Source organism: Topomyia yanbarensis, chromosome 1 (assembly GCF_030247195.1).
Source record: "Topomyia yanbarensis strain Yona2022 chromosome 1, ASM3024719v1, whole genome shotgun sequence".
In the NCBI taxonomy this organism is placed as follows: Eukaryota; Metazoa; Arthropoda; class Insecta; order Diptera; family Culicidae; genus Topomyia; species Topomyia yanbarensis.
Window position 1 is genome coordinate 48,800,181 of NC_080670.1, and position 72,089 is coordinate 48,872,269.

At 39.9% G+C, this 72,089-nt stretch overlaps 4 protein-coding genes across 4 annotated transcripts; 3 read left to right on the top strand and 1 right to left on the bottom strand.

The window, feature by feature from the left end:
* The first annotated feature begins 25,668 nt into the window (after positions 1 to 25,668).
* LOC131695343 (odorant receptor 49b-like) lies at positions 25,669 to 27,807 on the top strand. Its single transcript, XM_058983808.1, has 6 exons — positions 25,669 to 26,186; positions 26,248 to 26,499; positions 26,563 to 26,662; positions 26,719 to 26,820; positions 27,467 to 27,622; positions 27,678 to 27,807. The coding sequence occupies exons 1-6, from the start codon at positions 25,669 to 25,671 to the stop codon at positions 27,735 to 27,737; spliced, it is 1,188 nt and encodes a 395-aa protein (XP_058839791.1). The 3' UTR covers positions 27,738 to 27,807.
* A 10,466-nt stretch (positions 27,808 to 38,273) lies between these two features.
* On the top strand, positions 38,274 to 39,670 carry LOC131695350 (odorant receptor 22c-like). The gene is made up of 6 exons (XM_058983814.1): positions 38,274 to 38,590; positions 38,692 to 38,943; positions 38,988 to 39,099; positions 39,157 to 39,261; positions 39,321 to 39,476; positions 39,538 to 39,670. Exons 1-6 carry the CDS (start codon positions 38,274 to 38,276, stop codon positions 39,604 to 39,606), a joined length of 1,011 nt encoding a protein of 336 aa, XP_058839797.1. The 3' UTR covers positions 39,607 to 39,670.
* Positions 39,671 to 46,188: 6,518 nt separating this feature from the next.
* On the top strand, positions 46,189 to 47,973 carry LOC131695360 (odorant receptor 22c-like). Its single transcript, XM_058983819.1, has 6 exons — positions 46,189 to 46,505; positions 46,571 to 46,822; positions 46,886 to 46,985; positions 47,049 to 47,153; positions 47,214 to 47,369; positions 47,899 to 47,973. The coding sequence occupies exons 1-6, from the start codon at positions 46,189 to 46,191 to the stop codon at positions 47,950 to 47,952; spliced, it is 984 nt and encodes a 327-aa protein (XP_058839802.1). The 3' UTR covers positions 47,953 to 47,973.
* Positions 47,974 to 64,958: 16,985 nt separating this feature from the next.
* LOC131677558 (putative odorant receptor 71a) lies at positions 64,959 to 66,750 on the bottom strand. Its single transcript, XM_058957436.1, has 6 exons — positions 66,143 to 66,750; positions 65,835 to 66,086; positions 65,678 to 65,777; positions 65,381 to 65,482; positions 65,166 to 65,321; positions 64,959 to 65,088 (listed from the first exon to the last, which is right to left on the bottom strand). The coding sequence occupies exons 1-6, from the start codon at positions 66,700 to 66,702 to the stop codon at positions 65,035 to 65,037; spliced, it is 1,224 nt and encodes a 407-aa protein (XP_058813419.1). The 5' UTR covers positions 66,703 to 66,750; the 3' UTR covers positions 64,959 to 65,034.
* Positions 66,751 to 72,089: the final 5,339 nt, after the last annotated feature.

The following is a 72,089-nucleotide window of genomic DNA, read 5'->3' on the forward strand; positions in this document are numbered from 1 at the left end:
AGCAAGTTGCGTACACAACAAGCCCCTTTCGTGACAAGTATAGTGTTGATAGTTTTGTTTTAAATTTTATATGTGATGGAGAATGAAGAGAAGATCTCTCAGTTCACAATCCTGCTGCTGCCAATGATTTTAAGAAGCAACTAAATTGCCAAATTGTGTTTGATTGATTTCGAAGAGAAAATTTAACTCTGCTTCCAAACTAAACCAACTAGTTAGCAAGATTAGTTAATTAATGTAGCAAGTTAAATCCGCATACCAAATCTTGCCAAATTTCCAAACCAAATTTCGTTTTGGAGGAGTGAGCGTGAGATTTTGAACGTCGCTTCCTGAACGTAACGATTTTAGTTTTATTTTTGAACTATTTTCTAGAAATCAGTTACAACATTCTTGTAAAATATTTTAAGGTGTGCTAACACACCAACACAAAAAAAAAGAATAATTCATGTTTTTATAGGATTATGAATGTTTTCGAAACCAGCATAGCGTAAAATCCAACCAAAACCCTTATTTGAAATTTGATCCATGTTTCTCATATTTTTTCCATTTTTTTATTCCTACGTGGATTTTTTTTTATTTTGTTAAAATTTCATTGATCTATTTTTTCAAGTTGTGGATTGTATGTATATTTCTACAATTGTAAGATTCTACCTTTTTTATCTGTTTGCATTCTTTTATTTTATCCATCTTTTTACGTTCCTTACTTTTGCTTTTTTCTATTGCTATCACTATCACTTACTTTAATTTATAGTTTTTTCTCTGTTATTTAATTTAATGTTATAATTTAAAAATTTAATTCGCAATTTTTCGAGAAAATTCTGCTTTCTTTATTTTTTTTCTTATTGTTTCATATTTTAATACCCTGCTTTTTTATTTGTTCCTTTTGTCATTTCATCTAATTTTTAGAATTTGTTTATTTACTACATTTATACTTGTCATAGCCTTTTTCTATTTCCTTTTTTTCATATTTTTTGCATTTCTAAAAGCAATTTTACTTATTCAAATTTATTCCAATTTGTCTTATTGTTAAATTTTTTACCTTTCTCCTATTTTTTTCCTCATTTTCTAGTTTTTAGTTTTCCGTTTATCGTAGTTTTATTTTTTCCAATTGTTCATTTAATATAATTTTTTATACTTTTTTCTTAAGATTTAATTCGTTATTGTTATTTCTTCATGTTTTCCATTTAACCTGTTTTGAAAATACTTTTTCAGTTGACCATTTTCCTATACGTTAACATTATTTTTTTTATTTTCCTAAAAACATTTGATTTATCTTTTCTTGACACTATGCGCATTTTTCTTAATTTTACATTTAGTTCGTTGTTTGAATTTAATTCAAATTTCATTTCTAGTGCTTTTTCTATTCTTTAAATAATATCCATTTTATTATTTTTTTCGTGTTAATATCTTCATTTTTGTGTTTCTATAGTATGGCTTTTTCTACTACTTTTTTCTATTTTGTCTGTTTGCCCCGTTTTTGTACAATTCCCATTTTCTTTACTTTTACGTCTTTGCATCATTTAAACTTTTCCAGTTTTTCAAAATTTTCTGGATCGTCCATTTTTTTAAATTTCTCTATGGTTATTTTATTCTTGTCTTTTATATATACTCCTCTAGTTTTATGCATTTATTTTATTTATTTTATTTATTTTTTCTGTTGCTTTAAATATTTCTTGTTTTTAGAGCTAAATAAATTTCATTATTCTTGATTTATCGAGTTTTCTGTTTTATGTATTTTTATATTAATGTTTGTATTCTTTTTAGTAGTTTTTTTCAGTTTCATTGATTCTAATTTTTTCCTAATTTCCTATCGATTTTTCATTATTTTCACCATCTATTCAATAATGTTCGACTTTTTTAATCTTCGCAATATGTTTTTCTAGTTTCCTGTTTTCCTTTTCCAATTTTTTATGGGTTTTGTTTTGGTTTTTCTCGATTAAACATTTTTTGACAATTGACATTTGTTTATAAAGTTGATTTTGTTGTTTTTAGCTTTTGACATTGAAAATGTCTTACTGCACTATCTGGGGCAGGGTGTCATTCTAAAATCTAAAATCAAACGATGTCACGTTTTTGCGTCACTATTTTGAACGCTAATAACTTTCTTATTTATGAACGGATTTCCGTCTGGTTATCACCAAACAATTCGGAATTAACTGAAATTATGTTTTATTGCTATAGTGTTTTTGTATTTCAATAGCACGCTATTGAAAAACAAGCAAAAATGAACAGATCTCGAAAATGTGAAAATTCCCATACATCAGTCAAACTATCCACGGCAGCGCAGTCGATAGGGAGCAGCTTAGTGATTCAAACGAGCACGAAAAGTTATAAATAAATGTGCCGCGTGACTGTTTGAATCAGTTGTTGCTGTTTTGCCAGACAAGTAACATCGTGCCTATAGCGACTCGTACGACAGATTGGAGCACCCAGCGCACTACGCTTCTATGAATGACGTCATCCACGACTATTTAAAGAATGTCATTCCTTGAGCGACTTCATTCTCCCTTCGAACGTCGGACCGTAAAGAACAGCAGTAGCAGTCATGCATGTTGACAATGCGCTGCGATGAGTGCTGCATTTGATCACTGCTACCGCTGGAGGTGATCCGATGTAAATAGCGCGCGGCTGGAAGAGTTGGCAAACCTCAGTTAAAGCTGAATAATTGTTCCATTCTGCATGTTATTATTGTTAAATTAAAAGTCCTTTTAAAGGCTATAACAATAAAGAACAAATTGGAATATTTCCAATCATTGACAGCGATAATCCAATTGCGCACTTTATGTTCGTTATTTGTAGCTTGCGCGTATATCGACAATCTGAAATTTGCAACAATCTGCCATTTGTTTAAATTAAATTTAAGCTACTTAAAGTACATTTTCAGGCTGAAATTGGTGAAAACCTGTGATTTATTAAATATAATCTTTCGGAAACAATCCAAAATTCTGCAATGTTTCAGAAAATTGGAGGATGTGGCAACACTGCTAACTAGCGAAAGCCGTACTAAAAAGAATCCGCAAATATTTTTTTCGTTATTCTGCATGAAGGCAGTCCTTCTATCAACAATGCGAAAGTGATAAAAGCCGATGTCACGTTTCAAACTATTAGTATTTCAAATTATTTGCTGAAGGGGAAGGTTGTTTGTTTCTTTCCAATTTTAATTATTTATCCGATGTAAGTAGCGCGCGGCTGGAACAGACGGCAAACCGTAGTTGCGGCTGACTGATTGTTCCATTTTGCATGTTATTTTTGCAAATTAAAAGCCCTTTTCAGGGCTATAACCAACAAAGATGAACAAATTTGAAAAATTCCTGACAATTACTGCGATAACCTAATTTCGCCGTTTATATTCGTTACGTTTTGTTTGCGCGTACATTGACAACCTGAAATTTACAACAATCAGTGATTTGTTTAATATTATCCTTCCGAAACAATACAATAATGTACAGTTATTTAAAAGTATATTGCCATGCTGAAATTGGCGAAAACCAAACCAAATCCAAAGGTCTGCAATATTATAGAAATTGGAGGATGTGAAAAATCCGCAAATATTTTTTCGTTATTCTGCATGAAGGAAGTCCTTCCATCATCAGTGCGAAAATGATGAAAGCCGATGTCACGTTTCAAGCTATCAGTATTTCATATTAGATGCTGAAGGAAAAGGTTGTTTCTTTTCATTTCGAAACATTTATCTGATGTACGTAGCGTGCGGCTAGAAAAGATGGCAAACCTTTTTTGCAGCTGACTAATTGTTCCATTCTGCATGTTATTTTTGTTAAACCAAAAACCCTTAGTTAGTTTAGTACTTTTCATTCCATAGCACGCGTGTTTGTGGATCCCACAAATAGTTCTTTTCAGGATTCCATCAATGGACCCCACATATAGAACATTTCAGAGTTAATGTTAATTAAACCACCGAATATATAAAGATGCATATGTTAAACTTTCTTCGTTTACGAATAATTTGATTTATGACCAGTTATTTTTCTATCGTGCTTGCAAACATTTAATTTGATAGCAGGTATTTAAAGATAGATGTAAGGTTTTGTTTGTGAGCATCATTAATTTATGTTCACATTTCGGGGATTTGAATAAAACTTTTTCAAACTTGAATTTGTCAAACTACAGATTATCAATTTTAATTTAAAAATTCAACAATTATCTCTAGTGAAGAAAAGCATGCCTGTGTGTAGTTCTGAAACAGTCGATGGCATTAAGATTTTAATTTGGCCACGGATAATATTGCTTGCTCATAAAACTGGCTGCATTTTTAATGTCATCGTGGTCGTGTCTTGTACACAACCCTTAAATTTTTTTGTACATTTTTTTAATATTTAGTTTTCCTATTGTTTTTTATCTTTTTTAATCTTGTCATTTCCCTACTTTTATAAAAACTATTACAAAAATGGCGCTTTTCAAAGTCACCAAAACTGTCGAAGAAGTAATAAAAACTCCCAAAGTATAAAAAAACTACGTTTTTTTTCCTTCATTGGCACTACAAACAACTAGTGCAACAAAATGGTACATAAATATAAAATTTCAGTATACTATACATAATATCAGTGAACTCCAATGGATTTCAAACATTGACTTTTTTGTACTCAGGCAATACACAGTGGTGGGCAGTGATGTCCCTATCCTCTGTGCAGTAAAGAGAAATTGAAATTGCTCCTCACACTCTGGCAAGCAAAACGAGAGCGCTTCTCTTTCGTTCATATACACCACCGTATTTGATATGTGTAAGCGCACGTTGATGGCAGAGGTAAATTTTCATACACACAACACTGGAACGATCTAGAGTGTGCAGAAGAGCTCTTGAAATTCTCTGTGGCGCGCTCAGATAAATTCGCCACCGCGCGCGCCCCAGAGTCGCTGTGGTGTATTCACTGGCGTGGTTTCACTGGCGTGTATTCACTGGCGTGTGATCTTTGGTTTGTTTTCGTCTTACAAGCGGCATTGCGGGTGAGTGATTTAATTTGCACAGGTTATTGCGTTGTGTTGTGTGGATGGCGGTGGCTTATTTCAAGCTTATATATTTTCTACTGAAGATTTCATAGTTGCTTGGTAAAGCTTGCGAGTTTATAGAGTGTTGTTACACTACCGTGGGAAACCTTAAGTATTCGAGCCTAGGGGCAAACAAGGAAAACGTTTTACGTATCAATGTATCGGCTGGTATAAACAAAGTTTTATAATGATCTGTAGTATCAGATTAATCGTATAACAGATGTAAGACGGAATTTGTACATCCACATTAGGAACGGCCTATTTTTTGTTCGACTGAATAACTCAATGGTAATTTAACTTATTTTGATTGCGAATTTGGCGACGCCAAAAAGTAAAGTGATCCATTACAAGTAATGTCCTGGTATTACACACGTTTTCGATTATTATCATACGCAGGCATTGTAATTCTCTCTCACTCACGCGAGAAGAGGCTTATCCGATGTCCAACTTTTCCGAGATAAAGTCCACATAAAACAAAATAATGTTCACGAGAATTCACATTGTTACTTGTTTTTTTTTCTGTAGCGCGTTATTAAAAATAATGACGTGCCAATTTAGAAGCGCTTCTATTTGACCGGTACAGTGCTTTCAAGGGGTTACAACACTGTAGATTTTTTAAAACATTTAATTTTTATTTATTGGTTGAATTTTGTTTACTGGTGCTTTAGGATGCTGAAAATGATATTCCAAAAAATTGATCGCGAAAACAATAAATAAATATTCAATTTTTTTCGCAACGCCTCTTATGTATACCTCGAGTATACTGAAAACGTTAACCGTATTTTTCTCGAAATAATTTTTTTTTGATCTGGCCGGAAATGTAACTCGAACAAATGATTTTTGATGAGCCTAAAATTTTTACAGCATGTTCAAGATTACTTTCTCCAGCGATGTACGTGGGATTTAATTTTTTCATTGCATAATTTTTTAATAAGCAAATTTTGTGTCGATTTTTAACACATTTTCAGCGTTTTTCGACTAAAAAATGTGCCATTTCGCGAAAAATCAAGACATAGAAAAAATCTTACGTATGCTGCTTGCTGTCGTTCTAAGAAGTTTAAAAAGCTTTGGTTTTTGGCTCTGGATCAAAAATTACGGGACATAGAGTTCCGGCCGTGGACCGCTTCCAAAAAAAACTCCCCGACGGGAAAGTGCTGCACAGCTGCCAACTTGTGACGAAATTACTCGAATAAATCATTTTTTTTTTGCAATAAAGTAATGTTATATATCTCATTAACCCTCTGGAAGTCGCACTTATGGCCCACTGAACGAGCAGCCGCTGATGCTTTAAGACGGGTTCGCTAGATTTTCAGAGCAGCGTGCACTGCCGGAAAGTTAAACAAGATCTCGATTCATCTCATTATTGCGTCAAGATAAATTCCCGAAATATGCCTATTTTTCGTGCTCTATAGTGGTGTAACCCCTTAATAATTAGTTCTGGAATCTTTTGACGGCATTTTTCTTCTGTGCCATCATTTACATAAATTAGCTGGTTTTCTCTCGAATTTCCATGCGATGGAATAATAAGAGAGAGCAGTGCGGTAAAATATCAATTTCAAACGAAAATATTCGTTTCAAGTGAAACTGCGAGTCTTTCACTGTAAGCATACCACCACTATATCAATTGAGTTCTGCTGCCGTCTTCGTTTGAGTCACTCAGAGTTCACTGTCAATTGAATAACAGGTTCTGGTCATTTGACGTTTTTGCCTGTTTAGTTTCTACCACCAGAAAACCAGAGGAGGATCAAACGAAGGAGGTTGAATATGAATTGCAACTCATTTGAAAGCATCGATGAGTGAAGTGCCACGAACTGAGCTTCAGATCAACAGCAACTGATGCGTTAAATGAATATGAATGCTACCGTAGACGACTGATTGACTGCGTTCATTCAGTTTCGATTGAATGAAATGAAATTTTACTGCACTGAGAGAGAGAATTAAAATTAAAACCTAACATGTTCGAGTATAGCAAAGAAGTTCAAAATGGCAAATCCACCGTCTTTGCAGTGCATACTAAATTGTTCCAAAGAACGTTTATCTGTTTACCGTGATTTTATAATTTGTAAAACTTATAATATTAAGTTTATGTATCAGAGGATGTTTATGACCTCACCGAATAAAAATCTTCTTGTGTAAACCTCGAACCTATAGTTGATTTCTTGATGTGAGAATGTGCTTTTGTTTTCATTTCGATCCGAAAAGGGAATACGATCTACGTTTATCCCAAAAATTAACGTAAACTTCGTATTCTATACATATATTAATCAATTCACCTGTAAGTATTCATGCATACACGTTATCGAGTACACTTCAGTGATTTTTATTCTTAGTCCAATTAGGTGATTCAAATTTTCTGATAAACAGAAATATAGGATTTGATTCCTGATGAAATAAGTTTTTATGGATATTTAGTAAAATTATATCAGACAATACTAATTATCCTCAACATATTCCATTTTCTTCTCAAAATTTATCAATTTCGAATGCTCTAGTAATGCTAACAAAGTAAATACATAATAGTTTAATAGTTCCGCACTTAAGGTGTGAGTCGCATTTTAGTCATGCTTGGGTCAGTAAAAGCCAAATATTTTACGCTTTTTTGGCTATTCTCGAGCGACGTAGCGATACAAAAAAATATTTCGTTCTAATTCTAATATAATTTTTTTGAAAATCTACACTTGTACTGCATTACAACGATAGCATTAGTTAGACTAATAATATAGTGCAATAAAAGCAGAATGTTGAAAGTTGTTCTACGTGTCTTATGAACTGCCGTAGAATTTTAATTGCAAATATGGGAAATCATTCAACGTATCTTTGGTATGTGTGTAAAGAACTAGAATATTTGAGTAAAAATTCTGCTAAAAAATCGATGAAGTTCTATGGGCGATTTCAATATATTAAACGAAAGCATTTAACCCCAAAAATGATAAAAAATGTTAAGATTGTTTATTAACCAATTTATGTATGTGAAACTTCTTGTACCATTACCACTACCATGTATCATTAATATAGCCATTGCTAATTACGGCTCCTATGGGACATGCAAACTATAGATACATTAGCTCAACTATATATAACTTTCATACTCGGTCATACAAACACCGTTTTGTTAAGAACCGGCCACCATACCAGAATTTGTTTTTATATATATATATATATATATATATATATATATATATATATATATATATATATATATATATATATATATATATATATATATATATATATATATATATATATATATATATATATATATATATATATATATATATATATATATATATGTATATATATATATATATATATATATATATATATATATATATATATATATATATATATATATATATATATATATATATATATATATATATATATATATATATATATATATATATATATATATATATATATTGACAACATACCATTCAAGCACCATTTTAATTCTGTCGATTGATGAATTTTTTTTACACGATGGCTTCTGAAGAAAGCTTCGTTGACACTGAAGTAGCCTGACGCTTTCTCCTATTGAGCTGTCGCCGTAATATTATAGAACGTAGTTTTTTATATCATGTTAATCTACAGGTTTTTGGAATCTTTGAAAATCCCTCGGAAATCCCCTGTTCGAAGATCGTGCAAGATGTTTTCATAAGGCGAACTTTTTTCTATATTTTCGTTGATATAAAAGTTCGCAAGCGATCTTTTCTTCTTCCGATATTTGCTTGAACCGAATAATGTTCCCAAACATCGGCACTCTTGAAGCTCACTGACGATTTTTTTCCGTAGCGATATTTTATATCAGTGAACTTTTTATTAGAAAATCGGCGATGAAAAGATTCTGTTGTGAACATTGATATTTTGATATTTTCCCAACACTACCTTTTTGATAAAACACCTCATTCAAGAAAGTTATAATGAGGAATAATTTATCACACAAAAATCGCTTGTTTAAACTTGAGGAAACACCTTACTTGTTACTTGAAAATACGAAAATTTCATAGAGATTGACAGAGATTCCGACAGATACTACCAGATACCTAATACTTTGTTTTGCTGTTGATATTACGTGCAATGAATCCGTGAATTATAATTACGGTCTAAAATACTAACTGACGCAAAAATCTAGAATACGTATAATAAACATTGTTATAACTCTTCAAACATTCGCTTTCGCCTGCTGTTTAAACTATTTCCACGCAAAATAATAGACAAATTAAAAAATGAATAACGGGTGTACGCTCAATTGTGATGTTGTATGTAAATTAATTATCGTCACAAGCGTATACCTAATTTTAAACTTATAGGATTAAGTTATAATAAAACTATTAATACTTATAACACGAGTTTGCATATCAGGTGCCTCTGGTCATTATAAAACTCTCTATACGATGATACGTAAAAAGTTTTCCCAAATTGCTCCGAGGACTGAGTACTTTTAGTTTTGCAGGTAGTGTAACAATACTTTATAAACTCGTTCGCTTTACCAAGCAACTTGTATGAAATCTTCAGTAGAAAATAATATAAGCTTGAAATAAGCTACCACCATCCACACAACACCTGTGCAAATCAAATCAATCGCAACAACCTGTGCAAATCAAATTAATCTCACTCGCAATGCTGCTTGTAAGACGAAAACAAACCAAAGATCACACGCCAGTGAATACACGCCAGTGAAACCACGCCAGTGAATACACCACAGCGACTCTGGGGCGCGCGCGGTGGTGACTTTATCTGAGCGCACCACAGAGAATTTAAAGAGCAAGAGAGCACGGTTATCTCGCACCCAACTACCTCAACACCAGCGCACACTTAAAATCGGTCTATACAGCTCCGAAAGAAAGAGCGTTCTGCTTTTTTCTGTGGTGTGTGATCATTGTATCCTCGGTGTAGGCATCACACTTACGCGCCAGTGCATCACTAGGGTGAAATGCCATCACTGGTGGTGGGGGCCCGTACGTTGGACCCTCCGGGCCCGTATTTTCTCTCTGCGGCCCTGAATACACTGCCACTTGAAAAACCGTTGCAAAAACGCATCTTGTGCATATATAAAATTATTTTCGATTCTTATATATAACTATAGTTTCGATATATGATTAAGACCAGTGCATACGCTATATTTGTATGCGTACTTTAGGAAAGTTATAATAATGGCAAAATATAACTAGAATGCTTGGTATATACATGAAATGTAATAATATTGTCTAAAATTTGATTTTTCTTCACCGGTTCGGGGTTTTTACTGCACACAATCGAAAAGGTTTTACAAGCCAATCTTATTCTATAAAGATTTAGTTCCAGATATTAGTTCGGTCACAGTTTTCTGTCTTCTTTCTTCAGATCTTCTTAAATAAGTTTAATCGGATTCGATCACCTACTACAAATGAAATGACCTGAAGGTTTGGTTCAATATGTAATATTCGATGTTGATTGGTTGTGATTAAACCATACGTAAGAAATATGTTTGATTTATTATTACTATAAATGTACTAAGAAAATAAATATTTTACATTAAGTAGTATAGTCCTACGTCTACAGCTCGTGCAACCCCATAGGGCTGCCCCTTGTAGTTTTTTATTTAGATTTGCCATATTTACCTATTTTTGCATTTTCCCTGCGAATTCCTTTCCATTTTTATACCTCTGTTATTTCCTTTATTTTTTATGTTTCATATTTTGTTTAATTTTTGTTACTTTATATTATTTTCTCTAATTTTATACTGTCACCAGCTCATTTCATTAAATTAGTCATTTAAATTTCACAGTGTAATCCATTTTTTTATTTTAAGCACTTTTTATTTCGATTCGAGTTGTTTGAACCATATGGTGGTAATTTGCCTCTTTTTTGGTTACAAGGATCTCTTTAGTAAAATCTCTGACCCTATGTGCAAAGTTGGAATATAACCTAGGTAATTTATTTTTTAATTTTTCTGTTAATTATTCCAATCCTTGTTGTTTTGTTAATTGTTAATTGTTAATTCATAATTATTCTGTTTCTTAAATGTTCTCAAATAGTTTTTCTAGTTTCATGTTTTTTTTTCGATTTTTGCGATCTTGTTATGTTTATCTCTATTTTTCTCTTCCTATTAATCGTGTTTTCATCTCTTGCTATTTTTAATTAATTCATTTTTAAAACTTTCAATTAATGTATTGTTTTATTCAGTCCAACTTTTCATTGTTCTAGTTCTAGATTAGGCTTACTATTTTTGACTGATTTATTTACATTTTTCACTCTACCCAACATTGTGAAGTAAAAAATGGAATTTACTCTCTCTCTTCATTTTTTAACTCTGACTTTATTTTTCTTAAAAAAGCCTTTGTAGATTGCTTTTGTTATGAGAATATCGAAAAGCATATGGCCACTTCGCAAAAGTTATGGATTTTTCATATCATTCTCAAAAATCCCCAACACCACAATTTGACGGGTTGAGAGTAATTTCCAGTGATTTCACAGCAACAGTGAATTGCTATCAGTTAGCAACTTCCCATTTTTTTTTCGAATTTCCAAACAATTCAAATAGTGTGACAATTTTTTATCTAAATTAAGGGGAGCATCTGGTGTAAATTGCTCAATACGAAAGTTATTTTATTTTACGATTTTGAAGGCAAGGCAAAAATGCATCTTTTGTGTAATGTTAGGATCGCTTTATACATTCATTGTGCACGACAAATTTTTTGGCTTCATGAAAATCGAAAAATCTCATATTTTACTGTAAATTTCGCTCAATTTTCTTCAAAATAATTGGGCGGAAATTTTTTGTATTCAGTTTTCTGTGGTTCATCGGCAGGCTACACATATTGGGCATCCTCATAAAAAATCAAGTCAATTCGTTGATTAGTTTAGAGTTATCGTGTTCGCTAATTTGAACGCCAATTTGAACGCGGTTTCGAGAAAAACGCTGTTAAAGGGTGCCTCACATCAAATTGCGTCACGGAAAAATCGCTGTAGAAAATGATTTTTCTCTTGAAAATTTGGGTAGAAGTAGTTCAGAGTGCATTGTTTAGACTGTTTTTATCGCTTGTTTTTCGAAAATTGTTGCCGATAGATAGAAATCTGCGTGTGTTATAGAAAATACGCGCGTAGAACGCATGGCTGTTTAAAACAAAAGAAGTTCAGAGGTTCGATACTAACAATTAGCCGAAAAAAAGTCGATTATTTTTGCCCTCAATACCAGACGCTTCACTTAAACTACCATACATTAGATAGTTTTTTTTTTCTCTTTTTCGACATTCAACGTCCTATAAGAGATGGAAATGATACAAAGACGACATCGCAGTAGTGACAACATATTATCGTGATTTGATTATTCTACAATCTACAATGGTGGGGGCCCTTATGTTGGACCACCCGGGCCCGGATTTTCTTTCTACAGCCCTGGTATTACCACTTACCAGCGATACTCCTGGCGATTAGATCCATCACTGACGTCTTGAAAATTCCTCGAGTTTTAGTTTTGCCGACGTTTTCCTGCTTCGTTTCGCCGGTATTTGTATTTAAGTTTGAATAAAACGGGTTAAAGTAGATCCGAAGTGCTACATCAAATTCGATCCAGTAATTTGCACTGCAGGTAAACTATACATATTTAAAACTAAAAAATCCATTACTGAGAAGAATGGAGCTGTGAATGTGAAGACGAATTCCATTACAGACGACTCGGTATGGAATCTAGAACATTGTTAAAAGTAGTGTCCATCATAGCGAAAAAGCCGGCTGCTTCGGAACTGATGTTCCTCTTCTATCCACAGGAACCGAATCTCTGAATCTGTTTACTTCGACCGGCTCCAAATCGATAATCAACAGAAATGATGGAATCAGTATACGAAGAAGTGGGGCAAGATGTTGGGAATAGTTTGAATGGTGAAAGTTTATCACTTTTTCGAAGTCGACTTAGGTTTCTTCCAGTGAGATAGTTTGTCGTAAGTACAATTAAATAATTATCATTTAAATGTTGCTAATTGCGTAACGCTGAGTCAAACTTGTTAAGTTTAATTAATTTCAATTAATTTCATACATAAAAAAGAATAGTGTGTAATAACTCATAGCAATAGTTAATTTAAATACAGCGGCGATTCGTTTGTTATGACATGGCCTTGGCCAATTTAACTAACTTGATATGTTAGTTGGATCGACTGAGAAATATTACCAAAAGCCAAAATGATGATGGTTGTAGTTGTAGTGTAGAATACACTTTTACCTTTTTAAATATTATCAATGTGATCGTCAAAATTGGAGATTTGACATAAAGTTGCTTTTTGTTGGGTAATCTCCCAACATACAAACATCATTTACAACATAATGCGCATTTCACACTTTGAATCGTCCCTAAACATAAAATACGTAGTAATAAATGTAGTACCAATAAAAATGCAAAATAATAAAACAAGTTCCAACCATTAACAACATTTTCTCATTTCCAACAGTCTCGACTCCAGCATTGCTGAATGTGAGGGCCAAACTAACACTGCAAAGCAATACTCGCAAAGCGAATCCACTAGGATTACCACCTGCTGAAGAATTCGCTTCAATCTTGGTTCGGTGGCTGCAACCGACATCGGTCATTTTCTTGAACATGTCCCAGGGGAGTCCCACCATATATCCTGTGTTCAACAATGGCCTTCGCTGAAAAAAGTACTATATTGTTGTTTTGAGGACGGCTTTTGATTGTGGATTTATATTCGTCGAGGCTTAAGATTTACTTATTAAGGCATATAAAGTTTGTAAGTAGGGATTTGCCCACTACTCGGGTTCTTGTTTGCCCGGCATACCCTTCTTTTCAGGGCGGCCTAGGTACCTCTACCGGAATTTCGGATTTTTGTAACACAAACAAAAGAGTAAACGAACAAAATAAATTAATAAATTTACCGACTTTTATTTTCACCAACTCTCCCTTCACTGCACACTGCTGTTGATGACTCACTGCTGCGGGTGAAAAGGCGGGCGGTTTCCTCCGACCGGTCGGGACAACAACGGTCGAGTTGTCCCTAATTACGTTGGCTGCTCCGGCAGCGGTCCTTCACAATTAGCTAGGGAGGTGAGCTTGGCTCTTTTGTTAGAACCTCCCCAGTGACGTCGGTGACGAATCACCGGATTTCCTTGCTCTCCGCAAGAAATCCCGGAAGACACCGCAGTGTTCTTCCCAGGTGGAGCCGTCGTCCGACCTACTTTCCTCTCCTTGACTGTTAGCTGCAGAGAAGAGCAAGGCTCGTTCGACTTATCCTCTGCACCGAGAGGGGCGGTTGCGTCGGATCCTTAACGGTTAGCCGGGGAAGCGAAAGCTCCTTGGAAATTAGCTACCCCCGACGGCGACCCAGCACCACTAAACAAACGAGCACCCGGACCACGGGCCGGCACTTTCGACGGAAATCGACCGTCGAACACACGCACTGAACGATGGTTGCGGTGGCGGGAAACTGTCCCGAAATAAAAAATTTCTGGACGTCTTTTCGTTGCCGTGGTCCGTTACTTTCTTTTCACGATGGCCGCCTTCCGCATTTGACCATAACAAACCGCCTTGTCGTATAGCTGTCAACGATGAGCAGCATAACCAGTGTTCCCTAGGGGCAGATCACTTGTGATCTAGGGGCAGATCACTCTAGAAATGTATAACAAATTTGCATCAAATTAGAAAAAATGCATTTAATTTCCATTTTTGCATCAACTTTGCACTCCCTCGCAGAAAAGTCTGTTTAACAAACGTCCTACGCTGATTCACTTTGTTCGACGTTTTGTTGAATGTAGGGCTAATGGCTAATTTTTTATAGGGTTTTGACGTCTTACACGCAACGCAAAATATATTGCACGCAACGCTAAATACATTATGAATTTCTATTTTGATGGAAAGAAATGCATTTAATTTAGCTGATTTTTAAAAATGCATCACAAGTGATCTGCCCCTAGCTTGTGATGCATTTTTAAAAATCAGCGAAATTAAATGCATTTATTTCCATCAAAATAGAAATTCATAATGTATTTTGCGTTGCGTGCAATGTTTTTGCGTTGCCTGCAATGTGGTTTGCGTTGCGTGTAAGACGTCAAAACCCTACAGAAAAACTAGCCCTACATTTAACAAAACGTCGAACAAAATTGATCAGCGTAGGACGTTTGTTAAACAAACTTTTCTGCGAGGGAGTGCCACGCTGATGCAAAAATGGAAATTAAATGCATTTTTTCTAATTTGATGCAAATTTCTTATACATTCTTAGAGTGATCTGACCCTAGAGTGTACCCGTATTTTCGCAAGAGGAGAACGGTAGCCTACTTAAGCCCTATGTTATTAATAACAAAACAAAATTTCCTACACCTATCTGTACGCACAAAACCGTTCACAAACGCGAAACTATACAAAAATTCACAAACTAAAAGTGAACGATATCGAGCATAACATTAAGTAAACAAATATTTCCACCCAGTGCTAAATTTTTACCCTGACGGGTTACAAGTTTTCAATTTCAAAGTACCATGAAAGTCTATGAAAGTGTCGGAATTTATGTCGACCTAATCTACGGATTGCACTCTAGTAGACTTAGCAATGTAAATAATCTGTTTGGAAAAATTAAATCAGCTACGAACTTGTAAAATTATATTCAGTTGATTCCATAATGATCTGATCTTAAAAGCCAGTCGTTGCATATTTGAAAGGTTTTTTAATGTTACCACTTTGTTTTTGATTTTTATTTGATATTGATAAGAGTAAATGATAAACTAACTGCTACTGTACGCATAATTGTCCCATATTTCATGAAATTCCCTATATACATGTGATAGTTGTGCGTAGATACGACTATCGTTTATAATCCGAATATTTATTATAGGCGATTTTGTTAAATGTTCTACCAATTTCATTCAAATGTTTCGCTTAATATGTAACTATACCGTTAAGGAATATTGTAAATTATCATTACAATTACAAGTCAGACCAGACTAAGTCGCAAAACATCAAAAAATGATATAATGATAGCATTGGATAAAGAATTTCGTCAGCTACATTTGAAATATGTAACAATAAATACGAAATTTAAAAAAAAAAATATTTCCATTTATAATGTAAAGGATGCTGCGAATTCAACTTTAATCTCGTTTTTCTCGAAATCAATGTTTTGTCACTTAGTCCGATTTGACTTAAGACCAACCAATTATAGGCGACATTTACATTGAAATTGAGAGAATATTTGATAAAACTATTTCGCTTTTTTCATTTTATTTTAATTTATAGGATAAAATACATAGAAAAGAAAAAAATGGCAAAACTAATTTATCGTTGGTTGAACGAATTTTATGCATTGTTAGAATAAAATTCCGAGAATAAATGTTAGCATATTACCAAATTTAAGCATCCCAGTGGGTGAAAAGACCGAATATGGTTTTTGCATAAACTTTATGCTGTTTAGTACACGTATATGGCACCCCTATCCCATTTGTATTGAACTGACATAAATCAACATCTCAGCGGGCACACAAATGATGGGCCCCACTGACAGTTCAAATTGTTCTGCTCGTTTTGCTCGAAGCTCGACCTTCACTATTCAGACACGGCACGGCATGCCTCAATCATTAGATGTTTGTTAAAAAGTTTACATATTGCACCGCCAATAGATGAAAAGTGTTGTTTTGGACATGTCGGTGAATAACAAAAACTTTTCATCATGATTCACCAACAAATTAAACGAACTCGAGTATCACAAAATTGTGTCGAATGAAATTGATTCTGTTTATTGTGGATCGACCCTAACGCGACGTTTTAGATGTTGGCATAGAAATCATGGCGGCGTAGCAGATACCTGGTTTAGTATTTTTCTTTTCTCCGTGCGGATACCCCATCCTTAAAACATTGGACGTGTTGCCATACAACGCCGAGGCAGACGTTGCCAAAAACGCAGTTTTTCTCACCGCAGTTGTCTTTCTAGAGTTTTTCTAGTTTGGAAAGGCCGAGGATTGTTTGAAATGTGTCATGAAAATAAATTGAATTGCTGCTACGTTTTTACAGTTTCAGTGCTCGATGAAATCAAAACAAAACATTTCCAGCAGCATAACTGCAGGAGCAACCTCAAAACGAAAACATAAATTTTGTTGCCAGAGTTACATCGAACTGGTCGGAATTCGAGCCAAATTGGATTGAGATTTGATAAATTGGTTCTAATTTCTTCAATTTTTTTAGCAATATTCCATTTGTTATAAAATAGTTTCTTTTTATTTTCTAAAATTACCGGAAAAAAATACAAATTCAAGCAAAACTGAACAGCATATAACAATAATTCAGAAGAGACGTTCCTTTCGGGGGAATTTCATTTACTGAGAAAACATCACATTCTGTATATTAAATTGCTTATGCATACACATTTTATTATATGTTATTTCGAAAGATTGTTTTGTTTTCTTCCAAAATAAATTTCAATTTAATTTAGATAAAAATATTCATCCGCATTTTTATCTGCATTCGAATGACATACTTCTTTTAACTAGGTCATTGTATACAACCTTTTTCGAAACTAATTTTGTGTTGCATTTCATGAAATCTTCAACTTATATTGAGTTTGGTCTTCTAGTACATGGTCACTCTAGCACAAAAAGATCTTATTTATTTTCGAGTTTACTCTGGACAGCCGGCTACCGAAAATAACCTTGTCTAAAAATCTAATTTATCAGCGTAATTGGGCCATTAAATGAGAAAAAAAATCTTTTTTTGTTGCATACATCGATAAAGCTGATTTTTGTGATTAAATACAACAATGTTTTATCCAACTCAGGAAACGTGAAAATAAAATTTAAATCTAAAATAAAAAAATATGTTGACAGTCTTTATTTAACACTATCTATCAGAATCAGAAGCGTTTGACATATCGAATTTCACGATAATAGATGCCCTGTCAGAAAAAAATAATACAAGTTTTTCCGCAGGGTTATTTTTATTTGACATAAACACTACGGACACTTTATACACAGACCAGCGAAGTGTCAAAAATTACAGCCAAAAGGACTGTAAAACAGTGCAGCCAAACGAGCATGAGGGTTTTGAGGAAATGCAAAGCTTATGGGAGCTTCCGTGATGCCAGTTTACATTCATAATTGCTAGTTTTACTGTTTTTCTCTCCGCAAATCTGCTATATAAAGTGTCTGTAATAAACACCATCCAATGTATATAGTTTTTTTTTTTCATTTTTGGTGTTGTCTTGATAGGCCGGATGTGAACAACCGCAGTTTTTCTATGTATGGTTGTCTATGTTTACATAAGATTTATTTCAAAAAACAAAAAATCGTTTTTACGTATTACAACGATTTTTTTTTTTTTAAATAATGTTATCTATATTGGACCTAAAATTTATCGAATGGAACGGAAAACTGTATATAGCTTAATGACCCAATTGACCGGATCACGATTTATCACAACAGTATTAATAACTCAATGCACGGTCTTGTTATCAATTACGGAGGGTGACATCGTATTCATGAAGGAAGATTTTTCTGTACCTATTAACACGTGACCATCGACACTAATCAGACTAAAGTCGTATTGCTAATGATCTCCGAACAACAATTCATTTTTAAGGTAGTATTTTCACGCCTCTCATTCTTCTACTGCAGGCAACAGGTTGGTATAGTATCCAGTCGACGCCGTTTTAGGGATCAAATGTAGACTCGCGCGGAGGTAGAGATTGGACCCTTTCGAGAACTATGTTATCTTACTGTTTAACTGCCTTATACAATGATTCAGAAACTATAGAAAAATATATTCAATCCCACATAATAAAACTTTTCGGAAATTATTGTAATATATTAAATTTGCTATTTTAGACGTGATAATCGCCCAAATTTATATTTTTTCAAACATTCTAATAATTTGATGTCTGGTATTGGCGGGTATAACCAAGACATCAAGTATGTACACCCAAAAGGCACGTGTGAACTCCCTCAATGTGAATCCAGCTGTAATTTCTGAAGTAAGCTTTAGAATCATGTCAGCCGGTGTGTTGTGGATATTTTTTTTTTTTTTTATTCAAATCGTTTATTTGATAAGGCACGTTGCGTTAGCTTAAAGGTGCCAATTTTGTTTTGTTTTACATTTTAAATTGCTTAAAACTAGGGGATTACATATTGATTTTTTTAAAATGAAACTAGTGCGATTTTATAGCTATCTTATATATCTACACAAGGGGATAATATCATTTTCGTAAGATTAGGGGGGTCATTTAGTTTTTGTGGCAATATGGTTTGACATTTTTATCAGTGAGATTATTGGAGCAAATAATGTTTAATTAAGGGGGACAATTTTTTACGACTAACTTAAAACTAGGAATAACTAGAGGGCATGATTGAATTTTGTAAAGATTCGTAATTATAGTTATTTTTGTGGGAAGTAGAGTTGGGCAATTTCAACGAGATTATATAATATAATAGTTAAAACTAGAAGAGACAAGAAGAGCTAAATGCTTCGTGATGATATTGGGGGGGGGGGGGGGTAGGGGTGTTACTTCTGGGTATAAGAGTCAGGGGAGGGAGGGTAGACAAAGATGGCAGGGAGAGAAAATTATTTCAGTTTCAGGCATCGTGAGATCAACGGATGGATTACAAACTCGGGTGGCCTTCATCAGGGGAATCATGTACTGGGACGCCGGGTGGTCCTCCTCAAGATGGCAGGGGTTTTTCCAGACGATTTCGTAGTACGGCTCAGATGTGGATCGGCTACATTTCGAGTTAAGCGTGTTATGTTCGTGCCGTAGGTCCCGTGTTTGTTGGCTCATTCGATACAGATGCTTTGATACAGGTGGAAGAGCGTTCTGAGAAAGATAGGGAAAATAACAAGGGGCAGTTAGACTTGTATATTGATGGTTTTCACAAAGGTGTATATAAGGGACATATAGAGAACATCGCGGCTTGCCAGCACATCTCGAACCGGGACGTTGGTTGGTCTTCCTCGGGCCCGCAGGGTATCCATTAGCCGAGACCTAGCGGAACTGTACTCGGTGCACGCCCAGACAATGTGCTCGATGTCGTGATAGCCGTCGCCACAAGCGCAGATACCACTATCCACGAGCCCAATACGCCGGAGATGTGCATCCAGCGTGTAATGGTTTGCCATGAGTCGGGACATCACACGAATGAAGTCACGACCCACATCCATCCCCTTGAACCAAGGTTTCGTCGATACCTTAGGGATTATCGAATGTAGCCACCTTCCCAGCTCTCCGCTGCTCCACGAAGTTTGCCAACTTTCGAGGGTTCTCTGATGAGTAATACTGAAAAATTCGCTGAAGCAAATTGGTCTTTCGTAAACGTCTCCTTCTAAGGCACCCACCTTAGCTAAGGAGTCTGCCTTCTCATTGCCCGGAATGGAGCAATGAGAAGGGACCCATACCAAGGTAATCTGGAAAGAGTTGTCAGATAAAGCACTCAGTAGCTCCCGTATTTTCCCCAAAAAATACGAGGAGTGCTTTCCATGTTTCATCGAGCGAATAGCGTCAATGGAACTGAGGCTATCCGAAACGATGAAGTAATGGCCTGCGGGTAATGTTTCAATGACTCCAAGGGTATACTGAATGGCAGCTAGTTCTGCGGCGTAAACTGAAGCAGGGTCACTGAGTTTGTAGGAGGCGGTGAAATTTTGATTGAAAATACCGAAGCCAGTGGATCCTTCGAGGTTTGATCCGTCAGTATAAAACATCTTAGAACAGTCGACTTCTCGGAATTTATTATAAAAAATGTTTGGAACCACTTGTGGGCGTATGTGGTCCGGAATTCCACTAATCTCGTTTTTCATGGATGTGTCGAAGAAAACAGTAGATTCAGAAGTATTTATTAAATGCACACGGTTGGGATTGTAAGAAGAAGGGTTAATATTCTGCGCCATGTAGTCAAAGTACAGGGACATGAAACGGGTCTGAGAATTGAGCTCAACAAGCCTTTCGAAATTTTCAATCACGACCGGGTTCAAGATATCGCATCGAATGAGCAATCGATATGAGAGTTCCCAAAATCGATTTTTCAACGGGAGAACGCCCGACAGCACTTCGAGACTCATCGTATGGGTCGACTGCATGCACCCTAAGGCGATACGCAAACAACGATACTGAATTCTTTCGAGTTTGATGAAATGTATGTTCGCGGCCGAGCGAAAGCAGAAGCATCCGTATTCCATTACCGACAGTATCGTTGTTTGATACAACCTAATTAGGTCTCCTGGGTGGGCACACCACCACGTTCCGGTTATTGTACGAAGAAAGTTGATCCTTTGTTGGCATTTCTGTTTCAGATACCGAATATGGCATCCCCAAGTACCTTTCGAGTCGAACCAGACCCCTAGATATTTTACTGTGAAGACCTGAGCGATAGTTTGACCCATTAATAGAAGCTGTAGTTGTGCTGGTTCACGCTTCCTTGAAAATACAACTAGCTCAGTTTTCTCCGTGGAGAATTCGATACCCAGCTTAATAGCCCAAGCAGACAAATTGTCCAGGGTATTCTGTAATGGTCCTTGTAGATCGACAGCTTTGGGTCCCGTAACAGACACCACGCCATCGTCTGCAAGTTGCCTTAACGTGCAGGAATTGTCAAGACATTCATCAATGTCGTTGACATAGAAATTGTATAAAAGGGGGCTTAGACATGAGCCCTGGGGAAGGCCCATGTAGCTAAATCGTGATGTCGATAAGTCACCATGCGAAAAATGCATGTGCTTTTCCGACAACAAGTTTAGTAAAAAGTTGTTTAAAGTCGCTGAAAGACCATGCTGGTGCAGCTTCTCTGAAAGAATGTTGATCGAAACTGAATCAAAAGCCCCCTTAATATCTAGGAACACTGATGCCATCTGCTCTTTGCTAGCATAGGCCATTTGAATTTCAGTTGAGAGCAACGCAAGACAATCGTTCGTCCCTTTGCCTTTGCGAAAGCCAAATTGTGTATCTGACAGTAAGCCATTTGCTTCGACCCAATTGTCGAGGCGAAACAAGATCATTTTCTCGAACAACTTCCGGATACAGGATAGCATTGCGATCGGACGGTACGAATTGTGGTCGGAGGCTGGTTTTCCTGGTTTTTGGATGGCGATGACCTTCACTTGTCTCCAATCGAGTGGGACAATGTTAGCCTCGAGAAACTTATTAAATAAGTTCAACAAGCGTCTCTTGGCAGAGTCAGGCAGATTCTTCAACAAGTTGAATTTGATTCTGTCTGGCCCCGGAGCTTTATTGTTACACGACAAGAGAGCAAGTGAGAACTCCACCATCGAAAAAGGTGTTACGTTCGCGCTATCGTGAGGAGACGCGGCGCGGTAAATCTTCTGTGCCGGGGCGGAATCCGGACAAACCTTCTTGGCGAAATCGAATATCCAACGGTTTGAATATTCCACGCTCTCATTAGTACTGTTTCGGTTTCGCAAACGCCGGGCCGTGCCCCAAAGAGTGCTCATCGATGTTTCTCTCGTTAATCCGTCAACGAACCGGCGCCAGTAACTACGTTTCTTGGCTTTCATCAAACTCTTCATTCGCGTTTCTAACGTCGCATATTGTCGATAGCTAGCGGGTAACCCGTCGTCCCGGAAGGTCTTATACGCGGCGGCCTTCTCCGCGTACACGTCTGAGCACTCTTTGTCCCACCACGGATTAGGAGAGCGTTTTTGTATGTTCGCGCCGGGTACTGGCTTAGTCTGAGCTTGATTCGCGCTGTCGAGAATCAAGCCAGCCAAAAAGCTGTACTCTTCCTCCGGAGGAAGTTCTTGGGTAGATTCGATGTTGTCGGATATCGCGGCAGCATAGCTCTTCCAATCGATATTTCGTGTGAGGTCATACGAAATATTGATTGATTTCAATGGCCTTGAACCGTTATTGATTGAGACTACAATCGGCAGATGGTCGCTGCCGTGGGGATCAGGAATTACCTTCCACGTGCAATTTAACCGCAGCGATGTTGAGCAAAGGGACAAGTCTAAGGCGCTCGGGCGCGCTGGAGGAGCAGGAATCCGTGTCATTTCACCCGTATTTAAAATTGTCAAATTGAAGTTATCGCAAAGATCCTGAATTAAGGAAGACCGGTTATCATCATAAAGGCAACCCCATGCTGTACCGTGAGAGTTAAAGTCTCCTAAAACTAGTCGCGGTGCTGGCAGGGATTCTAAGATGTCTTGTAGCCGTCGGTGCCCAACCGCGGTGTTGGGGGGAATATATATGGAAGCTATGCAAAGGCTTTTGCCTTTGGTTGTTACTTGACAAGCGACAACTTCAATACCTGTTATCGAGGGAAGGTTAATTCTGTAGAAGGAATAGCACTTTTTGATCCCCAAAAGCACTCCTCCATAGGGGGTGTCTCGATCCAGGCGAATAATATTAAAGTCGTGGAAGTTGAGATCTATGTCGGAAGTTAACCAAGTTTCACATAATGCAAATGCATCGCAGCTCAAATTATTTATTAAAATTTTGAAGGAATCGATTTTCGGGATGATACTTCTGCAATTCCACTGTAGAACAGTGATCAAATCCGTGACCTCGTTCGATGAGTTAGCCATTGAAGGATACAATCGCTGAGAGGAGGGGCCATTTAGCAGTCAACTGCTTCAAAAATGTTCTCACTGTAGGGAGAAAAGCTAACATAAGACTTTTAATAGGATCAGTAATATTGAAAGTTTTTATTATCCAGTCCACTATGTCCGAGAGTTTTATAATTCCAGTGCTGTGATTACTCTCGAACTGAAACAAAGGAACACTTGGGATTTTTGATGTTCCTGGAAGTGCTGGGAACTCCTTCTCTGAGCTTAATCCTCCGAGACCAGGAGCTAATTGCTTCGGTTTGGTTGCAACACTTCCAATAGATGTGACTTTCGGAGCCCCCTCAAGGGACACCTTCTGGCCTTTACAAGGAACTTTACGAGAGGAAATGTTCCTCCTCTTCCTATAAATTCTAGGCACCCTAGTAGATGTTCCCTCTTGTGGGTTACCAGCCTCGCCCTCGTCAGGAGGCAAGTGAGTATAGATGTTTGCTGAGGATGGTGGCGTAGCATTCTTTAACATTTCTGCGAAAGAATGTTTGGATCGTCCCGCAAGGGAACGTTTCAGTTTATCCCCGCGTAGTTTGTACGCGGGACATGCCGAGATATCATGCAGATTCTCCGCACAGTAAGGACACTTTTCGGCTTGCCTACTGCACGAATCATCTAGATGATTCTCCCCGCATTTTCCACAGCGGGCCTTGTTGCTACAATGGGTGGCTGTGTGACCCAGTTGTTTACACTTTGTGCAATTCATGACCCGCGGCACAAACAGACGCACAGGCAGACGAACCTTGTGCAAGAGGACGAAATTTGGCAAAGCGGTACCAGCGAAGGTCACCCGATAAGAGTTTGATTGGGGGTACGTTTTTGAACCATCCCCCGCAACTACTACTGAGTGCAAACGTTTGCACTCAAGTATTTTAACTGGCTGAAGTAAGCGGTCTCTGAATCGGCCAACCCCGTACTTCAGCAGATCCTCGCACGTCAAACTCTCATCGGTTACGACGCCTTCGGATTGTACTCTTACAGCCGGAATATACACGTTATAATCCCGCGTAAAGTGCTCACAGCAAGCAATATCGTTTGCCTGCTTTGAGTTGGCTAGCAACACCCTTATCTTGTCCGAGCGGACCTTTGAAATTTCGGTCACAGCCGAGAACCGTTCCGTCAGGTCTCTTGAAATCTGAAGAAGATTCAGTGATTTAGTCTTGGGCCGAAAGAAGACCACAAATGGACCAGTTGAGAGTTCTGGATAGCATTTGGGCCGGGGGGGAGCCTTAGAAGTTGAACCCGATTCAACTTCCATTTGACCATCCGGAGAGGGAACCATAGAAAACGTCAACGCACGGGGTCAGCGCCCGCGCAGACGGAAGAAAGCAATAAATGTGTTACAAAAGACAAAAACCACTTAGCTTTAAACTGGTGTCCAACGACGAACCGATCCAGCTTATACAGCTGGCTATTGTTTAATCCTCACACGCGAACAAAAGACTGAGGACCGAACCGAACTGGCAAAATAACCTTGAATGCGGATTAAAACTATTCTTTATCACCTCACACAGCACTACGGACTAGAAAAAACAACCTCTGTCTCGATGGAGAGCTCGAAAACGAATGAGTTGTGGATATTATTAGAAACAAACATACACCTCAATAAATAAGTAAATTGAGATGAATATAGGGGATGAAATAGATAATATATAATTTTCGCAATGTCATTCAACAAGTAGGCGTTAATGACTAACAAGAAACCAACAAAGGATTCATTTGGTCTGATGATTGATTGATTACAGTCAACGTACATAATGACCTTATGTTTGCACAGTTCAAGTAACCGATTGCTAATTGGAAATAGCATGATAGGTGTTCCGCTAATTGATTAAAGGCGCTCAAACCACCCTTATATTAACTGAAATACAAAATATGCATCTCGATACTTTATCCTAACAAGACAGAAAAATATTTTAAGAACCCCATTAATACTGTCATTACTGAATAATTATAGGAATGGGATACGCCCATTTGCAAGTTGGAAAGAAATCGAATGCCAACTAACTGATAAGATCTGTATCACTTGTTGTACACAGTAAACTGCACCAGAAATCATCAAATCCAGGGACACATGTTGCACTTTCTAGACATTTCAGGACGTTCGATTGGTCTGTTCACTTGAGTTTTCCTTTCTATGCACGATGCTGGTCGGACGGAAACAACCCTTTCGGATGATGAGTTCCACTGTTCAACTGTGCAAATTTGCTGGACTCTGGGATGAGAAGAATCAACGAAAAGCACCCTGGCAAGCCGTGTTTATAGCATTCAGTCTGATTTTCTGGTACATCCTACCAAGTGTGGCGTTCATTATTCGAAACGAGAAAAATATAACATTTCAGCTAAAACCGATCTTGGAGCTATTTGCCATGAACGTTTTTACCGTACGGCTTCTGGTTCATTTGCTGTACCGGGAGACGCTTCAACTGTGCTATCACGAAATGCAGCACGTGTTCTCCGACTTCGAGGATAACCCAGATGAAGACGTAAGAAGTATCTTAAAACATTTGCTGAAATCGGCAGATTGGCTCACAAAATATTACACTTGCGGTGTAATGCTTCAAGCCTCAATATACGGCTGGGTACCGGCAATTCTAACCATTATTAGGTACATGATCAGCGCTGATCCTCCCGAGCTACCGTCGACCGTACTGGAAGCGGAGTAAGTACTGTAATCGCTACTTTTGTGGACTTTACTATTAATACGTTCTCATCTTCATCAGTTTCATATTTTTCGATCATAAGTCGAATTTCTGGATGTGGCTACCGTCAATGATCACATCGCTGATTGTTCAGTACATGATGCTCACCGCTATGTCCGCAAACGAGTGCCTCTTGTGGAACCTTCTGCATCACGTGTCCTGTGCATTTAAGATCATCGGAATGGAGATATCTAAACTGAATCAGTGGAAGGATCCCGTTCAGTGGCGAAGAAAATTTGCCGTTATTGTAGAAAACCACGAAGTTTGCTACAGGTAAGAATTGAGCAGCTGGAAATCTCGGTTACGGATTCCTCCGACATATGTGTCCCTTTGCAGGAGTGTTCGCCATCTAGAAAATGCACTGCGTCCGGTGATGGCGATACTGTATTGTTCCTGTGTTCTACAGACCTGCTATATCATGTTCGTCGTCAGTATGGTATGTTCCATTTTTATGTGATTGTATCCTGACTGTTATCGAACGGTTTCTTACAGGTTAAGGATTACATCCTGATCGGATCGATGGTTTTTGTATTGAACTACACCATATTCATGATCTTTTCGTTTTCAATGCTGGGAACGGAGTTGATGGATGCGGTAAGAATGGGTTTTTGTTGTTATGCTCAAGTTTTGATTGCCATTCTGGTTCTTCTATAAATATTGATTTACGTTATCTACACACAGAAAAAAAATGTTGGTAAAAATAAGAGTTTTTCAAAAGCAAAAAAGAACCAACGCATACTATTGGTTTGAAAATAAAACTTTAATTTTGATTACTATTAGGCAATCTATGAGACATTTCTGATCAGCTGATTATTACTTCTGACGTAACTCGGGTGGGTCCGACAAAATCGCCAATTCGATCCAACATCAAACGAATCGAGCTAACGAAGTATGGTCGTCGGACGGGTTTTTCTGTTCGCGGGAGTAAACTTTTCGACAAACCCCTCGCTGAATTGTCAAACAAACGTCGTGATGGATTGCCTAATTCTTCATAAGCTTTTAAAAGGAAAACTTTTATTTTGATTATTATTCTTGATTAATTTAAAAGTTTTACTGTCAACCTGATAGTAGGCGTTGGTTGTTTTTGCCAAGAGCGGAACACTCTTACTTTTACCAATATTTTTTTCTGTGTGTATGGTCGATATAGAAGATCGACAGAATTATTCGCGAGTCATTTCAACAAAACCAAATAAATCGGAGCTCCAAAAAGACAATAAAAAGAAAGATTTTCCTACCGTAGAGCGCCTCCGTTTCGAATGCCATCTACAACACGTGCTGGTACGAACGGTCGGACGTGGAAAGGCGTTCCTTACTGTTCATGCAAATGAGATCCCAGAGGGAGGCTACCATCAGCGCGGCGAAATTTTTCTACATTACCCGAGGAACATTCGCAGGGGTTGGTATAATGGATTGCATGTCAAACATTTTTAATTGGCATTCTTGATTTTCAGGCTATGAAATCAGCTTTCTCATACTTTACGATAATGCAACAATTCTACGGAGAAAACTAATTGGCTTTCGCAGCTTATTTTATATTCTACCGTGACGAAGATGATTGTCGCACGACCACAGTAATCAATATTAGAAGCATGCAATAGGAAGAATTAGATTGCACAATAAATGTCACTTATATTTCTGAAGGCACCATGCAACCGGACTAACTCATCATTTGAAGTACGTTTCCCTTTGGTTCGATATCAATCATAATGGGCAATAACCATGTTTTTTAATTCCGAAAATGTAGGTATACAAAGTTTTTTTTTTATTTAATTCGTTTATTTGACACGGCTCATAGCGGTAGCTTAACGGAGCCGTGGATCTTTTATACGTTTACAATACATGTAAAAATAAAAATACAAACAAGAATTAATTAATTGGATCTCGTGCGCGCAACTTTTTATTGCGAGCGGAGACCTTTTTTCGCGAGGTCTGCTGGCAAACAGCGTCAGGGGGGTCATTCAATTCTCTCTTGTTTTTCACGTCCCGGTCGAAGCTGGCTTGGTGTCCGGGATCAGATGTTCTCCCTTGTTTCTTGCACTTATTGTTGACCAGTGTAAATCCGTCGTCATTGTTACTGCATTCGTTGCCGATGTTGCTTACAGTTGCTTTTGGGGTGCTTGATGATTCGTTTGCGGTTGTCATTATGGTCTGAACAGCTGCCACAAAATTGGCCACCGTTTGTGGTTCAGGCATTCGTATTGAAAACTCTGTTTTAGGTTGGTTTGCCGTAGATGAGTTGGCAATCGGTTGAGATGCATTTTCCTCTGCATCTTCCGCGCAAGGTTGTCCATGATGAGCTGTCTGATTACAATACTTGCACGTAGGCGTTTGCCCCTCATGGGTGCATAGCGTAGTTTGCATAATTGTAGTTCCGTGAGTATTGAGTTTTATTGCCAAGTAGGAGGGTATAGGCCTTTCAACCCGCATCCTCACTACAAAAACGCCGTTGGGAGTACCCGGGAAGAAGTTTCTCCAAGTATCAGGTGTAACGGATTCTACTTCTCCGTATTGCGACATGCATTTTGCAATTGGCTCAGGAGGGGTACGAGGTGATAGGTCATATAACCTTACATCAATATAATCATTCTCAATGTATACGGGAATCTTAATTCCAACGTTGTCACTTTCAACCACGTGTTTTAAGTTGTTCTTCAAAACGAAACGCTCGGCTTGTGCTAACGTGTTGAATGATATTAACACTACATTGCGAAGATGATGATACCGAAGGTACAAGACTTCCGCAAGCCTAAGTTGCATTTTTACCTTCAGAAGGTATTCCACTTCACTAAAACTCGGTCGTTTTAAACAAAATTTAAAGTCAACGACCGCAGCGTTGGGTCGGAGTAGCGCTTTTTCGTCAACTTTACTCATGATGACAAGAATAATCCGATATTTCCTTTGTTCTCGAGACAATGCACACTAGATCGAGAGGCCTGTTGTTCACTTGGCTCGATTGTACGTCTGACTGCGGCAGAAGTAGAAAGTAGACGTATACAAAGTTTTGAAACGGATCATTATACTGATCGTGATCCTTCGAAACATATTACTATATGTAGCGTGAGATTTTACAGCTTTATACACCCCGCACCCTTACGCGGGGGCCTCGGACTCATCAGTAAAGTTCTGTGCTTGCGAGACATCATGGACGACTAGGTGTTCGCTTGTGAACACTATTTCATTATGAAATTAACGTCTTCCTGGTGCTCAATTCGGTCTGCCAGTCTACTTTCTAGTTCTGCCGTAGTCAGACGTACAATCGAGCCAAGTGAACAACAGGCCTCTCGATCTAGTGTGCACTGCCTCGAGAACAAAGGAAATATCGGATTATTCTTGTCATCATGAGTAAAGTTGATGAAAAAGCTCTACTCCGACCCAACGCTGCGGTCGTTGACTTTAAATTTTGTTTTAAACGACCGAGTTTTAGTGAAGTGGAATACCTTCCGAAGGCAAAAATGCAACTTAGGCTTGCGGAAGTCTTGTACCTTCGGTATCATCATCTTCGCAATGTAGTGTTAATATCATTCAACACGTTAGCACAATCCGAGAGTTTCGTTTTGAAGAACTACTTAAAACACGTGGTTGAAAGTGACAACGTTGGAATTAAGATTCCCGTATACATTGAGAATGATTATATAGATGTAAGGTTGTATGACCTATCACCTCCTGAGCCAATTGCATGTCGCAATACGGAGAAGTAGAATCCGTTAAACCTGATACTTGGAGAAACTTCTTCCCGGGTACTCCTAATGGCGTTTTTGTAGTGAGGATGCGGGTTGAAAGGCCTATACCCTCCTACTTGGCAATAAAACTCAATGCTCACGGAACTACAATTATGCAAACTACGCTATGCACCCATGAGGGGCAAACTCCTACGTGCAAGTATTGTAATCAGACAGCTCATCATGGACAACCTTGCGCGGTAGATGCAGAGGAAAAGGCATCTCAACCGATTGCCAACTCATCTACGGCAAACCAACCTAAAACAGAGTTTTCAATACCAATGCCTGAACCACAAACGGTGGCCAAATTTGTGGCAGCTGTTCAGACCATAATGACAACCGCAAAAGAATCATTCAGCACCCCAAAAGCAACTGTAAGCAACATCGGCAACGAATGCAGTAACAATGACGACGGATTTACACTGATCAACAATAAGTGCAAGAAACAAGGGAGAACATCTGATCCCGGACACCAAGCCAGCTTCGACCGGGACGTGAAAAACAAGAGAGAATTAAATGACCCCCCCTGACGCTGTTTGCCAACAGACCTCGCGAAAAAAGGTCTCCGCTCGCAATAAAAAGTTGCGCGCACGAGATCCAATTAATTAATTCTTGTTTGTATTTTTATTTTTACATGTATTGTAAACGTATAAAAGATCCACGGCTCCGTTAAGCTACCGCTATGAGCCGTGTCAAATAAACGAATTAAAAAAAATCGGTCTGCCAGATACTGACGAAAGCTTTACTTACTATTAGTATTGTGTCAATTCAAAAAGGCAAACCAGAAATTAACGAAAATTCGTTCTTTCCAAGAACATTTTAGTTTTTGTAGCAACTTGTATTTGTTAATTTTAAAATAAATAGATTCAGTGCACTCTTTTATATTGAAAAGTTTAGTTTTAAGCCAATTAATTCCATACAGTTGTGTGTGCAAACAAATCTTTTCGAACATTTTTAAGACATTACCAAAATGCAATTGAGTCATAATATTTTCAAAATTTTAAACTCATCCTGACTGGAGTCAATTGACAGTATCCTCTCAAATCCGCAAAACTTATGTATATTTCTTAAAACTTTAATTTGAAATGGGTTGAGTGTAGTATGAAATACATTTGAAATCCACATTATTCACAATCCATTATTCGAATAAGTGATTTTTGCACCTTGCCCACAAATTTGACATATAGCGCTAATTTAGTGGTTTGAAACATAATGATTGCCGGGTTGGTTTCTATTGTTCCAATCAAATCCCAAATGCTTGAAACGATGCCACTATCGCCAGGCGGACGTGATTGATAGCAGGTTGGCGAATATTAGATAATACTTCGATGACCGCGATCAGGCTTCAATTTGGTTAATCAAAAGACTACCATAACAAAACCTGTCGAAAAAGACAGGTTTGACGCTTCTGCGTAGCGAACCGGTTCTGTTTCGCATCGTATAAAATACGTACCAATTAAAAAGCATCAATAGTTCATTAGCATACATATGGGTCTAGGCCAACGAAACCTCTATACATAAAGTTTATGATAATGTTGAAGAATGATGCTCGATACGAATAACAGAGGCATGTTTTCAGAACAACTTCCTCAACAAAAGCTATAGTTATCAAATACAGGGTTCGGAAATTGAACTGGTTTCAAATTTTAATCCCCATTGTAATATTATTCACAATATTCAATTAGGTTAACATGAATCACTTCTTGGTTTACTTCGATCCATTCCACCTTATCTTAACCCATTCATGCCCATGTTGTTTGTGGACAACAACGTTTTTAAACAGCTATAACTTTTGATTAAGGCACAATTTGCTCACAAAAACAAGTAAGGCCTTTCATTTGAGTATTAATAGTTTCAAGGACCAGCTCTAAAAGCGAAGGTATTGCAATTAGTCTGATTGGATTCCGATGGAGCAGTGCTGCCAGGAACAGTTTACGTTGACGACGGAAAATATATTTTTCATATATCTTCGTTATGTTGGAATATTACTGAAAATTGATAAAACTTATCAATTTAGACTGTCTTTGGCTACATTTTCCACGCCATTGGACTATTCTAAATAGTCTAGGAGAATTGTATTGAGCATTGGAAGGTAAAAATTGAGCAGCTTCTAGCACTACGAGGGAAGCACCTATCTTTATGAAAAAAGGCTTTTCGTGTTTCTTGACTCCATCGTTTTCAAGGAAAAAATACTTTTGAAACCCTACATACACGAGAAAAAAGTTGGGCAATGATCTGTTTATTCGAGAAAATGAGCACAGCCTAATCATTTTATCTCATGCAAGTTCTGCCGAAACCGAGCCAACCAGGCAGGAACCAAAATCGGTCTGGTAATTCCGGTAGAGCAACCCGTCCGGTTCGCTGGTTCCCTGACAATCTAGTAGTGTCTCGTCTCGGTCTACGCAGTCTAGTCGTCGACGGTGAATCTAGTTTACGCCGACGCGAAAGAAGTTCTCCCGATATCGGTTTCTCTTTGATTTTCGCTATATTTCTTGCGGGCCAACCGGTGGGGTTAGCAGTGGTCGGTCAGGCTATTCCGGGTGGAGCGTGGCGTTCGATTTGCTGGCTCTCCTACGACCCATACCCAGTGCTCTTTCGCAGTCTATTGGACTAGTCCCCGGCGGTAGATCTAGCCTACTCCGACGGAGAGTTTCCCAACGGCGATTGTTCTTCCGAAACGGTTGCTTGCTGTTCATCACACAATTTCCGCGATAAGGCGGTCATGATCAGCGTCACCATTCTGTTGATCGCGTCCCACGTGTTTACGTCGCCTGTCATTCTGTAAATTATACTATCAGGGCTGACGTCCGGTCCTCCTGTTTCAAGCATCTCCTTGCATGTCGCTTCGAATCTCGGACATTCGAAGACCACATGCTCCGGTGTCTCCTCGACGTTCTCACACTTCAGGCACAACAGTAACGTTGCTTCCTGAAGCAGCCGTGGCCCGATAGAATCTATGTCAGGTGGAAGTTCACCACACCGTGCTTTCTGTTGACCTACGTCGATAGATTTGGAATGAGCCGGTAGGTCCACCTTCCTTTCTCCGTATTTTCGCATTCCTGCAGCCATGTCGCCGCCGAAACGATTCTCACTATCTTCCTCACGCTTCCTATGTTTCTCCGATTGTAGCACTCGATATGCTACGCCAGGGTGATGCATATGGGGATCATCCTGGCGATAACGTAAACTGTCTCCGATGATATTGTTCTGTACGCGCTCGTGATTCGTACGGCTATCAGCTGGAACGTTCTGCTCAGGTCTTCATGGGTCCGCTTGGTTTTCAGCGCCGTACTCCAGACAGGATCCATATTGCAGTATCGATGGCTAAGCACTAAATAGCAGACGTCTCGTGTTGCTTCTTGAACCGCCGACGATTGTTGTTGAAACTCGACCGGTTGTCGAGTATCACTTCCAATTGCTTCAGTGCATACTTCAATACAATCACGTCGAGCTATCTGCAGTTTGACCCCGTTCATCCAGTTCTCGATCCTGCCTATTATCCCCGTCAACGACATCTAAACTTCTTGAAGTATCTCACCCATCACCGTTACTGGCACGTCGTCCGCGAAACCCACGATTTTCACTTTCCTGGGCAGCCGCAGTGTCAAGACCGCGTTCCAAAAATTAGACCGAGCATGGAGTCCTGAGGAACGCACGCAGTGACTCAGATTGACTTCTGCCCTTCGATCTTTTCGTACAGCAGAACTCTGCTCTGGAAGTTGCTTTTCAGGGTCTGGCATTGATAGTCCCTCATTCTGCGCAGTGCTGCGGCGATGGCTCCACAGCTGGCGGCATTAATAGCATTATTCACATCTATCGTGACCGCAGCGCAGTATCGATCACCTCTTCACTTCTGTTTAGATGCCTTCTCGGCACACTCAAGCACCGTCCAAATTTCATCTGCTGTGGATCTTTGTGGAATCCAAACTGCATCTTGGACAGTCCGCACTCGCCTTTCGTGCATTTCGTCGGTATGTTAAGAATAATTCTTTTCCGAAGTTTTCCGAGTGTATCCAGCAAACATATAGGCCGGATCGCTCGGTGATTTCCCTGGCTTAGGTAGCACATTTCGGTAAAGTCGCCTTCATCTAGACACTTCTGCAGCACCATCCTGAACATGTCCGGGCATGCCATGATCGCAGCTTTCAACACCACGTTTGGTATTCCATCCGGACCGGGGGATTTCTTTGATTTCAGTTGCTTCAATGCTGCTACGAGCTCGTCGCTAGTCACTTGCCGATCGTCGGTGTTTGCTCCTTCTTCTACGCCGTACTCAACGATTATCGTCAGCTTACTCGGAAACATTTTGGCTAGCGTCGACGGGCCCATCATTTTCGCCATCACGACTAGCTTCCCGAAATACTACCATGCGATTCTGGCTTTGAGAAAAGCAGTGTGTAGCGTATTGAGCCTCTCGTTCCAGCAGTAAACTGGACGCCGTATATATAATGACTCCAGTTTATGCGGCATTGTGGAGTCACAAACTTTCACAAGCCTCATACACGATCTCTATTCTGTTGTCAGGCCAAAGTGCCCCAACGAACAGCGCCGGGTGTTGAGTGGTAAGCGTGACCGCCACTCGCCGCAGTTGGTCTGGGTTCAATCCCAGTCGAGGTCGTTGAGATTTTTTTGGGGTGAAAAATATTTCTGGTCACGCCTTCCTTCGGAATGGAAATAACGCCGTTGTTCCCCGGTCCATGAGTTGATGGGTCGATATCTAGTCCAGATAGTGGGAGTCACTTCTCTGGCGCCGGTGTTTGACCTCGTAGCGGAAATAGGCCGACAGAAAATAACTAGATGTAGAAGATGAAAAATTCTGTATTAAATGCTTTCGTCTTCCACTTTCGTTCGCCGGTCATACTTCTCTAGATGGCAGCAGGGCTCCGTTGGCCGATGCGGTAGAGAATTGTCTGGTGTTCACTATGGATATACTTCTCGCATACTCTCCAGTCCATGTTCGCCTTCAGTGAAGGACTATAGAAAGTGACATCAATGATAGACTCCCTCCCGTTTCTCCGAAATGTGCTAACGGAACCTTCATTGTACAATCGTACGTCTAACGTCGCTGGAGCTTCCTGCAGGATACACCCTCTTGTGTTGGTTACACTACTGCCCTACTCCATATCACAGGCATTCAAGTCACCACCAACCGATTACCGGCTTTCAGTCGATTGCTCGGTTAACTGCTCCAGCATTAGACTGGACTGCTCCACTATCCACACAAAGACGCCGTTGATTTTGGCGATCACGAAGAGCGTTTTACCCAGTCCTGAATGGAGAATCTGCCCATAATTTGTATCGCAGCCGTTCTCGTTCTATCCGCCACACAGTTACCGTTATCAGGAGAGATTTTATACGGCTCTGTTATTACAGCTACGTCACACATATGTAACGGTAGCTTTATAGCAAAACGATTAAACGCCTTTAGTTAGACTCCATGAAACAACCCATCAAAGCATTCCCACCCGTGTAGCCCAAAATGGAACTTATTTGTTAGGGTGAAATCCGGAAAAGATGAGCGCGTGCAATTTCCCGAAAGATTATTCATACGTGGGAGATTCTCATTGGTTGGCTAAAGGTCGACACGAATCAGTCTTTAGAATTCTCGGTTAAAGCATTTTTCTTTATCAGAGCATCCTCATTATCGGTGGAGTGATAGACATGAACGGTTGAGTAAAATTAAAGTCGGAATAAAGTCACGTTTATAGTGAATAGAAGTTTAATTCTAAAAGTGAACAAGTACCAGCAGAAATCCCGAAGGCTGTTTAAAATTACATGCAAGGTGCTAGAAGAAAAGCAGCGATAGAAATGTTCGAATGTTAGCTAAATTTGCTACCCATAAGGTAAACCAATTGTATGTGCAATATATACAGTTTGCAATAAAATACACGTTAACAGGTTATCCCATTAACGTGGGTGCTAATCCAGGGCTAGAAAGCCGACGATGGAATAAAACCGTCAGAAAATTCACGCCGGATCTCACTCCCCCTTCGGAGACATCTCTACTCCGTGTACCACCCGCTCACGAAAACTCGAGCTATTTTCCGCCCACTGGCAATTAGCCGCCTGGATAAAGCTTCATCTAGCCAGGACACCGACCACGGGACCAGGGTTAGAACGACGGAATTCGAGAACGCATGCGCAACGAAACCCAGTCACCCGCCGCGGGATTCCAATAGGATGTGGTATGCTAGCTTGTAAGAATCCCGGCATGGGATAGATATCGAATTGTCGATAGCGGATCGAACCAGGGGTTCACAAACGAAACATTCTATTTGCTGATTGTCGCGTTTAATTTAAATTTAGAATCATGTAGATTAAATTAAAATAGAAAATGAATTGCATTACGTTTTGTTAGTTATTTCACCGATTGCGTTTTAATTTTGTTAGTCGGGGCTCGATATTGAGAGCTGTTCAGTGGAACCTTTAGCCACCTAAGGAGTTACGAATAAGTCGCGAAGAAACGTTGAAAGTATAAACTCGCCCTAAGAAAAGGGTTTCAGGCCGGGCAATCCTGAATTCTTCCTGAACGACCTCCTTTTGGGAGTGGCGCTAAAGTCGTTTTAGGCCCTTTGCATAATAGCTTCCGTTTCTAAGCTCAGGAAGAACTCGATAGGCTGTGTAACGCGGAACAGGTACACGCGTGACTTGACGAGCGTAAGGAAGGCGTTACACATAGTCGTAGACTACCACAGTAGTTTCTGTGCGATGTCCAAGTGATTCAGTTTTATCTGGTTTATCTTCATAGACATTAGCCTGTAGTCACCCTCATGAAGGCAGGGCACTGGAAGCCACCCGTCTGATGATTGTTTCCGTCATCTGGGGTGCAAAGCATGCACTTCGGCATCCGCGTGTAGTCTCTCGCAAAATGACCCGTCTCCCCGCATTTCTAGCATATCCTGGATCTAAAGCCCCTCTCAAATATCCAAAGCCCGAATCCTTGACACATTTCTCCGCTTGTTTATTTTATCGTGGGGCGGCTCTCAGTGGAAATCTCGACCATTGGGCAATAACTTTGCCTGCCTTCTGCGTCTTGCCAGCAGCGGTTACCGGTAAACGAGTCATCGCTGTCTGAGTTCCTCCGTACCCCTTCATTAACCGAATCGTTTATTGCGCTTCGCCTAGGTTACACTGTTGATTCAGTGCACCTCTCAGTTTGTCTACCGTCGTGGTCTCATTGCGGTTCTTGCACTCATTCACTGTCTTCGGGTTTAAGGCTTTAGTTTTTGTCTCTTTGTCCAGTAGTTTGATCATAAGCACCTGCACAGTCGACCTGTTAATCGTGGGATCATCCTTGAATTCGAAGAGAATCTCACATTTTTGAGTACACCTGGTTCTCACCACGTTTAAACCCTAATTCCTCAGCTCCGGACCCTCTCTGACCTTCATGAGGAGCGCTGCATACGTCGTCGCATCATTACCTTCAACTAGCACGACTTCTCCCTTTAGTACCCTCTCACGAGACGGAAGTTTTTGTTTCCTCTTTTGCTCCACTTTTCTCTCCTCCTTTCGTTTGTGCTGTTTCCTTTGCTTTTCCTTTCGAACTTTAAAGGTTCTCCCTGTTGAGTGGCGTCCTTCCCTTCAACAGTGAGAGCGTCTTCGTGCATCTGCCTCTTGGGCCCGCCTGGTCTTCCATCTTCTGGTGAGGTTCTTGCCCTTTTTGCAGTATGGAAACTGACGCGTTCTTAATTCCAGCTAACTTAGATAAGGGTTCAAAAATATTCGTTACTATATACATAAAGATAATAGTGTCACTAACACTTCTAGACAGTGCACGATAATTTCGGCTGCACGAAAAAGTGCACCTAAATGTATTGAACACGAATCAGTTTTGATTTAGCATATCAGGCTGCACGATCTATCCACCACAGTAAAACGATCTAAGGATGCACTTAAACCTCACATTTGAATTTTCAATATGTTTAATTGTGACACTTTTATATCAAGAATGGGAAAACTCCAGACGAACCACTACTGTAGTTATTAAGCCAATGAAGCAATAATGAGAGCAATTATTTAGCTGTCTAAAAATAGAGTAATAGTAACGTCAATTGCGATGATACCTAGAAATTTTCCTTGCGAGAAAAAAATTCTTTTATAGTCAGCCATTTTCCAATGAATCATCTTTTTGTAGCCGACAATCACAAGAGCATCATTACTAAAATGAAACTTATCATCACTATGTTGAAGACAATAGGTTTCTGGTCTCGGTCCGACAGAAGTGGATCCTTTTGGAAGACCAAATTGTACTTAGCTTTCGCTTTCTCGTGGATAATACTTCCATCATTTTCGTTCATTTTTCGACAGCAACCAAGCTTTCGAGATACTATGAAGGCACTGATAGAAACCATCATCACAGTAAAAGTAACGTTTCAAGCTTTCCTATTTGCCAACTATCGTCCACAGCTGGAGCGAATCTTTGCTGAACTGCAATCTGTTCTGGAGCGACGTTCCTTAGATACGCAATACGAGGTTCAAAATACAATACGTCATTTGCAGTCCTCTTCCGATTGGCTTATTAAAGTATATCTCGGTATTGAGACGTTCAGCCTAACGGTCTATTGTGTTATTCCAACAGGTTTAACCATATTGAAGTATGCAACGACAGGAATTGTTCCACCTCTCATCGGTATAGCGGAAGCCGAGTAAGTATAGTAAATGCATAATAGGGTGGGCACTGTTGTTTGAAAAATTGGTGCTTATCCGCATTTTCGAGATAGAAATAAACACATGATTTTGTTCTCAGCTTTGTACTGTTTGACTTCACCTCTAGTTTCTGGATATGGTTACCAATAACGCTATTCACCGATTTGATAATTGTACTAAACATAATTATGACTGTCATTCAAGATAGCTTCTACTGGTGTTTGTTGCATCACGTGTCCTGTTTATTCAAAATAATTAAAATGCAGATTATACGGCTAGATGAGTTTCACGAAGCTCAACAATTCCACGAAAAACTCATCGAAATTGTGCTTATGCAAGGAGTTGCTTACAGGTAATTGGAAATTCTTGTTCTGGGATAGTTTGTTTACTAAATAGATCTCTGCTACAGAAGTGCCAAAGGATTAAAACAGCACTTAGTGCATTGATGCTGCTACTCTACGGAACGTGTATGTGTATTCTCTGTATGACAATGATGGTCATCGCTATAGTGAGTGCTGTTTATATTCAAGGATTTTGAAAGCATTCTAACATTCATCCCCCAAAGGCTAGTGGAGACACCGACCTGCTGAGCAAAATGGGAGTTATTGTGTACTTTATTTTTTTCCAAATATTTTCCTACTCAATGTTGGGAACGGAACTCATGACGGCGGTTTGAAGTAAATTCAATAGAAAGACAGTACTATTGTTGAGGAATATTTCTGCTTTTAGAGTTCATCGATAGCGGATGCAGTCTATGCCACACATTGGTACAAACGCTCGATTCCCGAACAACGCAACCTATTGTTCGTACTGAAACGATCGCAACGTATGGCAACGCTTACTGCGGCAAATCTCTTCGGAGTCAGTCGGGCAACCTTCACTATGGTGAGTTCAGTTTTAAATCGTGTCATGGCAAGTATCTACATTATTGTTATGACTTCCACAGACTATTAGATCTGCGTTCTCATACTTTACGGTACTATGGCAATTTTACGGCACATCAGAGCATCCGTGAGAACTTGGAACTTGGAAGGCTATCAATGTATTGGATACGAAACTACTTCAAAAGACTTTGGCCAGGTTGAAGATTGTTGAATCTATGAATTGTAACACAAGGTTGTTGTTATTAATTTTTACAATTGTGTAAATGTTATGTTCCTTTCCATATATAACCTCACTGTTCCGTATGCTTACACACAAAACCACTTACGTTAATGTAAGACTTTCTTGCAGTGCAGTAGCAACATTACAATATGCAAGCACCTCCCATGCATTCAACGTATGCAGCTTAATTGCGTGACATGCAAGAGAAATTCTTGTAGGGAATGCAAAAAATTAAAGACATTGAGATCAAAAAAAGATTAAAGAAAGTCAGTCAGAATGTAATGTCTATGTCGGTTAGATGTCAGACCAATGTCGTATTAATGTCACACAAAGGTCGGACGCAATGCAGCATGTCGAGCGGATATAGATCATTTGTTAATAGCTAATACAATGACACAGGCGCGATTAGAACTAGGACTTTTACTTGAAATTAGCGATGCGACAAATAGCTTCATCGATACTAGCTTCATCATCTCATCACGCACCAACACTTTTGACCTAATTACAACCTATATCAGTTAGGGCAAGACAAAGAGGTTAAACTAGAGTGACCATATGTGACTAGTGAAAATCCAGGCCACTCGTAAGGGGACCTCCCTGCCGATCCAAACTCAACTGTACCTTTCACTCGAACATGCAAGGCAGAATTTTCTCCAGGTTTGTGAAAGGTAAAACAGCGTTCAATTTCTGCAGTTAGTTAAAAGAAACCGAGTCTATCTTTCGCGAGAAGAAGATCAACGAACTCTTTTTCGGAGTTACACACATGCGGTTCTCGTTACACCAACCAACAAAAACTAGAAGCGGATTTTGAAGGAATTTTCAATCAGAAGAAAAATCATGAGATCATTCGCAAAGAACAGTGGTGGAGTCTTCAGCACTAGATATACGTGACTAAAGTACAGCAGGAACCTGAACGGTCCCAGGTGCCTTCCTTGGGGTATGCTTGACGTAGAACGGTGGTGTCTAGCAATCTCTATCTCTTGATTCCAAATTTTTGAATTTTAGCATTATTATTATAACGTGGTTCACTATATCAAAAGCGATAGATAGGTTCTAGTAAATAACATCACCTTAACTGCAAAGTTCCATACTCCCTGTTATGTAGAATCAAGAAAAAGAATCCCAGTTGAGTTAAGACAACGATGGGACCAATAGGTTGCCCTGTTCAATTTCTTGACAGTGGTTCGAGTGCCGCTGTGCTATTTTCTAAGACAGCTGTCAATGGAAGTCAATGTTCGCAGATGCTGCCATCGCGTGTGTGGCCTATTTGCGCGCTGAGAGGTAGCTGGAAAAATTCAGCGGCCGGGAAAGCAAAAGTCGCCCCTTTCAAATTGTCGTTCGTGCCACGACTGCAACTTTAAGCTGCAGGGTTAGGAGCGCGTCTAGTCGAGAACATCTGATCCGCTCATACTCTGCCTATTGCGAAGAGATTCATTTGGACCGATTCGACAACAGTGCTGGGATGAATTAATTCGAATCAACGAAGGTAGCTTCTCGCGTTGGAGAGATTCTGGAGAAGACACGAATAGATTGCCTAGGATATGAATGGGTCTGATGTTACTACAAAGTGGAAAGGCGAGCTCAATCTAAAACCGGAAGGTCGCTGGTTTGAGGATCGGGAAGTTTTGCATATTAATGAGGAGCACTGACCGTCATCTTCCGTTGTAAAATGTACGATACAACAACGGTCCAATTTGGTGATCGAGCATCACGTAGTTCACTCGGTTTTCGACTGGGAGAGATTTTCCAAAGGGCACCGCTTGTCTAAATCCGTCCATTAAGTTGTGCAATATGTCGGCAATTTGAATACGAAAGTACAGAAACTTTCCATGACAAAGGGTCCACTGTGCCAAGAAGAGTTAGCAACAGTAGATACGTGGGTATTTCATGCGATTCAAAAGGAGCTCTATTCAAAGGAAGTGGACGTCCTGTCTTCTATGGACACTCCGGGAACTTTTCAAATTATATGAATCCCATTATTCTACCTAGAAATCACTATGATACGACCCTCGTCATAATGTGGTATCATCCTGCACGGTAATAAAGAAACGATGATCAACGAAATTCTTCAGCGATTGTCAGTATCCTGTCTACCAACCATCGTGCGAAGTGTACCCAGGGAATGTCCGCAATGTAAGATCCGTAAAGCGAACCCATCAATACCTAGAATGAGCCCGCTACCGTCTGATGTACTATTTGCATTTGTCGATCTGGATTATTTCGGGCCAATAACTATTCGAGTCAGCCGATGCAACGTGAAACGCTGGGTTACGTTATTCGCATGTCTTTCCATTCGTGCTGTGCATCTAGAAGTGGTGCATTCGCTTTCAACCGGGTCATGCAAGATGGCTATCCGGTGTTTCGCAGCCAGGCGTAGCTCACTATCAGCAATATACAGCAATAACGCGACAAACTTTCTCACCGTCAGCAAGGAACTTTGAAGTGAGATTAGAAGCATTAATGAAAGCCCTGCGGAGACTTTTACAAACGCCAGCGGATGGTACCAGTGGAAGCCGAAGATATTGTCAATTCCAGACGTTTGACTTTCCTAACTTTGGATGATGGCAATCAATAATCCCTAACACCCAACCATCTTCTTTTCATGAATTCCAACGGAGTTGTGCAGACACCGAGAATGGTCAACGAGTCGATGCTATATGTCGAAATTACTGTGACTATTATCGGTGCATATGGATCTATTCTGGTGACGCTGGATCCACAAATTACTGCATGTAATATCCAGAAGGGCACAATGGTTTGGTGAAGGAAGGAGCTTTGGTAGTAATCGTTGACGACGAGAGTCCTAATGGATGGACTCCTGGACGGGTCCTGGAGATTCGGAGGAGTCAAGACTGCCGAGTACGCCAAGCGTGGGTGCAAGGGTCGGCCAGAGTTCTTCGAAGGCCGGTGGCGAAACTTGCGGCGCTAGAACTGGATTCTAGTAGAAGTGGTGCTCAGTTTGGTGACCAGTGTTTCGGTCCGCGAAATGCTTCGGTGGCTATCACCGAGCCACAAGTCCCTTCGGGCGTAGCGTCATCACTGCGAATAACAATGACAAGCGAGACAGTTCGAGAGCGATGTCGTTAAATCGAGATACCATTTCCTTGGATCCAATCCAATCCAATCCAATTCAATCCAATCCAATCCAATCCAATCCAATTCAATCCAATTCAATCTAATCCAATCCAATCCAATCAAATCCAATCCAATCCAATCCCATCCAATCCAATCCAATCCAATCCAATCCAATCCAATCCAATTCAATCCAATCCAATCCAATCCAATCCAATCCAATCCAATCCAATCCAATCCACTCCAATCCAATCCAATCCAATCCAATCCAATCCAATCCAATCCAATCCAATCCAATCCAATCCAATCCAATCCAATCCAATCCAATCCAATCCAATCCAATCCAATCCAATCCAATCCAATCCAATCCAATCCAATCCAATCCAATCCAGTCCAATCCAATCCAATCCAATCCAATCCAATCCAATCCAATCCAATCCAATCCAATCCAATCCAATCCAATCCAATCCAATCCAATCCAATCCAATCCAATCCAATCCAATCCAATCCAATCCAATCCAATCCAATCCAATCCAATCCAATCCAATCCAATCCAATCCAATCCAATCCAATCCAATCCAATCCAATCCAATCCAATCCAATCCAATCCAATCCAATCCAATCCAATCCAATCCAATCCAATCCAATCCAATGCAATGCAATCCAATCCAATCCGAGGCTCGGAATATACCTACTGAGCAGGAATGCCAGGTAAACAGATTAATATATGTTTCACAGGATTTTAAAACTGCACAGCTTTCCACAGTTTTCTGTTATTGTGCAAAAATTGAAAAAGCGTCTCGACATCTTGTTTTGAGACAAACTTCGACCTTTTCCTTAACACAGATTTGAACAGATTTTTACGAAGACTGCGCACAGATTTTAAAAAATATTACCTGAATTACCTGAATATTACCATCGGAATTCTGAAGTGTAAAACTTTAAAATTCGAATAACGATTCCATCGGAATGCTCCGATAGATTTCATTGGAATGATTCTATCAGAATCTTGAACAATATTCAAACAGAATCCAAGGATGGATTGCATCAGAATCCTAAACAGGATCCGCCGACGTCCTACGAGAGTATCACAAACCGACTTCAGAGTGATTTACTGCGGTCGCAGTATTGAACTTTTCTTTAATTAAAGAGAAAACATTAAAAGTAGCTCAAAATCCTCATGAAGGAAGGGAGTTTGAACCCTTTTGTGAATGGGCCTGCGATCCAAAATATACCAAAGAAACAAATACAGAAAATATTCAAAAATAGCCAGTATTTGAACGGAACTGATCTTCAAAGACAACTTATTAGGCTAAATTGTCTTATTCCTTGACTCGGATTTAAGACGTAACGAGGGTATTGGATATTGGAGTATTGTGGTTAGCAGCATGGTCAACTTGGATAATTAATGTATAAAAAAAACTAAAAATAAATTTCACTAATGAGACTCCGTGGATAAAGTATTGAACAATAAAAAAAAAAGCAAAACAGTCAGTTTCCGTCAAAATGTGACTTATCACTTTTGGACTTTAGCCATTCAATTACTCCAAAGGGTGTTACTATCAAAAATTGGTCAACTTCCACTTGACGCGTTTTTTTTATCGTGCAATTTAAAAACCGGGGTTCCACCTAGGGGCAGATCACTCTAGGAATGTATAACAAATTTGCTTCAAATTAGAAAAAATGCATTTAATTTTCATCCACTTTGTACTCCCTCGCAGAAAAGATTGATTGATAACAATCGTCCTACGCTTATCCACTTTGTTCGATGTTTTGTTGAATGTAGAGCTGGATTTTTATAGAGTTTTGATGTCTTATACGCTACGCAAAATACATTGCACGCAACGCAAAATGCATTATGAATTTCTATTTTGATGGAAAGAAATGCATTTAATTTCGCTGATTTTTAAAAATGCACATGTGATCTGCCCCTAGGGCTCCACTCATTTTTAAGATGTATGTGTATAACATCATCATACTATTTGATTTAAACATTTTGCTCTTCGGTTGCGAAAATGACATATCGGAGCAAGAGGAGTTACGGTGCAAAATTTTGCACCGCAAAAGTCTTAACCACTACCACATCAAGTTGGTCAAATTGTGGCCAAATCAACTGACAGCCACGTAATAAAAGAATTTGGAAAACGTTTGTCAACCGACAGGAAAACTGGATCAGGGTGCACTTGAACGCCGGAGGCCGCAAAAACAACGAAAAGAGTGGCCAGCTGCCTCAAGCGAAACCTTAACCTCTCCGTCCGAGATGTTGCAAGCAAGCTGGGAATGTCGTCCACAACGAACTGGACTGTCAACTTACAAGAAGGTGGTGACTCCAAATCACGACGTTAAACAAAACCAGTCGGCCAGAGAACGATCACGGAAGCGATGCTGACGAGCTTTGATTGGATGGTACAGAATGACGAAACATACGCCCATGCAGATTTTAAGCAGCTTCCTGGATAGGAATATTGTACGACGACTGGACGTGGAAAGGTGGAATACATGTTCAAACACATGAAGTTCACAAATAAATATCTCGTTTGGCAGGCCATCTTGCAGAATTGCCTGGAAAAATGCCTGTAGCTTTTCTTCAATCAACACAATGATTCGTTCTGTTTTGTCCAGATTTGACATCTTGCCATTACGGAAAAAAGCCCATGGTGTGTTATCTCGCACAACGTCCAAGTGGTGCCCAAGATTAAACCCTTCCGACAAACCAGGGCAAAAATTATTGGAATAATTGGACAATCTTCAAGGGGAACTTCAAGGAGACGCGAAAGACAGTTGTCAGCTAGATGCAATTCAAGTCAAACTGGCGATCTGCGGTGAGGAAAATGACCAAGGGGCTGCCCAAAATTTGAAAGAAGGAGTCAAACGAATATTTTTTCATTATGCCGTCTGAATTAAACTTGCAAAACAAACATGATTTGATTTTGAGTCAAAAATTTAACCGATTCACACACGTTCTTGTTTGACCAATTTTTAGTCGTATCACCCTTTATCGTACAGTGCATTATGTAAACGCCTCAACTAATTGAATCCGGAATCAGTTAGACGGTAACGGATAATTTTTAGAACAAATAATTAAATTCGATCATTTGAGTAATAATTGCGGCAATTACCAACGGAAAATTGTGCAATAGTCACATTAATTACGTTGATTTGACTAATTGGCAACCTTGCAGAAAAACCTTTAAATACAACGTTTCTCAACAGCCATCCTCAAGTTACCGCGTATCGTAACAGGAGCTTAAACAACATGAAGCTCATTATTAGTATGATGACGGGAACAGGCTTCTGGACTCCCTCCGACAGACGCATCCAATTTTGGAGGGCCCAATTTTATTTAGTTTCCCAATTCTCGTGGATAATAGCGCCATCGTTTATATTCATATTTCGACAGCAGCCAAGCTTTCGAGAAATTATGAAAGCACTGATCGAATCCATCATTTCAATTAAAATACTATATCAAGCAATTGTAATCGCCTACTATCGTCCACGGCTGGAGCGAATCTTCGGAGAGATACAGTCTGTGCTCAAGAAATGTTCTTTGGACACGCACCACGACGTTCAAACTACATTACGCCACTTGCAGACATCTTCCGATTTGGTTATCAAAGGCTATCTCAGTCTTGAGATGTTCAGCCTTACGGTTTATTGTGCTATTCCAACAATTGTAACCATCTTTAAATATGCAACGACAGGAATTGTTCCAGCTCTCCCCAATATGTTGGAAGCCGAGTAAGTACACACGTTTGGACAATATTCCAAAAAAAATCCAATAAATCACATACTTTTGCCCTTAGTTTTGTACTGTTTGACTACACTTCCAACTTCTGGATATGGTTACCAGTAGCGCTTTTCAGCGATGTAATAATTGTATACAACACAATTGTGGCCGTAATTCAAGATAGTTTCTTCTGGTGTTTGCTGCATCACGTGTCTGGCGTGTTCAAGATAATTCGCATGCAGATTGTACAGCTGGATGAATTTCAAGAGGCTGAACAATTTCAAGAAAAACTCTCCGAAATAGTACAAATGCAAGGAGTTGCTTACAGGTAATCGAAAATATTCATTCATTCTGGGTCAATTGGTGTGTACTAAATGGATATTTGCAACAGAAGTGCCAAAGAATTAAAAACAACACTAAGTTCATTATTGCTGTTACTCTACGGTGCGTGTATGTTAATTCTCTGTATGACAATGATGGTCCTCACCATAGTAAGTAATGTTCATATCCATATATAATTAAATTTAAATCAGTCTAACATTTGTTTTCCAAAGGCTAGTGGAGACACCGACTTGCTAAGCAAAATGGGAGTTATTGTGTACTTTATTTTTTTCCAAATATTTTCATTCTCAATGTTGGGAACGGAACTCATGACGGCGGTTTGAATAGAAATTCAGTAACAAGACCTCACTATTCTTGAAACATATTTTTGCTTCCAGTGTTCGGCGATAGCGGATGCCATCTATGACACAAATTGGTACAAGCGCTCTGTTCCTGAACAACGTAACATACAGTTCGTGCTTATGCGATCGCAACGCATGGCGACGCTTACAGCGGCAAATTTTTTCGGAGTCAATCGGGCTACCTTCGCTATGGTGAGTTCAGTATTCCAACGTACATATAAGCGAAGGAGAATAAAAGTCGGAAGAACAGAAAAAAGTTCGCGAAACCCGATTCAAATATATTAGAATGTAAAAATCGGATATAAACGTCGAGCGTAAAAAATCAGACATGGGTTCTCCACTCCACTACAAGAGTCGATTGAATAAACCTTCAATATAAAAATTGGAAGCAATATATCCGGCCTTCAGAAAATAGTTTTTCAGCCGACGTGTAATCTTGATGTAAGGATTACGGACTTTCCTCCATACGAATTATTAATTTTTAACCGGTTTTCATACTGATGGTTCATTTTTGCAGACTTCTTCGAGTGAGAATTCTGTTCATGCGATTTTTATGCTGAAAGATCTTCATCGGATTTATACGATTGAAGTTTATTACCGTTTGTAACATTCTAATATGTCTATGGCGGGGTTTGAGAGCATGTTACATCCTAGCGACATTTATTTTCAGCTACTAAACTATTATAAATATTTATCAACATTATTACCATGATTCCAACAGACTATTCGATCCGCGTTTTCATACTTTACGGTACTACGGCAGTTTTACGGCTGAAAACGTCAACGAAGAATCTACAGAGAAATGCAATGTTACATTATATTCTAAAATATTTGAAATAGATTCAACTTGTTACAATCAAGCAATCAAAAAAATTAAGACGAAATGTTTTGTCTATCGTTGACTGTTGTGACTCTTGTCGGCAAGTGAGGAATCAAATCCGAACGAATTTTGAATCTGTCGATAGATGTGATACACCGTTAAAAAGTTAAACCGTTAAAATCTACGAAAAAAGAACCACTATCATGCTACTGGTAAAACATCCAGTATAGTCTGTAAAGTGACGTTCAGTTGAAAAAATGGAGTTGTCGAATGAAGTAGTAAATTAATGTTCAATTTTCGTACGCCAAATACGTCGAAATTTGTTGCTACTTCATAGATCTCGGGTTCAAAACCGTTCACAAATAGCAAAATTAAATTCTTCGATAACGGAAACACCTTATAAAGGTGACGTGGGGACAAGCCTCTCACATACCTGATAAAAAATATTATTATAGTGGTTTGACATCTTGACAATCTTAACGTAAAATTAATAAAGTTTTTCGGCGAATCAAAACTCTTGATTCGAGGTATAGTTGACACCTTTTAAATAATAGAGTGTATTATTAATGCAGCTCATGATTTTCGAAACATACATGCGAATCGAAAGCCGAATATTGTTCAAAAGTACGTAGTTTGGTATGGAAGCACCTTCCACTGTCAATCGTAATGTTTTCGAACTTTTGCATCACCAGTGCCAGATACTGAGTTTAACTATGTAACTTCTACTTTCTTAACCTGCAGCAGGTTTTGTATTTTAAAAATACCCACATCATAATTTCACTGAAAAAGTCTGAAGACTAATTGGGTATTATGAACCCAATGAGACTCAAAAAGAACTGAATGAGTCGATTTGAGAGGTTGGCATTGAGATGTTCAATCACTGGTAATAATGTTCAATATTTTGGTTTAGCACAATTCATTTTAATTTTATTAATTTCAACATAATTAATAATATTTTTAATAATAACTCGCTAACTAACTTTCCATTCCAAAAAAAGCTCGCTTTACCTCAACACCGTTTTCGTTCAACGGACGGATTCCTCCAGGATTCAAGCCATAGTGTTACAGCTCCCCGCTCCAGCAAACGCACTGTTTGACGAATTTTGCGGCTGCCAATTCTGAATAAACGGTTTCAATAGGTTAATGTGGAACATTCCTCTCACTTTTTTGGATTCCCTTTGTTGTAAGATGAACACGTCGTCCTGCACAGCATCCCCTATCTCATCTAGTCCTTCGTAGACATCCATGAACTTTCTTATTATTGCATCGGCTTCGGAAGACACCCGATTAGCTTTAAGTAGCACCAAATCCCCAGGGCTGAATCGGATTGGCCCGATCATTCCGTTTTGTTTGCTTTTTTTTATAATATAATTCGAACCTGGTCATAATCAATTGAGGTACAGTCCGAAGACGGGAAACTAGGCTCTGAAGTGCATCCTTGCCCGATTTTCCAGATTGTAACTCGTACGGGGCTGAGCCAATAGATTCGTGGTAGGCACTGTTGATCCAACGACTGAACAGCTGCGAATTTGTTGCCCAGAGCCTATGATTGCTTCAAATTTTCGTCCGCAAATTGTTGGCCCGGAAATTGCCGCATTAGTCGACGCAAATCTTTTTCCTCTGATGACAATCTGGCTAATGCAAACTGTCTGTCCGATGGCCGCATCGACGTATTTATGCTTCCTTCTGGGTAGCGCGACAGAACATCCGCAACCTCGTTATCCTTCCCTCTACAGTATTGTATGTCGAAATAAAACTGCTGGAGAAATGAAATCCATCTTGTCACTCGTCCATTGAGTAACTGACACCTTTTCAGAAAAACAAGTGCTTTGTGATCAGTATACACGGTAAAGTGCGCTCCTAATAAGTACTGCCGCCGTTTGTTCAGCGACCACACCACAGCCAATGCTTCTAATTCGGTAGCAGTGTAGTTTTGTTCAGCTGATTGCAGTAGACGACTGGCGTAAGCGATAACCAATCGATCGCTCTGGTCGTCCCATTGAAAGAGCAAGGCCCCTAGTCCTTGGCACGAACTGTCCGTTTGCACACAACACTCTTTCTCCGTTAGCGGGTAGCGGAGAGTGTCGTAGAAATAACTGATTCACGGAATCGAAGGACTCTTTTTCTTCAACTGACCACTTCCATGGAGCATTGGCACGCAGGAGAGTGTAAAGCAGTTTGCAATAGCAGAATACCTGGGTATGAATTGTGAAACATAACTAACCATCCCCAGAAAACTTTTCAACGACCGTTGATCGCAGGGCTCCGGAAACTACTGGATGGCAGACACTTTATCTGGATCGATTGCAACTCCATTTTGTCCAATTATGTGTCCCAAAAACTTGAGTCTTGTCTTGCAGAATTCACTTTTCGCTGAACTGATTGTCAGACCGGCATTCCTAAGGCGTGTGAACAAAACCCGAAGATGCTCTAGATGCTCATCAAAGGACCGGGATCTTACGAGAAGGTCATCCAAATATTTCTCGATAAAATCCAGAATCTCCGGACCTAAAATTATATCCTTTGCTCGTCAGAAACTTGCGACAGCCGTGTATTATTCAAATGGAAGAACGTTGAATACATAAGATCTGGTTTCAAAAAGAAAACCGGTAAATTTCCGATAACTAGGTTTAATTGGTATCTGCCAATAGGAGCTGGTGCGATCTATTAAGGAGAATATGCAAGGTCCGTGGAACTTCTGTATTAGCTGTTGCACTTCCGGAGGCTTCTCGTTGTCCTTTTCGATAACCACATTCAAACGACGAGCATCCAAGCAAACACGAACTACTTCCCCAGACTTTTTCATGGTGGCCACTAATGGATTGATATACGCTGTCGACGCACGGGAGATTATTCCCCATTTTTCCATTTTATTATTTTGATCACGAATATTGCTGACGGTATGGAATCGGATATTGTTTCTGAGTAAATCCGGTATCGTTCGTTACTATTATTTCGTGCTCATATTCTGTTGTCCTGCCGGGTACGTCCGAGAAAATGTCCGAAAACTCGTTTAAGAGCAAATCAAGTCTAGCCTGCTCTTCGTTACTCCGCACGAAATCTCCATGTATAGGCGACCCGTCTATGGGGTCTTTAATATTCACTATTTTATCTTCCCCTACTTCAATTCGACACATTTGTGCCGATCCACGATTTTTGGTGGCATCTTCCACACAAAACGGCAGTACAATTTCTTTACCGTTCATGGTCAGCCACACTTCTCGCCGTTGAAAATCCATCTGTGCCTTTAAATAGTGTAGCGTGTCCATGCCAAATATCAATGGACTGCAAAGCTCTTCCACCACAGCCAAACATATATCGACAATCTCGCCTCGGATATACACTGGAACAAATACTTGATTCGAGATGGATTTCTTCTTTTTCCCGTATGCACCTTGGATGGTAGTGTTCTGTATAGGAAACTCTCTCAATGGAACACCCCTTGACTTCAGCTCGCAATAAATGGGATTTTCGATTGATTGACACCGGTGCACAGTGGTCCAGATCGCTAATTTAGGAGGAATTTTTACTTTCTGACAAACCTGTATAATTTAGCCGTATCATGTCTTAGGATGAATTTGTGTACTTTAGAAGATGCTTCTTTTTATTGGAATAGTTATTAGGGTGGTTCTAATTTATCTAAAATACGAAAATAAACTTTTTACTGATGAAAGATAGAGCTCCACAGTCTTCCACAAAGTTGTAAAGTAACTTATTTTGAATAAATTTGTTGAACATATTAAAGCTCTATCTCTTTTAGTTTTTGTTATACAAGAAATTTAAAAAAAAGATTAGGGTGTTCCTGAAAAAAACGTTTTTTTAGTATAACTTTCGTATCTTTTACTTTTTGTTAACACAATCTTTGAACAGCTTATTGAAAACTTCAAGCCGAGTATTTTTCTCCAAGACACCGAAGGTCTAACTTTTTTCTTTAAAAAGTTATGGACACTTTTCGTTAAAAAATAGCCTATTTCAAGGCTCAATATCGCTGATGCGGGCACCTAAAATTGAATTCTGTTTCCACCACATGAAAGACCATACTTATTAGTATATTTGAGCAAAAATTGGCGAATACGATATTTTTTTAAAATTTGCAATTTAGATTTAAAGTTTGTAGTTTTGCAGGTTCAACGCATTAAAGCATTTACACACATATCGTTGTATTATGAAAAAAAGCCACTTTCAAATATCATTCTCTCATCGCAGCAAGCTTTGCATAAGTGAAACGACTGTCAAAAAAGGTTTCTGATTTTATTCGTTTTAAATAAAACTAGTAAATATGGATATTAGTCGAAGAGAGTTGGCGAATTTGCTTATTGCTGGTAAAAAGACAGATGAACTGCTTAAGTTCATTACAAGTAGTAATCCAAATGTAAAATTGAGACTTGTTAATGTTCGAAAGAAATTTTATATTTTGTTAAAACAACCTTTGAACAGCTTTTAGAAAACTTCAATCCACGTTTTTTCATAACTCTGAAAGTCTAACTTTATACTTTCAAAAGTTATGGAAACTTTTCGCTCATAAATAGCCCTTTTTCAAATGTCATTATCTCTGATTGGGGCAAATAAAAGTAAGTTCGGATTGAACCATAGAAAAGAACATACTTTTAAGTATATTTGAGCAAAAATTGGAAAATATTATTTTTTTTAAGCATGTAATTTTAAATTTACTAACCAAAGTTTTAAATTTTATCGCATAGCGACATAAAAGAAATTGCCTAAAGCCTTTGTATTTCCTTTTCTGTTTTGCTTACATATCAACAATACAGAATGTGTTCATTAAAAATAATTTGGCTATGACAACAATTTATGATTTATATAAGGAGAATTTATTCAATGCCAATTAATTCAAAAGTAGATGCATTGCATTTTCAGGTATATCCAGCGGTGCTCGTTGAATTCGACGTTTACATTTAAGAGAAATTATAGGATCTGATGAAACAAGAAGTCTCTTGAAAACGTCATCAAGATTGACGAGTCGATCGAATTTGCGTGCGTGGAATTCTCGGAATCTGCGAATACTTTTATTCCTGGTTTCTTGAACTTCTTCACTGCACATACCTACTGGCAGCATGTTATGTTGAATAATGCTTCCTCCATGGACCAGGAGTTTATGCACGGTTGGTGAGAGAGCGTACCAACCATACAGGCGTACATAAAGCAATCGTGTATCTTCGGCGTAACTCCGGTAAGCATCCGCGTTAATTCCCAATTTGCTGTTGATGATTGTTAATAGCACATACATACGTTCTAGCAACATTTCGTCCAACCCGGTTTCTTCTGCAACGACAACTCGGTTTCTGAAAAATTTTCGAGCTGTGTTACCATCGTTAGGATTTCCGCCACCTGGCAAAGGTTCGCTAATACGAAGACCTAAACGGTCACGTAACGCTTGTCGAATTTTTATTTGTCGTTCCTTAAGCTCGCTGGTATTTTTGCCTACGCGCCAACGCGGTTTTGCTAGAGCTAAACGGTAAGCAATATTCAATAGTAACTCCATTGCTCGTATTAATGCATGTAAAGGTGAAAAAACATATAAACTATCCGGTGGATCGCTGGCTTCCAGTAAAGGATCATTCAATCGCTTTCCGGAGCGTTTGCATATATAACACGCTTGAGACGGTGTGCCTGTTACGTCATTCACTACCTTCGTATCAACCATGGAAAATATGAAGCTTGAACTAATCGGAATCTTGCACATATTAACATTTACTATAGTCGGGACTAATTCATCGATTTGCTTGTTCATCGCGGCAACTTCATCCTTTGTTAGTTCAGGATTTTCCTTCTAGAAAATTAATTTTACTGGTCGGCACAGGGATACTGAAGATGGAAAATCATTATTCCAAAGAATGCAATCTCTTGACTCATCTTTCCGGCGACTAACTACACGTAAAGGTACTATAGATAGAGCAAATATATGCGAATCGTTATACTCGAATAGTTCTCCATTTTCATCTTCGTCAACGCACATTTGCTTGTATCTATGTTCAAGTGGAAAAGAGACTGTCAGTCAAAGTTTAGAAGAAAAATAATGTTGCCTACCGGGAATGGTTGCTGCTTCCATCGCAGCCCCACTTAAAGATAACAAACGTATTATCCTCAGGATGCAGTGGTAGAACTCCAATATTCAGAAACGAGATGAGTCGTTCCACGGTATGGTTAACAAGAGCTTGAAGGGGAACATACGCACAAGAAGGCTGAACAGAAATTCCTGAAAAAAATTGTTGATTCAGGGACGAATCTTTGAGAATAGTACATACCGATCGGATAGCATAGTTTCTTTTCTTCTACTATTTTATTATACGTGGGATAAATGTCCAAACCCTTCTGCATAACTGAGCTGCGTATGTTTTGGTACTGCGCCTTAGAAAAATCATTTTCACAAATAAATCTAAGTGCCTCCTCCGCAGTAAACGCTTCTGCAATCGGGACAGCCATAGATCCTAAATTCTCTACGGTAGATCTGACGGGACTTTTCGACAATCGTTCGATTTGTCTGCCAACTAAACGGAAACCAGTAGAATTAGCGTTGACGGCTGACGCTAAACCAAGTTCTTCCGTGGAATACTTATCGCGCAACTTTCCTAATCTTTTTATTTTGGCTCTGCGACATATTTCGGAAAATGGTTTCCTCTTTCGGCCTTTACCTTTACCTTCGACTTCGAATCTTAGCTTTCCTTCAAGCCACACAAAATTTTCCAGCTCAAACCGAATTTGCGTGCGCTTACTCCGAATCCACAACCTTCTAAATTCCAACATGAAGATTTTTATTTTCTTCCGAGCACTAACAAGTCTCAATTTTACATTTGGATTACTACTTGTAATGAACTTAAGCAGTTCATCTGTCTTTTTACCAGCAATAAGCAAATTCGCCAACTCTCTTCGACTAATATCCATATTTACTAGTTTTATTTAAAACGAATAAAATCAGAAACCTTTTTTGACAGTCGTTTCACTTATGCAAAGCTTGCTGCGATTAGAGAATGATATTTGAAAGTGGCTTTTTTCATAATACAACGATATGTGTGTAAATGCTTTAATGCGTTGAACCTGCAAAACTACAAACTTTAAATCTAAATTGCAAATTTTAAAAAAATATCGTATTCGCCAATTTTTGCTCAAATATACTAATAAGTATGGTCTTTCATGTGGTGGAAACAGAATTCAATTTTAGGTGCCCGCATCAGCGGTATTGAGCCTTGAAATAGGCTATTTTTTTAACGAAAAGTGTCCATAACTTTTTAAAGAAAAAAGTTAGACCTTCGGTGTCGTGGAGAAAAATACTCCGCTTGAAGTTTTCAATAAGCTGTTCAAAGGTTGTGTTAACAAAAAGTAAAAGATACGAAAGTTATACTAAAAAAACGTTTTTTTCAGGAACACCCTAATCTTTTTTTTTAAATTTCTTGTATAACAAAAACTAAAAGAGATAGAGCTTTAATATGTTCAACAAATTTATTCAAAATAAGTTACTTTACAACTTTGTGGAAGACTGTGGAGCTCTATCTTTCATCAGTAAAAAGTTTATTTTCGTATTTTAGATAAATTAGAACCACCCTAATAACTATTCCAATAAAAAGAAGCATCTTCTAAAGTACACAAATTCATCCTAAGACATGATACGGCTAAATTATACAGGTTTGTCAGAAAGTAAAAATTCCTCCTAAATTAGCGATCTGGACCACTGTGCGGTGTAGTGGATTGCACTGGTTTTGAACTTTCTAGCAGAAGTGTCAATGGAACATACCCAGTGTTCTGCACTTCTGCTAGAAAGTGCAAAAACGGTGCGGTTTCAGTGTACTCCACTACACCGGTGCCAATCAATGGAAAACCCCAAAAGAGTCTTGTCAATGCAACTCAACTCTCTACCGCTATCCAGCAAGGCTAACTTAACTAAACTATCGATCCGCGCTTCGATCAGGGGAGATTTTTCATATTTGGGCTGACCACTCACTTCATCTTCGGCAAGTAGTTCATCCGAACCAACAAATATATTCGCAATAGAGTGAACTTCTGCAACCCCATCATCATCTATTTCGGCTACCGCTGCTCGTACATTGCGATTTAATTGTCCTTTTGTTACAGCATGATTATGAATCTCTTGAGCGAATGAAACGAAAAGAATGACAAACATTGAACACTGTTTGTCTATACGAAATAAAACATCAACAAAATAACTGCATCCAACATAAATGTGTGCTTCAATTAACCGAAGGTGAAGCAAAGTCCTGTCATGGTTTCCAAATTGGCACAGCTACTGCTAGATGGAGCAATTGAAAAGACAACAACAACATCGCATCTTAATGGGAAGTCTCGTCAAATCAAACGTTTGCAGTTGAGATTGTCAAATAATAGCAGAACATCTTCTCACACTCACATGTGATCAAACTATTTGATGAAAGGAAAGAAAATTACAATATATACGCGAACGGAGGTCTTAGTGGAATGTACGTAATGTTTGAAAGATTTTCTTCCATTTAATTCCACTATGTTTATTTAGTAAGATGCACTTGCACTTCACTATTTAACAGATACCTGTATTTCGATTACTACTTGTAATCTTATACAAACACTGAAGAATATTACAAGTAGTAATCGAAATACAGGTATCTGTTAAATAGTGAAGTGCAAGTGCATCTAACTAAATAAACATAGTGGAATTAAATGGAAGAAAATCTTTGAAACATTAAAGAAAAATAGTTTACCCTACTCTTTTCGAAATTACTCTTTTCGAAAACGCCAATACTTTCAACGTCTACATTCTCTCTGGTAGTATTCGAGAAAAATAAAATGAACTGAGTTCATTATTGAAAATGGAGCTATGACAGAAAATGACTTCAAATATGTGTAATACGAAAGCGTTTCTTGAAGCCCTGGATTTTTTCTCATTTTGATGAGTGAATCGGATACGGTTCACTCACCAAACTGAGTCGGTTTGCCCATCTCTAGTACAAACAAATTCACGCTGCGCTGCCACCACCAGGACGCCTCTAATACCGTACTACGAAAGCTCCCGAGTGCTTCGGCGCAGTCGTGCTACCAGCCAGCGACCAGCTCAGGCATCCCGGCCCTGCGTACGGAGATCGTGAGGGAATCTTCCCTCACTCCCTTCTCAGGCGAGTATTTTGCTTTAAATGGTCATCCGATCCCTGAAAACTTTTTGGTTTGCAGCACGTCACCGAGTACATTTCGCGTGTCTTTGTATGGACAAAGCATCAATTTGCATTCACCACCGCAGCAACATCAACCAATTCATCCTGCGCTGCCGTCACTGGGACGCGGAAGTCCTCGAGCGCTGCGACGCAGTCGTGCTACCAACCATCAACCAGCTTTGTCGTCCCAGTCCTGTGTTTGGAGGTTGTGAGGGGTTCTTCCGAACTCCCTTCTCAGGCGAGTATTTTGCTTTAACCAACGATCCACTTCCTGAAGTCCTTTTGTTTTCTAGCATGCCATCTGGTACAACACGTTCGAACAATCTGCAGTTGTTTGAACGAAGTATAATTTCGCCACTATCGCCGGGACTGTTCCAACAAATTCATGCTGCGCTGCCATCACCGGGACGCCCGTTATACAGTACTACGGAAGCCTTCGAGCACTTCTAGGCAGCCGTGTTACCAGCCAGCGACCAGCTTAGTCGTCCCGGCATTACGTTCGGAGGTCGTGATGGAGTGCTCTGAGCACGCTTCTCGGGCGAGTTCTATACGTTTGACTGCTAGAATTTCGTTTCTACACGCGAGATGTTCATATAAGGGTGAATCAATAGAATTAATCAAGACTGGCCGTCTTGACCCACCAGTACACATATTTTTTAAACGTTTGTACTTATTCAACTGTTGTTTTCCACGAATATGTCACTTAAGAGTTACTTTATCGAAATAAAGGGAAAAATCTGCGAATAAAATTATTTTTTCATCGATAAACCTTAAAATCGGCAACTTGAAAATTACATCCGCACGAAGCTGTACTACTGATTTTCAATATTTGCCTTAATTGTACATGTGACCCCATAATGATAGGGTACACATACAATACAATTAAAGTTTTAATGATATATCCCTAAAATAACCATGAGTCCGTCTTACCTCCAAGGATGCAAAATGCCTACACATTCTTATTTCTCTTTTGACGCTGCTGTCGTTCGCTAGCGCTGCACGGCAGTCTGTAAGCAAAGCGGTAACATGACAAAAAAAATACTGCCCCAAGTACAGCCACCAGACGCGAGCGGTACAGCTTCTCTTTCCTTATTTTTCACTTTTTAATATTTTTAATCACAAACGACGACAATGAATGCGGTTCGTTTACGTCACGACCGGCATAAACGCTTTCGTGTGCGGGCCTCTCCCTTTGACTATGCAGAGAAAAATGTACAAAGCGAGAGAACAAACTTTACTACGCCACACTCTCACCGAGCAGTCGGAGTACAGTAGCAAAACAAAAATGTATTCTACTGCTGTACGGAAAAATGTACTCGGTTTGGCTACCGTTCTGGCAAGAGCTGTAGTGATGCGTAGCTGTAGCGGGCTTGTACAAATGTAAATATACCGAAAAAAATGTAATTTACCGGTACCGTTGGCATCCCTGCTTACCTCACCTGTCCGTCTTACCCACAGTTTCCCTATATGACGATCCGCTTCCTGAAAACCCTTCGGTTTCTAGCTTGCCATCAAGTATATTACGTTCGGAAAATATGCCGGGACACCTGATTGGCGTTGACGGTTTGCGGTTGTTCCAGGGGCGGACCCAGAAAAAAAATTCTGGAGGGGTCCGAATTTTCGATTTTAAAATGAAAATTGTACAATTCGTATTTAATGAATAGCAGTTTCGCTGGTCAATTTTTCTTTGGAATCATTTTCAGTTTGAAACTAATATAAAATTTAAACTCATTTAAAATTTCTCAACAAATAAAATAATTTCGGACGGGACCGGACACCCAAGACCATCCCCCTGGATCCGCCACTGGGTTGTTCTACCAAAACGTCAGAGGGCTAAGGACGAAAATCGAGGACGTGTACTTGGTTGCAGCTGACGGCGACTACGATATTTATGTTCTGACAGAAACTTGACTTGATAATCGTATTACATCTGTGCAGCTCTTGCAGGGTGGTTACACGGTTTATCGTGCGGAGGAGTTTTGATAGTTGTTTCTTCCGTTAATTTCCGTCTCCTGTGAATTTGATGTGGATAGTTCATCATGCATCGAAGCTGTTTGGACGAAGATTACCACGTCGATGAAGTGCTGCTTTATCTGTGCTGTTTTAATTCCTCCAGAAAAACGTCTTGACTGTAATATTATGCAATTCCATCTAGACTCTATAGAACGCTTTTCTTCAACGATGCGATGATAGTACTTGGTGAATTCAACCAACCATGACTTATATGGGTAGTTTCTAGGCGTTAATACGCTTAGCCTAGCCCGTCATCTTCGACAACTAATCCTGCCAGCCTTTTACTACTGGACGGGATGGTGTTACCCCTCGACTGGCTCAGTGGGTGGTTGGGAGGGGAATTTTACTTATGTTGGGTATTTATCAATTGCTACACATTTCTTCACCATGGAACTCGATCATCATCGAGAACATGTGGAAACGGATTCAGCAACTGACGTCGACTGACCGGGGGAAAGGAATGCCAACACAAAGTTCCTTCAGGGACATGCTCAAAAGCAGCAAAGATCGATAAGATTCCGAAACACCATCCAATGGTGAGACCTGGAATTCTTTGTTGAATACGAATAAGGGAAAATATGCGTGTAAGGGTTAAACTAGGCTCATTGTTGTTCATAAATACTCCTAACTCTTAATATATACATAATACAATTTTATTCGGTCAGTAAGGTATTGAGCTTTCTGTGACGTCACGTAAGTGCTTGCGGTTTGCTGCAACTCCGATGATGATGACTACGACGGGTACCCGGAGAAGCTGTTGGGGGCGACGGCTGATCACGGTAATGGCTGATACTGTTTGTGATAACTGGTAGATGTTGCTGGCAACTAGAAACGATAGGTTTTGGCCAGGTATGGTACGTGTTAAGACCGAAATCAGGATTACTGGATTTTTCATCGGTGGTAACATCCCGTTACACCGTTCTTTTCAGTCTATATCGACACGGTTGGGCATCTTCCATGCAAGGCTGACACCGCCATCCGTCGATCGGTCAATGGCTTCAAAATGGCCGACAAACAGGCTATTGGTATACCACAATAGTGATCTGGAGAAGAAAGTTTCCGAAACGTGTTTCGGCCCAAGATAAAAAGGTCCGCTGGAGGACCTTTCCAGCGAAATTAGTACGCGTGACGTCAGCTTTTTTTGGATGGACAATAAGTTCTATAGCTGGTTTGAATAAATACCTTTTTATCGTTGTTCGGTCTGTAATTACTGAACTGAATGGAGTTCTTTAATTTCCGTCGAGGAAAATCTTCACTTCCTACTCCTAGGCTATACTTCTACTCGAACAATAAGTGAACTGCAATAAAATCTAAAATTTAGCTCTTACACACATTTCAGAATTCACATCAAATTACTGCTAACGAGAAAACACGACGCGCACATCTGCACCGTTGGGTGGTTGTCGACGGAAAGAGATCGATCTATGGTTGTGCTGAACTAGATCATAAAAGATATGATCAACACGATCAGGAAGCGACCACGAACTTTGACATTTCATTTAATTGGCCGCCCTTCTAATGGTTGCAACGTCGGTTGCTGATATGTTGCGCGACTTTCGCTCAAACCGCTGTGACCGGTATTCCTAGCGCATATCTGTGAGCATCCTTGCGTGAGTGACCCCTCCGTCCCAGACGAAACGTCAGACTTGGCGGGATATCACTCACGCAGCTTGACAACATAATACCCAGGGTATGACTAAGGATCGGGGAACTCTTAAAGTCAGTCGAGAGAGTCGTTTTATGTTGGCAGAGCAAACAATATTATCTTTGTAACCAACGGTTACAATGGCACGGACTAAATCAAGTAAGCACGATCTCCAACCACCAATATCGTTTTCTTGAACTCGTCTTCGTGAATGGGATTGCTCTGCCTGAGTGTTCTGTGAGTGAAGCTTCTAGTGTGATCGTTCCTTTGGATAACTATCATCTCGCTTTATAACTAATAATTTGTACCAGTAGCCCCCTGCAATACAAAGAAGCATTAGTTGTGGATAGTCGTAATTTTCGCAAAACTGATCTAGCTACATTGCGCCACTCCATGCTGCTGATCGACTGGAGTGTTCTACATGATCATGTGGATGTAGATGCTGCCGTTGACCTTTAGAACCGACTACTGCTTGACTGTGTTGAAACATCCGTGCCTAAATGCCAATCTCCTAGAAAGCCTCCCTGGTCTAACGCCATGGTTCGGAATCTAAAACATACTCGTGCCGGAGCTCTTCATGCGTACACAAATCAACGATGTCTTTTTCTCAAGCGCTTCTTTGCACTAGCCAGTAATAAGCATCGCTGTTGTAATAAACTGCTGTACAAAGCATATGTGAATCGCATCCAACAAAACTTACGAAGAAATCCGAAAGACTTCTGGTCTTTCGCTAACACCAAAAAAAAAGAAAAGAAATTGGCCTTCCATCTACAATAACTAAATAGCGACTACGACTGCGGCAAAATGCTCAATATTTTCCCGTTCTTCTCGAATGTTTTCACGACTGATGTGCCATCTGCTATCGAGCTCGAAATTGCGGTTAGTGATACTCCCGTTGATGCTGTGGACATGGATGCATTTACAATTTCAGAACAATCGGTTCTCTCTGCAATTCGGAAAACTAAATCGTCGTTTGCTCCAGGGCTATGCCCTCTTGTCCTCAAAAACCTTTTTATCTGTATTTACTTTTCAAAAAAATCTGCGTCGATATCGATATCGACACAGATTTTTGCCTTTCTCCTATAGAAAGGTTATGCAATCACTCTGAACATCGTCAACCTAATCCCGGCCCGGGGGGCCGTCTGTCATATACCATTCGACTCAGTTCGTCGAATTCGGCAAATGTCTGTGTGTGTGCGTATGTGTTTTTTTATAGTAAGGTTAAAAAAGCCTCAAAAGCCTGGCCTGTAGTGTATTGGCACTGTGTGGGACTCACGACTCACGTTCGTGCCTAACCACTAAAAACATTCCTTACTTTTTACGCCCTTCTTCCCCACGGAACTACGTCATCGTATTACTTTGTGGGGGGGGGGGGGGGGGGGTTCGTTGCGCTTTCGTCGCACCTCTTTCTGCTGCTCTATCTCGGAGCCTCGCTTGGTTTATGGAGTGGCACGACCTATGAGCTTTGATTTAACTCTCGATTCCTCTCCTGCTTCTTGTCTCCATCCATTACGTCGCCGTTTATTTCTCGTCACTGTGGTGAGCCGTTTAGGCGCTGATTCCCTGAGCCATTCAGCTCATGTTTCCGTGAGTCACTCAGCTCCCGGCCTTATCACGATCCGCTTGGATAGTGCTCAACGGTGAAGTCATCCTACTCCAACCGATAGTTCCCCGACGGAGGAATTTCCCCCGACACCGATACCCGCTTTCTTGAGCCATTTAGCTCTACTAAAATCTTCCAGCTTTACTGCTTATCCTACTCCGATTGAGAGTTCCCCGACAACGGAATTTCTTCCGTTACCGGTGTTTGTTTCGTGAGCCAAGCTCCCCTTTTCGTCACGATTCTGTCGGTTAGTTCAAGGCGCCGAATCTACCCTATCGTGAATTCCCCGGCGGCAGACCGCTCCCGATACCGATGTACGTTTCTGTGAGCCATTAAGCTCCCCGCCTCGTCTACTCGGTCTAGTCCCCGGCGGTGGACCTAGCCTACTCAACGGCCAGCCAGCAGATGCTGAGGTCCATCCAGTGATTCCGGGTGGAGCGTAGCTTCCGGTTCACTGGCGCCCCAACGACCCACTTCTGGCTATTCGACGCGGTCTACTTGGTCTAATCCCCGACGGTGGATCTAGCCTACTCACGAGCTACCCAGTAGAGTGTCGAGGTCGGTCCGGCGATTCCGGTGAAGCCTGACGTCCGGTTCGCTGGCGCCCCGACGACCCGAGCCGGTGCTACATCGCGTACTAGTCAACTGATCCCCGGCGGTGGACCCGTTACTTTGTTGGTCCCTTCGCCACTTCCTTTACAGCTCGGAGAGTATACTCGTAACAACTCTGTTGACAGCGTTCCAGATATGCTCGTCGCGGCACATCTCTTCGACGATATTGTCCACTGTTATATCAGGCATACCCCTTCGGACTTCTTCGAATCTGGGGCATTCGAAGACCACGTGTTCCGGTGTCTCTTGCACGTTCACACACTCCGGGCAAAGGGGTGACGAAGCGTGTCCAAACCGATGTAGGTATTTCCGGAAGCATCCATGCCCGGACAAAAACTGCGTCAGATGGAAGTTCACCTCTCCATGCTTCCTATGTACCCAAGTAGACACATTTGGGATGAGTCGGTGGGTCCACCTTCCTTTCTCCGCGTTATCCCACTCTTGCTGCAACTTAGCCAACGAGTCCACTCGAACCAGTCTCCTTGCATTACGTTCATTTCTCCGCTGGTAGCATTCTACGTCCTCAGCCAGAGTGATGCAGATGGGAATCATCCCGGCAATTACGCATACCGCCTCCGACGATATCGTTCTGTACGCACTCGCGACACGAACAGCCATTAGGCGAAAAGTGTCAATTTCGTCCGGTTCCGCTTTGAGTTGAGCGCAGCAGCCCAGGCCGGTACGCCATATCTCAGTATTGAGGGTGAGACATCCGCCAGGAGACGTCTCGTGCTGCCTCTTGCCCCTCCGTGATTCGGCAATGTGTGCGTATGTATGTGTGTGTATGTATGTATGTTTGTATGTATGTATGTATGTATGTATGTATGTATGTATGTATGTATGTATGTATGTATGTATGTATGTATGTATGTATGTATGTATGTATGTATGTGACCAAAAATAAGCACGTCGGTTACTCGGAGATGGCTGAACCGATTTCATCAAACTTAGTCTCAAATGAATGGTACAACGTTCCCATAGGCTTCTATTGAATTTCATTAAGTTCCGAGTTCCGATTCCGGAGTTACGGGTTTAAGAGTGCGGACACACAGCATATTCACATTTTCGATTTTCTCCTATAGAAAGGTTATGCAATCACTCTGAACATCGTCAACCTAATCCCGGCCAATTTTTTTTGACTTGCATAGGTTTTCTGTATTTTAACAGGGTCGTAGTTAGAGGGATACGGTGAGGAGCACCCCCCCACATCACTCACCACCCTTCCCTAAACCACGCGAATAAAATTTTCTAATTCCTCTAGAATAAACTTTCCTAGTGGGTCTGGAAAAGCAGTGAAAATTTGGTTTGAAATGATTTTGAGTTGAGAGACTAATTTAAAATTTCTTAACAAGTTGAAAACTTTTGGCGGGGTCCAAACTCACGAAACCCTCCTCCTGGATCCGCCGCTGGTTTCAAGTGTTTCAGCGTCGACACATAGTAACTCAAGTTCGTAGCTGTCGATTCATTGTACGTATGTGTAAATCTCACTGAATATCTAATAGACAGTTCCACCATTATATTAAACATAACCAGCCATGAAGTGGGGAGACTTGACCAAAAAAAACGATAACAGACAAACTTTTGTAACTTTTTAAAAATTAAAATGAAAATTCTGCAAAAAATCATGAAGACGCACAATAACTTTGCACATTATATCTCCATGACTTTTGAGGGATTGAAGGCTTTTTTAGAGATTTATGCAGTTTTAGCTGAAAACCTGGTCAAGTCACCCCATGTTCCCCTAAGGCTTCCTATCACCTAGATTAATCTGTTATCTGGAACTGCAGTTTTTAATGAACAATTTTTTTTAGTAAACTTACTACATTTGAACTACAAATTAACTTGATTTATGTTTAAACCGTAATGGCACAAATCATGTTTACTTCAATTTTGTGGAAATTGTCTCACTACTTTAATTTATTACTACAGTTATATTCAGGTGTTTTATCAATGTTGTATTGTAAAAGGATTTTCTCAAAACATGCTGTTTCAGTTTAGCGTCGCCAAACTAATTAGCCGTAGAAACGTTGAATGATAGTAAAGTACGAAAAGGCAGACTGCATGGCCTGTAACAGGACAAATTAAAAACATATCAATAAAACGCAACTCTTCCCTTCCAATTCTCGTTAACTGTTTCCATTACCCCTGCAAATGTGGCTCGAGTAATGTTGAAGAATTTTCCGGCACTGATCGCAACCACTCTTTGGGATCTCATCTGCATGAACAGTAGAAGCCGTTGTTCATTTACCGATCGGGTATACCACTGCGTATTGTAGATAGCTTCCGAAACGGACAAACTCTACGGAAAGAAAAGAAAACGAAATTATCGTGAGAAAGAACAATTTGTGCGTATTTTACGGATTCCATGAGCTCTGTTCCTAGCATCGAAAAAGAAAAAATCAGAAATGTGGTATAGTTCAGCACAAAAGACTCCATCGCGATTAGGAGATAATCATCAACCTGTGAAAGAGCGAGAAAATCAAGAAAATATGTATACCATAGATAACAAATTTGCATGTTCGGAAAACACATGACAACTAGTTGTATAACAGTGTCGGCCATTATGTGTCGTAAATGGTGATTTGTATATTAAAATAACTCCAACACCCAAAGTGGACGGCAATATCACTAGTCCTTGGATGAAACCCACCATACCGTGTAAATTATAAACATTATGTTACACATTCCAAAAATGCAAAAACAGTACAGCATCGCCAACACCGGATGAAGGGCTCGTTCAACGACGCGAGCAGCTCTTGAAGAATAAACAATTGTTTAGTCACCAGTTACAAAACTTGATAATTTATCAAACCTGTAGCAAACTTCATGATGATGCACTATAGTAGCCAGTTTTTCTTTGAAATCTTCAGCGTCCTTGCAGTCATCGAGTTGAGCAATTTCCATTTTAACTAGTTTAAATAGACACGATATGTGGTGCAAAGTATTCCAGAAAAAGGTATCATGGATCGTTAAACATAATAGCATAACGTATTGGAGGATGAGACACAAAATCAATACTGCCAGCCATATCCAAACATTTGAGCGATGATCGAATAGTAGAAAACTGATACCAAAAGATCTCTATTACTGATTGGACGGAAACGTTGCTTAAATACTTACTCCTGTTCCAGTACCGTCGGTGGTAGTTCATCTGCATTGAAACTCGCCAGCGCCGGAATAAGCCCGTACAAAAGCGATTGAGACATTATTGAAATGAGATAATATTTGACCAGAACTTGAGCCGATCGCTGTAGGTGTTTCAATAGTGTCTGAATAGCGGAGTCCCTGTTCTCGCTGATATCTGTAAGCACTTCTTGCATTTCGTTGTAGCAACTCTGTAGCTCTTCTCGGTGGAACGCCTGTTTAATAAAGCGTAGAGTATACACCGTCATTGCAATGCATTCCAGAACAGCTCGCAGTATATGAATATTGTGTTCCTGTCGAATTATGAAGATTAAGCCGGGCAGAATGTACAGGCAAATCATGGAGGCTACGTAGAACACAGCTTGCCAGCACGGCTTTGGTAGATTCGTCTCGTTCCAAAGCCCCATCAATTTGCACAGTTTTATGTTTAAGGTCATCATAGGGAACGGTTTCTTTCTTTCGAACAACATCCTAGATGATTTTGATGCTTCGACGGAACGTGTGCTCGGTTGATATAGGGTTTTGAACGATATCATCGTTGCAACAGGTGCCCGATGCAACACGTAGTTCCCGCCATTAATGTTTCAATAACATTCCGGTGTACATTTGTTTGACGAATAATAATCACATAATTTGACAGGAAAATCGTGAAGTGGGACATCTGTTTCTAAGTAAACTGAAATTCAACAGCGTACCAAGGTCGCCGTAGCAGCTGTTTGTTCGAGTTTTGTATACTAAAGTGTTCTGGCGTGAGATTGTTGCTCCGCTTGTATATACACCAATTTATGATCTTTTATTGTATTTACGAAACAACTTTAGAATCCCGAGGCTGACAAATTCCACTCAAGTTATCAAAATGTACAAAAACCAACAACTCAGGGGACGGGTTTTGGGCAACCACCTGACCCGCTAAAACAACTACTCTTGCACGGAATCTGATTCCTCCCCGGCACCACCTTACGGCATTACTTCGTGGAGAAGTTTTTGTTTTCATAGCGCACACTCCAATCCAACTACTTACAACTACTTAGTTGCTTCAGTAGGGTTACTGCACTCCTTTTTAACACACTACCGACCATCAACACAACGTGGCAATTTCTGGACGTCAGTAGGAAAACTATCTGTGGGTAGAGAATTAGTGCTCTTCACCTACGAGGACAATAAGGGCGGCAAACATATTGTCAGTACTGCAAATTCTTGAGCCCTTTGGCTCTCTATCCGGTGCCATTTAGCACCGCAACTCCTTGAGTCGTTATGGCTTTATTTCTAATGGCGATTCGCACCACTTCCTCGTTGAGCTCTCGACTTATTCGCGAACTACTTGGTCGAATGCCCATAGATGAACCTAGCTTACTTCGATAGAGAGTTCCTCGGCGAGAGAAGTTCTCTCGTAACCGAGCCAACCAGCCAGGTTCCAACCCGCAACTGATGGTGTCCCATCGCGATTTACTCCGTCTAGGCCTCGACGGTGAATCTTGCTTATGCTGGCGAAGAGTTCCCCGCCAGAAAACATTCTCCCAACACCGATTCTTCATCTGCTTTCGCTATATTTCTCTCTAGCTTATCGATAGGGTACAGTAGTCAGTCCGGCGACCCATACCCGCAGTCTACTCGACCAATCCTCATTGCTCTCCCGAAACCATTGCTCGTTGTTCATCACGCCATTTCCACTGTAAGGCGATCATGATCTGCGTCACCACTCTGCTGACCGCGACCCACGTGATTACGTCGCTTATCATTTTGTGGACGATATCATCCGCGTTGATGTCCGGCCCTCCCGTTTCAAGCATCTCCCCCTGCGTATCGCTTCGAGCCTCGGACATTCGAAGACCATATGCTCCAGTGTCTCCTCGATGTTCTCATCATCCGGGCACAATGGTGACGTTTCAATGACGAAACGCAGCTAGCGTTTGGCATGATCCTCGCTGTCCCATTTGTTGCCTTCGATGACTTTTCGCAGGCGTAGTCGACTTGGTTGTCGAAGCTCAACCGGTCCTCACTTAGTTTTCCGAGTTTTCTAAGTGTATCCAGCAGACATATAGGACAATACGAGGCGCGATCGCTCGGTGACTTCCCTTGGTTTAGCAGCATTGCCAGAGAGTGACGAACAAGAAGAATACGCCCAGAAGCCGGATGCTAGTCGCTGGTACACGCCTCAACAGAGAGCGACACGGGAAAGCGAGAAGTGTCTAGAAACGAATCGACCGCGAAAAGAAAAACCAGCACGAAGAAAGTGTGAAAGTGCTGAAACGAAAGAAAGTATAGACCGGAATGATATGCGAAGATTTTATGCAACTGTTAACGGTGCGCGACATAAATCAGCGCGAATGCCCGTTATGTGGAATAACCGAGAGGAAAATTTGCTGGCAGACAAAACAATGGTGGCTGCTAGGTGGAAGGAGCATTTCGAGGTTTTGTTGGATGGCAGAAGTGAAAATGGACAAACTGTTGATCCACCAACACTAGACGAGGTTAAGAACGCTATACGAGAGCTGAAACCCGGCAAAGCTGCTGAGAAGACGGCTGGATGGACTTATTTACGCCATCTACAAGAAAGGGCACAGACTGGAGTGCGCTAAGTACCAGGGGACATCTCTCCCGAACTCGGCGTTCAAAATATTGTCGCGTATCCTGTTTAGCACACTGAGACCGCTTGAACAATCTTTCGTCGGCGAATACCAGGTCGTGAGTGCCGATCAACGACGGATCAGATGTTCAGTCTGTGGATGATCCTAGAAAAAATCCGGGAGTACAACCCACCATCTAGTCATTGATTTTAGGGCGGCGTACGACTCAGTGAAAAGAAATGAGCTGGGGCAGAAAATAAGTCAGAACATGGTTTTCAGGCGAAACTGATTTGACAGGTGCGACGTTGGATGGTTCAAAATCAAGTATTCAGATTGCAGATGAGATACTCTCAACCTCATTTGTAACCTTAGGTGGACTGGAGCAAGGCGAAGCACTTTCAAATTGGTTGTTCAATCAGGAGAGCTGGCGTGTAAAGGAACGGAACTATCATCATAAGATCGCATATGCTCCTTGGTTTTGCGGACGATATTGATGTAATTGGAATCGATCATAGAGCAGTGGAAGAGGCCTTCGCGCCTTTTAAGAGAAAGCCAGCGAGGATAGTCTTAGTCATAAACTCAGACAAGACGACGTACGTAAAGAGAGAGAGGCAGGTCTAGTGCGGGTGTTGGTTCCAAGGTAGTGCTTGATGGTGACGTGTTTGAAGTGGTCGAAGAATTCGTTTATCTTGGTACTTTGGTATCTTGGTACGTCAACAAAATTCGCCTTATACGAGACACTGATCCTCCCTGTCGTTCTTTATGGCCACGAAGCGTGGACGTTGAAGTAGGCAGATATGAGCTGGTCATGTGGTATGAATGTCGGAAGAATGAACTGCGAAAACAATATTCAGCAGGGAGCCAGGAAGAGGACGCCGACTTCGTGGGAGGCCACGAACACGTTGGCTATACGCAGTGGAAGAGAACCTGAGATCCCTGAACGTGCGGGGAACTGGAAGGATGCCGCCCAAGACAGTCCGTCGCCTATTTTCACTACAAGGATATATTCGCCGAAGATAACTTTTGCGAAAGAAACTTAAAGAATTCTATTTAAAAAAATTAGGCACATGTTTGTTGAATTTGTTCAATTTTTCCAATTTCGATCAATTATTTGATTGAAGTCCTTGCGACTGTCTATTAAAATATGTTTCCTACAGGCCCGTGCGCAAGGGGAGGGTTTTGGGGGCTAAAACCCCTCCCATGAGGGTTTTGAATTACTTTTAAAAATTTATTAACTTCCTGTTCAGGAAAAAATATTCTGCGAGCCGTTTTGACACATAAAATGTCATTTGAATTCGGTCACTTTAGAAATAAGTCGTTGTAGAAACCAACGAAGAAACCTTGCAAGAGTGGCTGGAAAGGGATGTAAGTTAAGTTGATCGTATTCTCTGGATAGGTTCACGTTTCGACAAGCTTCAATATTAGGATATGTGTGAGTAGATCAGTTACACAGCAAAGTCGGTCAGCGGGAGCTAAGGACGAAAAATGCGTAAGTCGGAGAAAATTAGGATATAGTAATCTAGTGAAATTTCCCCGCCGATGATCGCTCCGTCGGAATGGCTAAGTGGCTCGCGAAAATGGGCTTCGATATCAGGAGAAATTCCGCCGCCGAAGAACTCTTAGAGCCACCTAGCAGATAAACAGGAAAGAGTAGCGCCAAGAAGGATAAGAAACCTTGCGAAGGTTGTAAAGAGCTGTATGGTCGACACCTCCGGATCGGTTTGTGTTTAAACACGATATTTGCAGCAGAGATGAGCAGGTTAGATATTCCGCGAAGGATGGAGAGCAAGGAATGAAAATCAGCAACGGAAAAATATGAAAGATTAACATAAAATAAAAGAGCGCAATCCCTACTAATGTAGTACATAACAGTTACCCCGGAGAGATGAGGATTTCAAGATATAAGAGGTTTAAGATTTGACGGTAGGCTTAACTACTACAAATCAATCCGACACTACAACGAATCAGCAGGCAGCGGCGTCTGTTGAAGATTCCTTCTCAATAACAAACGTTCACTCAATTTGTTGAGAAGAGTCGATTGGTACACAAGACCTGGCTCTTCAGGCCTCGGCAAAATCTACAAAGTTTGAGTTTCTATACCTCTTTTAAAGGAAACGTAAAAAAATCAAAACCCTCCCCTTGAGAATTTCCTACGCACGGGCCTGGTTTCCTAAATCGCGTGACCAAAAAATCCTTATTGATATTGAATCAAATGTCGAGCAACATTTTCATCAAATTCGGACTATTTTTGGGGTTTTGTCCAACTTTCTAGTTGACCGTAAAACCTTTTAAATAACAGCCAATAGGAAATAAACTGAACGCACTCGAAGTAAATAGCAAGAATGGCTTCGTTCGTTGAGTAATTTCAAAAATTGGATAAAAATATCAAAATTTTTAGTCAACACTCAAAAGCCCAAGCTAAACCTAATTCAATAGTATACTAAGGCCCGATTTCTTCACACTCGCTAGACATTTAAACCAGTCTTACCAGTATGTTCAAACCTGACCCAAACGTTAGGCGAGGGGTAAAGAAATCGGCCCCTAAATCTTGTGTACTTGTTAAAATAACCCTACATATGTGCAAACGAAATCTTATCTTTAATTACTTGTTTTTCTCTTTAAAATAATACGGCACCACCATCAATCATAACACATTCCAATCTTGCTTGTATATCTCGGAAGACTTCGATTTCGACTATCATATTATGCACAGAGTTAAGCGGCAAATGAAAACAGTCTCATTTGCATATTTTTGCTTGTCTCCTACAAAAGAAAACATTCTCCAATCAATAGGCCCTAATGCATCGGGTCAACTCAGGTTGGATTCCTTGCACGCAAGCAGGGGTGCTATTCGTTTTAACCTACCGTTAACATGAGTAATAAAATTGATAGCTATGCTGCGCTTGATTTGAATAAGAGTGTACCTACCAAAAAGCACAGCGCAAAGCTCGAAGTGCTTTGACGCCATCTATCCACTCACTCAAACATTCGTTAATGTGCTTATGAAGCTTTTATGCAGTGGTGCGTTTAGTAGTAGATAAAATCAATTATTGAATACCTATAATTTGATTCAATCTTTTTTTCGAAAAAAAAACTTATTAAGAAGCACAAAAAGTATTAAACAGTGTGTTTCCTAAAATAATGAGAAAATCTTCACACTACTTTCACACAGAAAAATGGTGGTGAAAATAAGTTTTTCACTCAGTAAAAATCAACCAACACATACTCTTAGTTTGATGATTATTCTTCAATCGCTTAAAAGTATTTTTTAAGCGATTTTCTTGATTCTTTTAAAAGTTTTACTTTCAACAAATCAGTAGGCGTTCTTTGTTTTTTGGTAAAAGCGGAACACTCTT

Coding starts and splice junctions, on each gene's coding strand:
- LOC131695343 (XM_058983808.1), top strand. CDS start 25,669: ATGCTGGTCGGACGGAAACAACCCTTTCGGATGATGAGTTCCACTGTT. Junction 26,187..26,247: donor TCGACCGTACTGGAAGCGGA/GTAAGTACTGTA, acceptor CATCTTCATCAG/TTTCATATTTTTCGATCATA. Junction 26,500..26,562: donor AACCACGAAGTTTGCTACAG/GTAAGAATTGAG, acceptor GTCCCTTTGCAG/GAGTGTTCGCCATCTAGAAA.
- LOC131695350 (XM_058983814.1), top strand. CDS start 38,274: ATGAAGGCACTGATAGAAACCATCATCACAGTAAAAGTAACGTTTCAA. Junction 38,944..38,987: donor ATGCAAGGAGTTGCTTACAG/GTAATTGGAAAT, acceptor TTTACTAAATAG/ATCTCTGCTACAGAAGTGCC. Junction 39,262..39,320: donor GAACGGAACTCATGACGGCG/GTTTGAAGTAAA, acceptor TTCTGCTTTTAG/AGTTCATCGATAGCGGATGC.
- LOC131695360 (XM_058983819.1), top strand. CDS start 46,189: ATGAAAGCACTGATCGAATCCATCATTTCAATTAAAATACTATATCAA. Junction 46,506..46,570: donor CCCAATATGTTGGAAGCCGA/GTAAGTACACAC, acceptor TTTTGCCCTTAG/TTTTGTACTGTTTGACTACA. Junction 47,370..47,898: donor ATCGGGCTACCTTCGCTATG/GTGAGTTCAGTA, acceptor TGATTCCAACAG/ACTATTCGATCCGCGTTTTC.
- LOC131677558 (XM_058957436.1), bottom strand. CDS start 66,702: ATGATATCGTTCAAAACCCTATATCAACCGAGCACACGTTCCGTCGAA. Junction 65,778..65,834: donor CATCATGAAGTTTGCTACAG/GTTTGATAAATT, acceptor TTATTCTTCAAG/AGCTGCTCGCGTCGTTGAAC. Junction 65,322..65,380: donor GAACAGAGCTCATGGAATCC/GTAAAATACGCA, acceptor TTCTTTCCGTAG/AGTTTGTCCGTTTCGGAAGC.